Source organism: Nycticebus coucang, chromosome 3 (genome assembly GCF_027406575.1).
Source record: "Nycticebus coucang isolate mNycCou1 chromosome 3, mNycCou1.pri, whole genome shotgun sequence".
NCBI classification, from domain to species: domain Eukaryota; kingdom Metazoa; phylum Chordata; class Mammalia; order Primates; family Lorisidae; genus Nycticebus; species Nycticebus coucang.
Window position 1 is genome coordinate 73,634,347 of NC_069782.1, and position 72,089 is coordinate 73,706,435.

At 38.7% G+C, this 72,089-nt stretch overlaps 2 protein-coding genes across 6 annotated transcripts; both read left to right on the forward strand.

Annotated features, from left to right (window-relative positions):
* The first annotated feature begins 1,749 nt into the window (after positions 1-1,749).
* Positions 1,750-26,326, forward strand: ZNF248 (zinc finger protein 248). 5 transcript variants are annotated; one of them, XM_053585546.1, is made up of 6 exons: positions 1,750-1,995; positions 3,291-3,390; positions 3,487-3,528; positions 19,779-19,905; positions 20,518-20,613; positions 24,468-26,326. In XM_053585546.1, the coding sequence occupies exons 3-6, from the start codon at positions 3,514-3,516 to the stop codon at positions 25,967-25,969; spliced, it is 1,740 nt and encodes a 579-aa protein (XP_053441521.1). In that variant the 5' UTR covers positions 1,750-1,995; positions 3,291-3,390; positions 3,487-3,513; the 3' UTR covers positions 25,970-26,326. The 5 variants fall into 5 exon arrangements, with proteins under 5 accessions (XP_053441521.1, XP_053441523.1, XP_053441524.1 ...); XM_053585545.1 differs by lacking the exon at positions 1,750-1,995 and adding an exon at positions 2,037-2,619; XM_053585548.1 differs by lacking the exon at positions 3,291-3,390.
* Positions 26,327-36,204: 9,878 nt separating this feature from the next.
* On the forward strand, positions 36,205-36,620 carry LOC128581572 (NADH dehydrogenase [ubiquinone] 1 alpha subcomplex subunit 5-like). Its single transcript, XM_053584572.1, has one exon. It carries the CDS (start codon positions 36,212-36,214, stop codon positions 36,560-36,562), a length of 351 nt encoding a protein of 116 aa, XP_053440547.1. The 5' UTR covers positions 36,205-36,211; the 3' UTR covers positions 36,563-36,620.
* The last annotated feature ends 35,469 nt before the right edge of the window (positions 36,621-72,089 follow it).

Sequence of the window (72,089 nt, forward strand, 5' to 3'; positions counted from 1 at the left end):
TAGCTATGAGAAAGATCAGACATCCTCAGTAAGTCCCTCTCCCTTCTTAGAGATGTCCTTTGTGTCTCATTAACACCTAAGGCTATGCAAGACCTACACTTAGGTCCTCAATATGCATAACAAACCGGGTGTGGGATGAGTCTGGTAGTTGGGTCTCTGGTTAACAGATCCTTATCTCAACTCAAGCTTTACTTTTTCTGACCCTTGGTCTACTAGACAAAGCCAGGCCAGCTTGCAGTGGTTCACACCTGTAACCTTGCACTCTGGAAGGCTAAGGCGGGTTATTTGCCTGTGTTCACAGTTGGAGACCACACTGAACAAGACCCAGACCCTGTCTTTACTAAAAATAGAAAAACTAGTCTGTCTGGGGCAAGAGGACCATTAAGCCCAAGAGTTTGAGGTTGCTGTGAGCTATGATGCCATAGCCCTTCATCCAGGGTGACAGAGTTGTGACCAGTTTTATAACCAAAATTTTACAATTCTCAGTTGTCTGTTACTGAGAAAGGTGAGATCCACGAGAACAGGTTCTTCTCAAGGAGACCACAAGGATACACCGGGTCCTCTCCATGGTGACTCAACTGTTGGGAATTTGTAGACTTCCTGGAACTAGTAAATTTCCACTTCTGTGAAATCCTGTAGTTGGGGGGGGGGGGGTTTGAGAGGTAGAACAGCATCTCAGGCTTGATTCAAACTGAACAGTGAGAAAGGTACCTGTGAATTGGAACTTTTTGATTGTAGATAAAAAGGGAAAGACCAAGCAAGTTGGGGATTTCAAATTCTTCCATGCTGTAAACTCCACAGGTTGAAATAGAGCCCTTCCTCTTACATATATAAATATGGTGTTTGGGGGCTCTTTTCCCACCATTGGGCCTTATCTTCCTGCAACATCTTAGCTCCCTCATATTCTAAAGAAGTTTTCAGTACTCACATCAGAACTGAAGTAGGCAGCTAAGTGGCCTTGACTTCACAGGGATGAAACAGCAGCCAGTGACCTAGCAATGGCAGTCTTAGAAAAAGCAGAGAAGAGACAGAGAGGTCTCAATACACATTGCTGAACAGAACTTTGTAACTTTCTGTACACTGATGCAATTCTTTTAAGTTTTTCCCAGGAACAGCAGAACCTCCTTGCAACCCTTACATAACTACAGTGCTTTACTCTACCAGATTGTCCGAAGTAAAAAAAAAAAAAAGCTATAACACCACTGCAGACTGTGCTCAAGAAGTCTCTGAGCCTAAAAAAGGCTTAAGGCTAAAAAAATTAACAATATTGGGCAGCGCCTGTGGCTCAACGGAGTAAGGCGCCGGCCCCATATGCCAAAGGTGGTGGGTTCAAACCAAGTCCCGGCCAAAAAAAAACTGCAAAAAAAAAAAAAAAAACAACTTAACAATATTAACCCCTAGTTCATTATGTATTCCCACCCTAGGTCGGGATTTGCCCACCATTTTTTTGTTTATTTGCTACGTTTATGTGCTCTGCATTCCCTGGCCAAGAGGGGATCCAATTAGTCACTGAGGAGGAGGGAGAAGTCTTATTTCGTTGACAATACTCATTAAGACCAAGAAGTCTTATTTCAGTTGACAATACTCATTAAGACCATGCTAGTTAGGGATTACCATCATTAGCCTCATTCCACAATGGAATAGCGAGGCCCAAACCCGGTAGCCACGACCCAGCGCTCAGGCTCCGCGCCATTCCCTCTGCGCATGTGTATCCCCGCCTTCCCTTCCCGGTCGTCCTTTCCCCGCTTCTAGTCCCTCCAGGGAAAAAAATCCCTGGCCTCCGGGTCCACACGGCGAGGGAGTGCGGGTGAGCGCCCGAGGGTTGGGCGAAGGCCGAAAGGGAGCTGCGAAACTCGGGGTGCGGGTGGCCAAGCCTGCCAGTAGGGCGGTGCCCCGGTGCCTGTGGCTCCGCAGAGTTGACGAGACTGCGGGACAGGGTCATCTCGGTTAGAAGGGCCCAAGGCCAGAGTTGGAACGCGACCGCCCCGGAATAGGGTCAGTATGCGTTTAGCCCCGAAGCTTGGCGGGCGGCGCTGAGGGCGCGGACCGGACGGGAGGGAGCGGGGTTGCGGGAAGAGCTGCGGCGCGTGCGTGACGTGTGCGCGTCGTAACGTGGGTCTAGCGTTTTGACGTTCGCTTTTTGTGCGCCTGGCCCATGGGGAAGGGGCGGGTCTGCTCGGACATCCTCTCCGTGGAATCATCTGTAAATGAATTAATCAGACAAAACGGCCTCCGAGAGACTCGATTTCCTCTCTCTGTAAAATATGGACATCGGGAATACTTGCTGCTTTGGTTGCTTTGGGCACTTTCGTGTTTTTAGCTACTCCTGTGTTTATTCAGTGTATGTGTAGTACCCAGTACCCTAGGAGAGCCCCGGGAAGACCGCCCTTGCTGCTGGCGTTCGGACCCGGTACTGGGGCCTCTGTGTTTGCGGAGCGGGAGAGAGAAGGGGCTGGCCTACCTAGCTTCCAAGGCCCTTTTCTGGCTGGAACAGGCCCCATATCCCAAGTTGTTATTTGTTACATGTTCACTTGTTATATATAATCATGACACAGTATCTTGAAGCCTTCGAAATCTGTGTGCTGGTGGAAGGTCTGGGACAAGTTTAAGAAGAGACAGGTGAGCTGGACCTGAGGGGTGGGCACGCGGGCTGCACAGGAGATGCCACCTCTTTGGAGAGTTTGAGGGCGTGGTGAGGGTGAAAGGCTCACCAGCCAGCTAAGGAAGTACCGTCATCGACCTTCCCACACCCTTCGTGTCTCATTCACTTTTCACCAAGTCAAGTCGCTATTAGTAGTCTGTCTACAAGATGCTAAGGTTCCTGCTCTCGTGGTTTTAAAGACCCCCCATGGAATGGTATTGCAGGCAGATCTCTTCTATCTCTTCGGGTTATGTTTTGATCTTGATTGAAAAAAGAAAAAAAAGAGTCTGAGAAGATGACAGGTTCTGATCATGTAATTTGTTAGAGGAAGAATCAAGATTAGAGGTCAAGTCTGCGGGTTCTTAGGCCACTGCTATCCAGTTTGTTAAAAAAAAAAACTTTTGAGAAATTGCAAATAAGTTAGAAGAAATGTTTTTAAAATTTATCTTGCTTCAAACACCCCCATCCCTTTTTTCAGAGGTTTCTTGGAATATCAGACCTCAAGAGATATATCTGGTAAACAGATAAACAATATGGCCTTAGGGTTTTTTCCTACAACAAGTTTTGACAAATTCATCATGTTTCTTCCTTTAGATTACTGTTATTATTAAACTCATCTTTTCATGTTTTTAATTTTTCTGTGTCACAGAACCTAAATTGGTAATAAATCAATAAGAAACATGTTTACATTCACTCAGTGAAAAGTATCATGTCTAAACTCAACATTTATCGGAGCCACACATGGACATGTAAGTATTTTGTGTGTGGAGCTGTACAGGCAGGTGAAGCCAGGAACTGCAAGGCAGGCCAAGTTTCTCCTGACTTTCTTCTTTCTTCTCCCTCAGCTCTCCCTCCTCCACTAAGAGCAGAAAATGAAAAAATCCCAGGTGAGTTTCTTGTTTATTTATTCCCACTTGTTTTAAAATGGATTTTCTGAAGTTTATAAGGATTTATATTTTTTTAATGGAAAAACAGAAACAGGCAAAAATTTACATTAAAGGAAACAAAGCTATAATAGCCAGATCCAAAGTGGGGCGGTTGTCAAAATTGATGCAGGATTTTTAATTTTACAGAATTATCTAAGTTATCGTAAAGTTGTATTTTTCTAATAACACCCCCAAAATAAATGCAATAAGTTGTCTATAATCATTTTTTGGTAGAAACAAAAGGTGCCAGAACAGTACTTGGTATGTATACTTTTCAGGGGAATAAACAGTGAGGTTTGAGTGGCCAGCTTTCTGATGGGCCTGCTCGATCTGCAAATAAAACCTTGAAGATACGGAGGAATGGAGGAACTGCATGTCCTCAGAACTACTCTTCCTAAGTGTTTGTGTGAACTCATTTGTATTTCTAGTTTGAGTCATAGACAGTTCCGGTTTATGTTTCGGTGTTTGTCATTTACATTTCAACCTAATGAATGTAGCTTTTGCCCCTTACCACCACTCTTGTGAATCGGTTCTGGCCTTCAAACTGGAGTCAAAGCCAGTGGATATTTTCTTTGCTTTGCTCAACTGTTTGGCAGGTTTTGATATTGTTAACCACAGATGCCTACTATTTTTTAGTTCCTTATTTTCTTAGGTGTGTTTATTCAGTTAAAAGAAAATATATGTGAGTTTATTCTTGCTGGCCCTTGCCCTTTACTTAAAAGGAAAATCATTTTCTTTAGGGCTTCTCAACTTAGATTCTGAAATTTCTGATAAAAGTCCCAGCTGAGGCTGATTCTGCAGCTCTGGGGATCATCCTTTGAGTAGCAAGCTTACACATTATTTTCCATTATTTCTTATTCACTTAGCACCACGTTCCAGGGATTTCTGTGACAGACCATGGATTGTATCTTCTCTCTTTTGTCACAAAAATGGCAATTTAAGCATGGATGTCCATAGTTTACTAAACTACTTCTAAGCTTTTGCTCTTACAAATCATGTTGTAATGAATGACCTTGTACATTTATAATTTTGTATTTGTAGGTTTAGATATTCAATGAATTCTCAGAACTTGATCAGCTTGGTATTACTGCCTGTCCTAGTGTTATTTTCCTCCCTCTTTGGCAATACATGAGAATGCTTGTTTCTCTACAGCTTCTCTCATAGAATATGTTGGTTCAATTTCTGAATTTTGGGCAACTGATAATAAAAAGTGATATTTCACATAATTTGCATCTTCATGCTTCAAATTGTGCAGTTTTCCACACTGTGAGCGAAGTTGGATATCTTTTCATGTGTCCTAGCGTGCCTTATATTTATTTTTCTGTGAACTAACTGTTAATATCTTTTGCCCATTTTTCTCTTAGGTTTTTGGTCTTCTCCTCAGTGTCTGGTTACCTTTGTGTATATTAAAGATAACACTCCTTGTTTATTATATGAGTTGCAAGCCATTATTTTCTGGCATATTATTTGTCATTTGATAATTGCTCCTGGTGCTTTTTTCTCCTGCGGAAATACAGTATTTGGTTATTTTGTCATCTAGTTTATCAATTATTTCTTTATGGCTTTGAACTTTATAATAGCATTTGGAGGCATAATTTGAAAGTCCTTCCCACTTCATGATTATAAGGAATCTGCCCATGTAGTTTAGTAGTTTTATACATTTTAGCCTTTAATCTACTTGGAATGTATCTTTGTATAAGCTTTTAACAATTAAATTATCACAGTTTCATTCTACTTACCACCTCCTACCCTGTGTGTTGTTGATATATTTTTCTCTCCTCCCTGTGTTCTAAACCCTATAAGACATCTTTAGTATTGTGGCTTTAGACAGTTGACAAGCTTTTATAATTATTGAAATATTTGGCTTTTCCTGTGCTCTACTTCCTTCTTGTAGTTCCATGCTTAATCTCTAATCTGCAGCATGGACAAGTTACTCTAATACTTCACCAAGTTACAAAATCATTTGAAAATATTCAAAAATGTAAATTCCCAGCAGAAATAGTACATACATTATGTGTTCTTTTATTTTAAATATTATCTTTTTTTTTTTTTTTTTGTAGAGACAGAGTCTCACTTTATGGCCCTCAGTAGAGTGCCGTGGCATCACACAGCTCACAGCAACCTCCAACTCCTGGGCTTAAGCGATTCTCTTGCCTCAGCCTCCTGAGTAGCTGGGACTACAGGCGCCCTCCACAACGCCCAGCTATTTTTTGGTTGCAGTTCAGCCGGGGCCGGGTTTGAACCCGCCACCCTCAGTATATGGGGCCGGCGCCCTACCGACTGAGCCACAGGCGTCGCCCTATCATTTTTTTTTTTTTTTTTTACATGGATTGAATTAGTTTTTCTCAAGGCAGGGTCACAAATAAAGCAGTGACCTCAACAAGAAACCAAAACTGCATCTTGAAATCAGAGAAACTAGAACAAAATAATTGGAACAAAATTAAAATTCTTCATGTTTCAAGTCTGTTTTCTTTTTCTTTTCTTTTTTTCTCTCAGTTTTCTTATGCATATTGAGTACTGATTTTTTTTCAGTAATAGAAATGATTTACTTCATAACAATTACATACATACATGTTGCTGGTTGTGGTGGCTTATGCCTATAATCCCAGCACTTTTGGATTCTGAGGCAAGAGGATCACTTGAGATCAGAAGCTAGAGACCAGCCCAACATAGGGAGACCATGCCTGTACCAGAAAAAAAAAAAAAATTAGGTATGGTTGAACACATCTGTAATCCTCATTACTCAGGAGGCTTCAGTGAACTATGATTGTGACACTCCACTCCAGCCTCGGTTGCAGAGTGAGCCCTGTCTCTACAAAATAACTGGCTACATATATTTGTATATACCTAGGTAACTATACAAGTTTTGAGACAGACTGTGTTATGGCCATTATTTCACTCCCAAGAAACAGGTTGACAGCATCCTTTCTGATTCACCTGTGTAAGTTTCATCTTGCTTAGCTTATTAGTGTTGCTAGGAGGGCTTCGTTTGTTTCTGTCTGTGCAGGTTTTATGTCTTTATTTTTGTGTATCTCAAAAATTCATAATGACCCATGTATATGTAATGTCAACAGAAAAGAAGCCAAACTCCGTAAAATAATTTGAATAAGTTTAGCCAAATTTGAGAATTATGGCCCAGAGCTATACCCAAGAAGCCTGTAATGAAAGATACCATGATACAAGTGTAAGATGCAAATGAAAAATTGAGAGAATTATAACAATTGTTAGAAATTTCAATATATATTAAATATCCTACAAATGAATAGGGTAAGTTGAAGACCATTAAAAAGAAGAAAGTAAGACTGGGTACAGTGGCTCATGCCTATAATCCTAGCACTCTGGAAGCCTGAGGCAGGAGGATTGCCTTAGCTTGGGTGTTTGAGACCAGCCTGAGCAAATGTGAGACCCCATCTTCTCAAGACAGCCAGGCATTGTGGTGGATGCCTGTAGTCCCAGCTGCTTGGGAGGCTGAGGCAAGAGAATCACTTGAGTCTAAGAGTTTGAGGTTGCTGTGAGCTGTGATGTCATGGTACTCAAACTCTGGGTGACCAAGTAAGACTCCGTTTCTAAAAAAAAAAAGAAGAAACAAGTCGAATAGTAGGCAAAGGATATGTGTAGGTGACTGACTAAAGAATGAATGAAAATGGCTATTTTAATAATCCTTAACTGAGGTTTTTTTATTGTATGATAATTGTATATCCACATTTGTAAGAAATAATACAGAGAAATCCCATGTACCCTTTCCACAGTTTTCCCAGTGATAACATCTTGCAAAACTATAGTACCTCTAAGCCAGGCATAGTGGCTCATGCCTGTAATCCTAGCATATATTTGTATATGCCTAGGTAACTATGAAAATTACCTATGAGCCTTAGGCAGGTGGATTGCCTGAGCTCAAGAGTTCAAGACCAACCTGGGTAAGAGTGAGACTGTGTCTCTACTAAAAATAGAAAAACTAGTGAGGCATTGTGGTGGGCATCTGTAGTCCCAGCTACTTGGAAGGCTGAGCAAGAGGATCTCTTGAGCCCAAGAGTTTGAGGTTACTGTGAGCTGTGATGATGCTATGACACTCTACCCAGGGTGATGGAGTGAGAGTCTGTCTCAAAAACAAACAAACAAAAAACTCCTGTAGTACCTCCACCAATCTTATTAAGATTTTCTCAGTTTTACATGTATTTATTTGTGTATGCATATGTGTATGTATAGTTGGTTATATGTGTTTTTTACCACGTGTGTAGTTGCATGTATCCATACCACAGATACAAGATACAGAGCAGTCCATTACTACAAAGATTCTTCCTGCTGTCCTTGTATAATCATACCCACCTCCATCCTGGCCTTATTATGCCCCCATCCTTACCCCTACAACCTTATCCCTAAACCCTAGCAACTACTACTCTGTTTTTATTCTTTCAAAAATGATATAGAAAATGAACCATGTGATTACCTTTTTTCATTTGGGATAATTCCCTAGTGGTTCATCCAGGTTATGTGTATGTCAATAGTTTATTCCTTTTTATTATTAACTAGTATGTCATGGTGTGGATGTACCACAATATAAATGTTCACATGTTGAAGGACATCTGTGTTATTTCCAGTTTTGGGCTATTAAAAATAAAGCAGCTGTGAATATACCATCTTACACTTCCCACCAGCCAGTGTATGCATGATACAGTTTCTCTCCATCACTTTTTTTTGTTTTAGCTATTGTGATGGGTATAAACAGTGGTATTTCACTGTAGTATTAAGTTGCATGAAAATCTTTGTGTTTATATTGCCATCAGTATATTCTCTCTCTCTCTCTCTCTTTTTTTTTTTTAATTGAGACAGAGTCTCACTTTGTCACCCTCAGTAGAGTGCTATGGCATCATAGCTCACAGCAACCTCAAACTCTTGGGCTCAAGTGATTCTCTTGCCTCAGCCTCCCTAGTAGCTGGGACTACAGGTGCCTGCCACACCTGGCTATTTTTGTTGTTGTTGTTGTTGTTGTTTAGCAGGCCCAGGCTGGGTTCGAACCCACCAGCCCCAGAGCATGTAGCCAGTGCCCTAACCACTGACCTACAGGGACCCAGCCTATATATTCATTGAAATAGTTCTTCATGTCTTTGAACTGTAGGGGAAGAATATTAATTTTTCCTTAAACCACCCATAGGTTTTCATTTGGAGTGGTCTTCTATAATAAAAGATAGATTAACAAGAGAGAAACAAACAAGTTTATTAACATGTATATTTCATGTTAATTCCCCAGGGAATGAGTAGTTCTCAAAGATGTGGCTTTGAATTCCAGCTTATACAGCATCGTCAACAAAACAATTTCCAGAAAAGCGATATGACAAAGGAAAAGAACTTTTGAATCTTTAGGAGTGACAACTTGTGGGAAGGAAAATAAATAGCAAATAAAGGCTTGTTAGTATAGCTCATTAATATAGGTTTCTCTGGTACCATATCCAGTATGATAGAGTCTCACATTGTTAACCTTTGTTACTCCTGGTAGACAGGGTGGCAGGATACCTTTTGTCTTTGTAAATCTATGTCCTACTTTTAGACAAATAGGGAGGGCAGAGAGCTTTCTAGTATCTGCTTCTTTATTGCCTTCAGCTCAACAATCTTTCATATTTTAGGGTGGCATATTTTTGGTCTTCTACATTACCATTTTCTGATTGGATTTTTTTTTAATCTATTGAGTTTTTAGAGTTCTTTGTGTTTTTCAGATAGTAATTCTTTGTCAGATAGATGGTTTGAAAATATTTTCTCCTGGTTTGTAGCTTGTATTTTCAGCTTTACAGAGTGTTGCACAGAACAAAAGTTTTCCATTTCAATGAGGTCCAGTTTATCAGTATTTCCTGTTGTAGATCATACTTTTGTTGTTGAGTCTCAGAGTTTTTTTGTCTAACCGTGTGACCGAAGACTTTCTCCCCCTTTTTTTCCTTAAAAACTTTTATAGGTTAAGACTTATAAAAAGTTAAAACTTTTATAGGTTAGAGTTAAAATTTGTATAAGATACAAGGTTTAGATTGAGATTCAGTTTTTGCCTATGAATGTACGATTGCTCCAGCACCATTTGTTGAAAAATTTGAACATTTTTTTCAACAAATTGTGAAAATTCCGTTGAAATTTGTGAAAATTTTATTGAGCTGCTTTTGCACTGTCATCACAAATCATTTGGCCATATTTGTATGGATCTGTTTCTGTGTTCTCTTTTGTGTTCCATTGGTCTGTGTGCCTCTCCCTCTGCAGATACCACAGCTTGATTGCTGTAACTTATAGTGAGCCTTAATATTGGGTAGAGTGATTCCTGTCACTTTATACTTTATCAGAATTTCTTTAGCTATTGTATGGCCTGTCCCTTCCACATAAGTTTTAGAATAAGCCAGCCTTTGTTTATAAAAGTCCTTGCTGGGATTTTGATAGGAATTTCATCTAGATACTGATTTTAAGGGTAAAATATTTATTGACTGCTTCAGTTAGCCATCTTTGTCAGCTAATACCTTCCTATCTCTGAATTTAACATTCCTTGTCACTTTACTTAATCTAGTCATTCATTCATTTAGCAACTATTTATGACTGTTCTGTGTCTTTAATGACTTTTTCTTTTTTGAGACAGAGTTTCACTTTGTCACCCTTGGTAGAGTGCTGTAGTATCATAGCTCACAGCAACCTCCAACTCCTGGGCTCAGGCGATTCTCTTGCCTTAGCCTCCCAATTAGCTGGGATTGCGGGTGCCCGCCACAATGCCCGGCTATTTTTTGTTACAGTTGTCATTGTTGTTTTAGCTGGAACTGGGTTCCAGTCCGCCCACCCTAGGTATATGGGACCGGCACCCTACCCACTGAGCTACAGGCACTGCCCAGACTGTTCTGTGTCTTAATGAATGTTGAATTGCAAATTCTCTTCTAAGAGAATTGTATATTTTAAATTGTTCACTTGGAATGAAAAAGCTATTTGGTATATAAGAAATTTATGTTTCCCCTTGATGAGCATTTGGGACAGAAGAAAATAACCCCAAAGTGCTTTTGTTAACTGTTGCTTGTTGTATTACCTCATTTCAGCTTACTTGTTGTTAAACTTGAACATTTTGCCATAACTTCTCAGCTGGAGTAACAGTGCCATATGTGGTATTTTAGCTTTAGCTATAATTGGAGATTAAAATCTTAGTTTACATATTCCTTAATACTAACATAATGCCTTCTATAATAACATGTGTTTCAGTTAGTTATTAAAAGAAATCCATTTAAACTCCCAGAATCATCTGCTATTACTTCTCAAGATGCTATTTTATCATGGTCTCTTGTATTTGTTCACAACTGTGTGTATTGTCCACTTTTTGAATTCCTTTTCTAAAAAAAATGTTGACATTATTTTTTGTTTGGATGGAGTGTAAGAGTAATATCCTTTCTAGAGCTTGGCCTGCCTGAACATCTTTGAATGAGATTCTGTTCAGAAGGCTTTGTCCAGATCCTTGCCCAGACTTCTCTGCGGATGTTTCACTTGGTCCAGTAGATGCAAAGTCAGGTTCTGACATTTGTATTGATTTGTATTCTTGTATTGCCATCAGTTTTTATTTTGTTTGTATTGGTATTTTGAAGGATATATTTTTATTTTTGGAGTTCAGAAATTTCTTCTGCTCAGAGATGTTTTGGAAAATATACGTAGTATTTTATCATCATCATGTTTTTTCTGTCATTGCTTATTCTTTAGCCTCTCTGTTTTCCCTTAGAATTTCTTCTAGAATGGTATTTCTTCTCTAGAATTTATCATCCATGTGTCTTACCTTGTTTATTTTCATTTCCATCTCTCTTTTTTGTACTATTTTCCTTGTTCATTGTATTTCCAAGTCTTCTTTTAATGTTCTTTTTTTCTTTTTCTTTCTTTCTTTTTTTTTTTTAGAGACAGAATCTCACTTTGTCACCCTCAGTAGAATGCTGTAGCATCACAGCTCACAGCAACCTCCGACTCCTGGGCTTAGGCAATTCTCTTGCCTCAGCCTCCCAGGCACCCGCCACAACGCCTGAATATTTTTTTTGTTGCAGTTTGGCCGGGACTGGGTTTGAACCCGCCACCCTCGGCATATGGGGCCAGCGACCTACTCACTGAGCCACAGGCGCCGCCCTTCTTTTTTTTTCTTGAGACAGTCTTACTTTGTCACCCTTGGCAGAATGCTGTGGTGTCATAGCTCACAACAACCTCAAACTCTTGGGCTCAAGTGATCTCTTTGTCTTAGCCTCCCAAGTAGCTGGGACTACAGGTTTTAGAGACAGGGTCTTGCTCTGGCTCAGGCTGGTGTTGAACCCATGAGCTCAGGTGATCCACCTGCCTCGGCCTCCCAGAGTGCTAGGATTACAGACGTGAGCCACTGCACTCAGCCTTTTAAGGTCCTGTAGACATTTTTTTTTTTTTTTACATTGTCACTATTTGGGTACCACGTTTTTAATTTCTTAGTATTTTTTTCATTCCGATGGTTTCTTATCATTATTGGTTTAGATAGTCTTAAAAATTTATTTGAGGGTATTAAAATTAGTTAATTTTTCTTTTCTTTTTCTTATAATGATTTTGGTCTTTTAGGATTGGTATCTTAGGATTCACATCTAGTCATCTTGGTGCTTATGCTTTATGCTGTTGATTTTCCTCAAATATCCATTGTTTGTTTTCTATTCATATATAAAAGAGAAGAAATCGTTTGATCAGCACAGGTAGCTAATGTGAACTCATTCAGCTGATGAGAAACCTGTCTTCTCTTGTTCTCTCCCTCAGCGGAAAGGCTCATTGGAGGATAGCAGGTGAATTGTAAGGCAACATAGATAGATGGGAAAGGTAACAGGCTTTCCACCAGAACCCAGGAGGATTTCCGCACTCATTGCTGTGCTTGAAATGGATATCATGCCTCTGACTTCTATTTGATCTTATTGATTCTCTATCTTTCAGAAATTGTATTTTTTGTTCTTCTGCGGGAGGGTCCCTTTCCAGCAGTATTCTGCTTTCATTATGTATTTATTTATTTAATTTATTTTTTGAGACAGAGTCTCACTATGTCACCCTTGGTAGAGTACCATAGCGTCATAGCTCACAGCAACCTCAAACTCCTGGGCTTAAGCGACTCTCTTACCTCAGCCTCCCAAGTAGCTGGGACTATAGGTGCCCACCACAACACTCGGCTATTTTTTTGTTGTAGTTGTCATTATTGTTTAGCAGGCCCAGCCTGAGCTTGAACTCGCCAGCCCTGGTGTATGTGGCTGGTGCCCTAACCACTGAGCTATGGATGCTGAGCCTATTATGTATTTATTAATATTCTTTCATGTTTCTTTACTAATATTTTAGAGTTAGGAGAGATACATATTTACCTCAGACTAGAAGAAAATTGCAGACTCAACACAAAAGAAAGAAAATAGTATATTAATCCCATAAACCCATTCTCAACTTCACCAGTTATCAACTCAGAGTCCATATTGCTTCATTTTTACTTTCACCCATTTCTGCTGAGATTATTTTCAAGTTCGAGATAAATTATTTTCTTTGCAAATATGTCAGTATATACCTCTAAAAGATACCACCTCTTTTTCTTAATCTTAAATATGAAAATTTTCTTTCTCTATTTTTTTCAGTGTTCAAGTGGATTTTATTTTATTTTTTTCCTTTTATTAAATCACATACACATAGATCATGAATACATTATGCTTTTATGGGGTACAATGTGTTGATTTTCTTAATATGAATATTTTCAAACAAAAGAGACACCAATATAATTTTTACCTAGTTTCATCAGTTAACATTTTTGCCTTATTTGCTTTATCTCCTCTCATTTTATTTTGAAATGTATTTGAAAATAAAATCCACACATTATAACTCTTTCCCTTAATTACTTTGTTATGCAATCCACCCTCCTCCGCCTCCCAAAATACTAGGATGACAGATGTGTGCCACTGTGCCTGGCTCTGATTTTTCCTTTTCTAATACTTTTCATCCCACTGCTGTCTAGTCTCCATGGTATCTTTAACATTCATTGCTTTTATTTGGCTTTTGCTAGTTTGATTATAATATGCCTTAGTGGATCTCTTTGAATTTTTCTTACTTGAAGTTTGTTGAGCTTCCTGGACTTAAGATTTGTGTCTTTCATGAAGTTTGGGTACTTTTTATCCATTATTTCTTTAAATATCTTTCTTCACCTTTCCTTCTGAAACTCCTGTAGCTTGTATATGCAAGCAGCAGGGAAGCCTTAGAGAGTGAATGGTGACGAAAATCACAAAAGGCATTTTCTGCAGCTTGTTGAGAATTGAATATTTTTTCTTGCAAAAAGTGGTCCAAAGCATGGAAGAAGTTGGTAGTCATTTTGTGCACGGTCTGGCAGATACGGTAGATGACAGAGATTTTCCATGTCCAGCTTCTGTAGTTTAAGCAGCGTTGTTTGTGTGACAGTGTTGTCTTACAAGAGGATTGGCCTTCCTCTATTGACCAATCCTGGCTGCTTAATCACAAGCATCCTCATCATTTTATCCAATTTCTTACAGTAGGAATCCACTGTAATCAATTGACCAGGTTTCATGAAGTTGTAGTGGGTAACACCACTGCCAGACCAACAAACAGACCCCATTAGCTTTTTTTGATGAATATTTTATTTTGGACAGTGTTTTTGGCACTTGGTCTTTATCTAACCATTATTCTGAAGACTTGCGATTGTCAAAAAGAAACCATTTTTCATTACACAGAACAATATGGTATAGATATGGTTCACCTATATGTCATGACAGCAAAGGCAAGCTTCAAGATGATTTCTCTTCTGACACTCATTTAATTTATGCAGAAGCCATCTATCCAGCTTCTTTACCTTGCTGATTTATTTCAAATGGTCCATTGTTGTTGGAATAGTGACATCAAATCTTGCTGCTAATTCACATGTAGGTTGAGATGGATTCGCTTCCATTACAGTGTTCAGCTCATCATTATCCACCTTGGTCTCAGGTTGCCCACGATGCTCACTTTCAAAATGAAAATCACCAGATTGGAACTTCTCAAACCATTGATATACAGTGCATTCATTAGCCACATCTTTCCCAAATACTTCATCGAGACTTTGAGCTGTCTGTGCTGCATTGGGTCCATGATGAAACTCATATTTGAATAATGACATGAATTTTTGACTTACTTATGGTTCCACGAAAATTACTCTAAACCAGTGGTTCTCAACCTTCCTAATGCCGTGGTCTTTTAATACAGTTCCTGTGGGTTGAGACCCACAGGTTGAGAACCGCTGCTCTAAACAAAAATTGAAAGATAAGCACAAACCGAAACATGCTTTTGAAAGAATGAGGATGTACCTTCACAATTAAAAAACAAACAAAAACAAGAAGTGTCAAAGTGCAGTGTCAGAGATAGCAACTGTCAAACTTAGTACTTAAAGAAATCAGACAGTTCATACAAGCTAGTAGTACAGAGTTCCCATATATATTCCCTTAGACATAGTTTCTTCTGTTATTAACATATTAGTATATTTGTCACAACTGTTAACAATGTTGATTTATTATTAATTAATGACTACTTTATTGAGATTTTAAAAATTTTTCCCTAATGGAGTTTTTCTATTTTGGGATAGTCACATTCTACTTAGTCATCTTGTTTCCTTAGACTCCTGACTGGAACAGTTTCTCAGATGTTCTTCTTTTTGATGACCTTGACAGTTTTGAATACACATCAGTGTTTCGTAGAATGCCCCCTAGTTTATATTTGCTGTTTTTCTCAGATTTAGACTGGACTTAGAGTTTCTTAGAGGAAGACCACAGAGTTAAAGTGCTATTTGGTCACATACTATCAAGGGAAAATGCCATCAACACGACTTATCACTGTTGATGTATCACTGTTAATTAACTGGCTGAGGCAGTGTGGTCACGTTTCTTCACTGTAAAGTTACTCTTTCTTCCCGAGTTTTCATACTGTACTGTTTGGAAGAAAGTGGATTGTTATGGTATACCTTGTTAATGGCTGAGTATCCACATAAATTATTAGTAATTCCACATGGGAGATTTGTCTGTTCTCTCCCATTTATTTATTTAATCATTTATTTATATTAGTATGAACTCATGGCTAGTTATTTTGTACTTGGTTATAATCTGATGCTGCCTTGTTTATTTTGTTGCTCAGAAATTTCACTTTAGTCTTTTGGACCTCTTTTCAATTGGTTCCTGTGTCCCTTTGAGTGATGGGATATATCCCATTTTTATATTTTTATTTGAGTACTTCTCCCTTATTTATTGTCACCAAAAGTTATTTCAGGATCATCTTATATGTTCCTGTCCCAGCCCTAGAATCAGCCATTTTCCAAGGAGCACCTATTCTTTTATTGGAGCATGTTATTAGAAAGATTGTATGATATTAGATTGGGACACTAGGTGTGCCTGTTGTTACTGATGTATCGTTACTTGTGGATTCGTTACTTGTGGATTCTCTCAGTTGACTGAACAAAAAAATACATGTGTATACTCCTGTATACACACCTCTGTGTAAGTGTTCTGGTGTGTAGCCATCTGTATCTATATCAAGCTAAACATTAATTCATACTCCTATCTTCTGCTCTAATCCATTACTATATCGAACATTCTAGCTTTTCCCCTTGCTTGTCTGTAACCTCTCATTTTAACAATGGGAAATCTGGGCAGTGCCTGTGGCTCAGTAGGGCGCTGGCCCCATATGCCGAGGGTGGCGGGTTCAAACCCAGCCCCGGCCAAACTGCAACAACAAAAAAAATAGCCGGGCGTTGTGGTGGGTGCCTGTAGTCCCAGCTGCTTGGGAGGCTGAGGCAAGAGAATCGTGTAAACCCAAGAGTTAGAGGTTGCTGTGATACTGAGGGCGGTACAGTGAGACTCTGTCTCTACAAAAAAAAAAAAAACCAATGGGAAATCTGTCTACCACCATCTGCCTTCCATTTACTTAATTGTTCCTTTTTGATATACATGTGGAAGTGATTTCAGAGTTGTAAACTCATGAACTCTTGGTTCCTTCCAGCTTTTGGTGATTATTAATTGAGCTGCTAGAAACATTCATAGGAAGTTTTTTTGCATGGGCATAAGTTTTCATTTATGTTCAGTAAATGTCAAGAGTGTGAAATTGGTGGATTGTGTGGTAAAACGGTTTAGCTTATGAGAAACTTCTAAACTGTCTTCCAGAGGTACTATATCATTTTACATTCCTACCAACTGAGAATCAGAATTCCTATTGCTCTGTATCTGAACCTGAAATTGATATTTTCTCTGTTTTACATTTAACCATTCTGATAAATTTCATGATATCTTATTTGGTATCAATAATGACAAATGGTGTTCAACATTTGTTCCTGTGGTTATTTGTTATATGTGTGTCTTTGGCGATAATGTCTGTTAAGATTTTTTGCCCATTTTTCAAGTATTTTTTTTATTGAGTTTTGAGAGTTAATAGAAAAATATTTTCTAATATTTTGCAAATATTTTCTCACAGTCTATAGCTTTCTTTTTCATTATTGTAGAAGAGCCTTTTAGAGAGCAAAATATGCATCTGATGCTGTATTTAGTAGTACACATTATTATTATTTTTTTTTTGAGAGAGAGAGTCTTACTTATTAACCCTTGGTAGAGGGCCTTTGTCAACAGCTCACAGCAACCTCCAAATCCTTGGGCTTAGGCGATTCTCTTGCCTCAGCCTCCCGAGTAGCTAGGACTACAGGTGCCTGCCATGATGCCCGGCTATTTTTTTTTGTTGCAGTTTGGCCAGGGCTGGGTCTGAACCCACTACCCTTGGTATATGGGGCCGGCGCCTTACCCACTGAGCCACAGGTGCCGCCCAGTACACATTTTCTTAAGTGTACTACTTTCTCTGCATCCCACACATTTTGACAAGTGGTATTTTCATTTTTATTTCATTAAAAATATTTTAAAATTTGAAACTTCTTCTTTGGCTTATAGGTTACTTAGAAGTATATTGTTTAGCTCTCGAGTTTTAGAGGAATTTTCCAGCTATCTGTTACATATTGATTTCTGTTCAAGTCCATTGTGGTCTGAAAATATACTTCATATGATAGTTTTTACTTTAAGTTTGTTAAAGTGGCTAGGCACCGTGGCTCACACTTGTAATCCTAGCCCTTGAGAAGGCCAATGCAGGTGGATTGCCTGAGCTTACGGGTTGGAGACCAGCCTGAGCCAGAGTGAGAACTCATCTCTAAAAATAGCTGGGCATTGTGGTGGACACCTGTAGTCCCAGCTACTTGGGGGGCTGAGGCAAGAAAATCTCTTGAGCCCAAGAATTTGAGGTTTGGCTTGGTGCCCATAGCTCAGTGAGTAGGGCGCCGGCCACATACCCTGAGGCTGTTGGGTTTGAGCCCGGCCTAGGCCTGCTAAATAACAATGACAACTGTACCCAAAAAATAGCAGGGCATTGTGGCTGGTGCCTGTAGTCCCAGATACTTAGGAGGCTGACGCACGAGAATCACTTAAGCCCAGGAATTTGAGGTTGCTGTGAGCTGTGATGCCACAGCACTCTACCAAGGGTGACAAAGTGGGACTTTTGTCTCAAAAAAAAAGAAAGTTTGTGAAAGCATGTTTTATAGCTCAGAATATGGTCTGTATTGGTAATTGTTCCACATGAGCACAAATAAAATGATAGAACATGTATTTTATTGTTTAGGGTGGGGAGTATTTTATAAATAAATGTAAGTTAGATCAAGTTAATAGACCGTGCTATTCAGGTCATGCTTACTGATTTTCAGCCTTCTTAATCTGTCAATACTGACAGTGGGGTGTTGGAAGTCTCTAGCTGTGATATAGATTTCCAAGTTCTCCTTTCACTTCTATAGGTTTTTACTTTATGTATTATGATAGTCATTTATTTAGATGCACATATGTTTTACATCTTGTTTTCTTGTATGATTTTGAATCCATCTAATCAGCTCTTAATTTCAGATTATTTTACTTTTCATCTCTAGAATGCTTATTTTATGTGTATATGTGTATATGTATGTGTGCGTCTATATAGACACGTATAAGAGGTCCCCAAAATGACACCTAGGTTTAATGATTCCCTAGGATGACTCAGCATATAGTGAAAAGAGACAAAGCAAAATCAGCAAGATGCTCCCAGTGAAGTCTCACAGAACACACTTAAGTCCTCTAACAGTGACTTGTGACAACACATGTGAAGTGTTAGGCAAGCTCAGTAAATACTTGGTGCCCAGAGTTTTTATCAGGGGCTAGTTACATCAGTGCCCTTGGCCTAGCAAATGCCAAAATTCTAGATTCCCAGAAGGAGTACACGTTATTTTATGTAAACTTTGTTGTTTACATAAACAGTTCAGGTTTAGTGAATCATTTTTATCAGCAAATTATAAGAAACCTCCAGATGCCAGTCAAGTATGATCCTCTTGTTGCAGACCTTTCAAAGGGTAGCAGTCTCAGGCCTGCTGTACTAACCGTTTTTCTGTGTAATACACATACTGTATACTGTTGAACTTCTCCCATTTTCTTGTTTATATTAATATTTTCCTTTGTTTTTAACATATTAATCATAATTCATTTTGAAATTCTTATTTGTTAATTTCCAGTGTCTGGGTCACCTGTATGTCTGCTTTTATTATCTATTTTTTTTCTTTAGCTCTGTCTCATCACATACCATGACATTTTTTACTGGATACCAAATAGTGTGTTTAAAAACAAAAAAAATTGTTAAAGCCTTCAAAAGATGGTCTCTTTAAGGAGAGAGAATTTATTTTTTTCTCTAATGTGCAGATAGACTGCAGGGCAGTCAGGTTAATCAATCACATGTGGAGCATGGTCAGGGTTTGTGCTGTTCTTTTCAATCCGATTATTTTTATAACTGAAAGTGTTCCTCCATGAACTTTGATAATGTAAAAGGTAATACGAAAGAACTGACTGTTCCTCTGTAACTCCAATCTACTTTGTATGCATTGCAAGTTCCTGTATTATCCAATATAATGTGTATTTTTTTTTAATCAGGTTATAAGCACTTCAAGAACAGAAACCATATTTGTTTGTTTTCATCAGTCGCATTCACAGCAGGCCCTTAGCAGAAACTCAATTTGCACAAAATATTTTGTATTCTATATAGTACAGCACAAAGAGAGGTATCCTATACTTGTGTGTCATTTTTTAGTAAACTCTGAAGAGATTCGTTCTCTTAAATCTTTTTCTACATCATTTAGTTCTGACTACTTCATATAGAAAAGGAATATACTGTTACAGGAACGAGTGTCATTCAAGGACGTATGTGTGGACTTCACCCAGGAAGAGTGGTCTCTTCTGGATTCTACTCAGAAGGTACTATACAGAGATGTAATCCTGGAAAATTACGGCAACCTTGTCTCCGTAGGTAAGGATTTCTTTTTTCCATTTGGCTTCCAATAACATGTGTTCTTTGGGGTGTTTTTTGTTTGTTCTTTTTTTTTGACAAAGTCTTGCTCTGTTGCCTTAGGTAGAGTGCAGTGTCATCATCACAGCTCATAGCAATGTCAGCTTCCTGAGCTCAGGCAATCTTATACCTCAGCCTTCTGAGTAGCTGGGACTACAGACCTGTGCCATGACATCTGGCTAATTGTTCTATTTTTAGTAGAGATGGGGGTTTCACTCTTGCTTAGGCTGGTCTCAGACACCTAAGCTCAAGCAGTCTTCCTGACTCAGCTTCTCAGAGGGCTAGGATTACAGGTGTGAGCCATCACACCCAGCCCAGTAGCATACATTTTTTTTAGTTGCTGGAACATATGAATGCACTGTAGTTTTTTGATTTGAAGCTTGAGATTCAAGGCTGTGAGACGACTGAAACCTTTTGACCACCATAAAGAATGTGCTTTTCCCTCCTTAGAGAGTGGTTCACTTAAGCACCTTCCTTGAGCTCCTGGAACTGTACTTTCTTTCCCCATCATTTTTTCAGAGTCCCTGAAGCCAAGCTGTTTAGCCCCAGTCCTGTGTTATTTTCTTTTAACAGGGCATTGTGTTACTAAGCCAGAAGTGATCTTCAAGATAGAGCAAGGAGAAGAGCCCTGGATCTTAGAGAAAGGATTCCCAAGCCAGTGCTACCCAGGTGAGTTAGGTCAAGGCAGATGGAAGCCAGAGGAAATTAGAACTTAGGTTATTGGTTTAGTGTTTGTCACCTTTGCAATATTTTTAAAAACTTTCTAATTTTTAGCTTTAGACCATTAGAAATAATGAGAGACATTGCCCCATCTCTGTTACTTTAGCTCTCTTCCGTATGTTACTCTTATTCATAAATACTTTTCCTTTTTTTTCTGACATTTTAAGAGTGATTTACCTTTTAGGCTAAGTAGGCCACATGTGGTCTTGGTTCACATTGCTACTGTTTGTTTCTCTTCCTATTTATTCCTCTTCTTCTCTTCCTCCCTCCTCTCTCTTTCCTTCCTCTTCCCTACTGCTACTTCCAAATTTTTCCCTTTAAAAATATAAAAATGGTTGTTAGCTCAAAGGTCATTGCTTTGCAATGATGATTTGCCAATCTCTTTTCTGAAGTGTGGTTGTATATAGATGAGGGTAGTCCTGGGACGGTACCACTTTTAGATGGCATTAAATTCATCCCTTAGAGGAGATTAAGAAAGAAACTCTGAGCTACACAAAAGTTAAATAAGGTGCATCCTACTGTCCTACTGCTTCCTTAAATGGCAGCAGTGGAGTCACTGTACGAAATCTCTCACTGGTCTCTTCATGGTCCTGTTGTTACTTTCCATTCAAAACCATCTTCTCCATCTCTTTGTATTCTTGCTTTTCACTGATGTCACTCACAAGCATAACGGTTTTTCTCATTCCTGACATGATCTAATTCTTAACTGGTTCTTTTTCTTTTTAATCTAAAGCATTTGATTTATCTTCACTGGCCTGACAAAATAACCTATAGTTGCTCTTTAATAAATGAAAGTCCCGCTTTCATTGACTATTACATTGTGTTCCTAATCTGCCTGTCTTAAAATTTCTTTCTTTTTGCTGTCCAGAATTTATATTGAACCTTATCCTTTCCTATATCTTAAATTTTGTTTATATTTTCTCATTTATCTACAACTTTCATTCTTGTTAGCTTTGCCTTTTTTTAGATAATTAATGTTAGAACTCAATTTTTTGCTATAACGCAAATAGTTCATATATATATATATTTTTTTTTTTTTTTGTAGAGACAGAGTTTCACTTTATTGCCCTCGGTAGAGTGCCATGGCCTCACACAGCTCACAGCAACCTCCAACTTCTGGGCTTAAGCGATTCTCTTGCCTCAGCCTCCCGAGTAGCTGGGACTACAGGCGCCCGCCACAACGCCCGGCTATTTTTTGGTTGCAGTTTGGCCAGGGCTGGGTTTGAACCCGCCACCCTCGGTATATGGGGCCGGCGCCCTACCGACTGAGCCACAGGCGCCGCCCGCAAATAGTTCATATTTTATAACACTAATTCATCAGTGGCTGTATGTCAGGAACTCAGGCCTGTTCGTATGGCTTTTGATTAGGGTTTTTTTCCTATTGAGATTTTTCGTTTTTTTTGAACAGAGTCTCACTTTGTCACCCTTGATAAAGTGTCCTGGTGTCATAACACATAGCAACCTCAAACTCTTGGGCTCAAGGTTTTCTTTTGCCTCAGCCTCCTGAGTAGCTGGGACTATAGGTGACCGCCACAATGCCCAGCTATTTTTAGAGATGAGTTCTCATTCTCACTCTGGCTCAGGCTGGTCTCAAACTCCTGAGCTCAAGCAATCCATTCACCTCAGCCTCCCAGAGTGCTAGGATTACAGGCATGAGCCACTGTGCCTGGCCCTCCCTATTGAGATTTTGTTCTCCCAGAGAGACTAGCTTCTCTTACCTTTCATAATTCTCATATTTTAATAACTACTTTGTTGATTATCTGTGGAGCCAGGTTTAGAAGAAGTCATTATTTTTCATCCATTCAAAGAGCATTCTGTAGTACTCTTAAGTGTGTATTTCCAGTTTTTGTCCTCATATATAAATTCAATCAGGTATGGGTTGGAAATGATTCACATGCATATTATTTTTAAGAATAACTCATGTACTGTCTCCTTGGCAGGGGCAGAGGAAACAAGACTGAAGTAACTCTGCCAAGAACCAGGCTGTCGTCATGACAGAGGCTATAGCATTGAGCAAAGGATTTCTTTTATGTTACAATGAATTATATAGACAGTAACTTTTTTTTTTTTAGGCAGTCTCTGTCACCATGGGTATAGTGCTGTGACATCATAGCTCACAGGAACCTCAAACTTGGGCTTGAGGTGGGCTCAGGTGATCCTCTTGCCTCAGCCTCCCTAGTAGCTGGGACTACTGGGAAAAGCATTTATGAATGAGAGTAACATATGGAAGAGGGATAAAGTAACAGGGATGTGGCCAAGCTATTGGCAGTGTGGCACCCACCACAATGCCCAGCTAGTTTTTCTATTTTTAGTAGAGATGGGATCTCACTCTTGGTCAGGCTGGTCTCAAACTCCTGAACTCAGCAGTCCACCTGCCTCAGCCTCCCAAAGTGCTAGGGTTACAGGTGCGAGCCACCGTGCCTGGCCTGGACTGTAACTTCTTCTAAAGGATGGAGTAAGTGGAACCTTGAAATGTTAGGGATGCTATAGACAATTTTTGGTTTTATTATTATTGTTGTTGTTGTTGTTGTTGTTTAATTAAAGCAAATAGCAGTTCATTGAAGATGTTTGAGTTCTGAGGAGAGCAAAATAGAATGCTTCTAGTTGAGTGGAAGGTGTGTTGTTGGGAATGAACAATTTATAAGAGAGATACCTGATACCTGGCCAGTGCTACCTGGCTTGAATATTTAATGTGAATCAGTTGTAAAGTTTTGTTTATCTTGTTTTGATTTGTTTTTGCCAGGAAAATAACTTTGATCTGTTGGGCTTTGGAAGAGTGACCTCAGGGCTATCACAGATTTTTTTTTTTTAACGAGATTAACATTGTCCCATGGGGTAGCAGCAGTGAAGTGTAGCCAAGAAATTTTATGATAAAATTTACTGACATTGTCAGTACCATATAGAGAAATAGGATCCTCATGGCCCTTACAAGTTAGTAAAAGCCTCAGACAAGGCTAAGTTTTAAGCAGAAAACCTAGATATGAAAGAAAAACCTAGATATAAAAGCAGAATTATAGAATAAGACATATGTGGTAGTGAGGCTTCTACTAACTCCCTCGTTGAACTCATTATTTGTGAATGTCCTGCTTTTGAATGAATAACTCTTAGGAAATCTCCATTCCTCATTAATCAGGTCTTGAGTTTATTTTGCCTTGTCTCGCATGCTTTTCTTACAGCACTAAAAAATATGATTCCTTATCAATAAAATTAAAGAAAACACTAGATACTGCGATATAGGACATTTCTTTTGATCCTAAGGAAGTTGATGTTTTCAAAACCTTAATTTCATGTTGATATGTAGAATAAAAAAGAAGCATTATACTCTTGTGGGAATCCTACCCCAGTAATTGTATGAAAGGATTAGGAGTAATCTGTTTTGTCTCTACTAAATATAGTTCATCCTCAGAAACCCCTTGCTACTAATCTTTACTGTCACTTTATTCAGCATTTATTGTCTCTTTTGGGTTCACCCCCATTTTCTCTTGAGTTTTTCTGTTTCTGAATCAGCTACTCTGGTTTCCTGTGATGTAAATTTTATTTTACCTGTTTCGTTCTAGTTTTGAAAGTTATATAAAGTGTTAAATGTCATTGCCAAGTTCCTCTCCTGGGTCGTACTGCAACATATTTGTGTTTTCCACTTATACCAGGAGGGTGAAGGAAATTTATACTTGGATTGAGTTCATACCAGGAAACTGAACCTAAAACAAAAGAATTGACTATATAATGAGACATCTGTGTAAAAGTTCAGTTCCATCAGAAATGTGTTAAGATTCATAAGATATGGTTATTTTTCTCATTTCTAGAAAGGAAATGGAAACTTGATGACCTGTTAGAGAGCAGCCAGGAAAATCAAGATGAACATTTTTGGGAGCGTATATTCACCAGTGACAAGATAGTAAGCGTAGAAAGTGGTGATACAGGAAGGAAAACTTTCAATCTCTGCACGGACTCTGTTTCTTCAAGAAATTTTCCTTATAAAATATGTGACTCATGTGAAATGAGTTTAAAAAATATTTCAGGCTTGATTATTAGTAGAAAGAACTATTCCAGAAAGAAGCCTGATAGATTTAATGTATGTGAGAAATTGCTCCTTAATTTTAGGGATGAGAAAATTCCTATTGGTGAGAAGTCTTACAAATATGATCAAAAAAAGAATGTCTTTAATCATCACCAGGATCTTTCTCAGTCAATTTTTGACCATTCTTTTGGGTATAATGAAAATGGACAAAGCCTCACTGAGGAGGCATCCTTTTTTACAAATAAGAGATCTCAGATAGGAGAGACATTCTGTAAATACAATGAATGTGGAAGAACCTTCATTGAAAGTTTAAAGTTCAACTTATCTCAGAGAGCTCATTTAGAAGTGGAGCCATATGAATGCGATATTTGTGGGAAGTCCTTCTGTATGGATTTAAGATTTGAACATGAGAGAGGTCTTACAGGGATCAGTCCTTATGAGTATAATCAATATGGGGAAATCTTCTGTGGCAATTCAGCTTTCATTATCCATCAGGGAGCTTACACAAAGAAGATTCCCAATGAATATAAAGTGAGTGACAAAACTTGGGGAAAGTCAACTCTCTTTAAACATCAGTTAGTACACATGGGGGAAAAACCGTATAATTACAATGAAAATAGGAATAATTTTAGTAAGAAATCACATCTCACTCAGCTTCGGAGAGGTCACTTAGGAGAAAAGACCTTTGAATGTGGTGAATGTGGGAAAACCTTTTGGGAGAAGTCAAACCTCACTCAGCATCAGAGAACACACACAGGAGAGAAGCCCTATGAATGTACTGAATGTGGAAAAGCCTTTTGCCAGAAACCACACCTTATCAACCATCAGCGAACACACACAGGAGAAAAACCTTATGAATGTAAGCAATGCGGAAAAACATTCTGTGTGAAGTCGAACCTCACTGAACACCAGAGAACACACACAGGGGAGAAACCTTATGAATGTAATGCATGTGGAAAATCCTTCTGCCACAGATCAGCCCTAACTGTCCATCAGAGAACACACACAGGGGAAAAACCTTTTATATGTAGTGAATGTGGAAAATCCTTTTGTGTGAAGTCAAATCTCATTGTACATCAAAGAACTCACACAGGGGAAAAACCCTATAAATGTAATGAATGTGGGAAAACCTTCTGTGAAAAATCAGCTCTCACTAAACATGAGAGAACTCACACAGGAGAGAAGCCCTATGAGTGTGATACATGTGGGAAGACCTTTAGTCAGAGGTCAGTACTCACCAAACATCAAAGAATTCATGCAAGGGTGAAAGCTCTTTCTATATCCTGAATGTTTGTTTAGAAGCCTTCATTCACCTGTCAAGTTTGTTGGACAATTACAAAAAATGAATTTAGAAGAAAGCCAAAGAATGCCACAAATTACTAGAAAGTGGTATCTCATTTGTATATGTGAAAGCTTTTAAGTAAAATTAAAACTTTTCATTAGAAAATTTGTATTAATGGGAAATCTATTAAGTATTGTGGTGAAATATTTATCTAGAATTTGTGTTATTTAGTGTCATATTCCAGATGTGCTACAAAAATTTTATTGTAAATTTAAGGGACAGTTTTCACTTATACCCATATTTACAGTGGAATCTAAAGCTAAAAGTTGAATGATAGCAGCATTCAGCACATGTGAGGAGTCCCTGATGTTTGTAGACATTATATAAGTGTGCTTATATAATAGAAATTTGGGGCGTGTTTGATTTGTATATTGTAGCTCAACATGGTTGTGAGGAGAAAATACTTAACAGTTAGTTTGGTAACTATTATGGTATGTGTTAATATTTTCCACACTAAATGACATTTAGTGTCTTTATAAGTTGATATAATTGTGTGTGTAGATATGTATGTGTATATATATGTATGTATATGTAAATATATTTGTACCCACATACTTAAATATAGTAATGTGCTAGTTTCACCTCATACTGACTTAAAAGTGCTGCTGATTTTTAAATTTGGGGGAATTTTGTGAGCCAGTTATTAAATACAGTCATTATTTAAAATGATATAAACTTACAACTTATTTATGTTAAAAACAAAGTTACTAAATATCCAACACTCATTACTTCCAAATTATTTTGCTACATTTCACTTTTACCTTTGTGGTTATTCATAGTATTGAATATGTATGGCGAAAATACTATATCCTGGTTTGCCACTGAATATCTCTTCTTGATTCAGTGCTATCCTGTTGTTAGTTTGGTGGTGGTATTTACACTATGGAAATTGGCAAAATCTGTATGTCAAGATCTTTATTTTCTCAGAGAACCTGTTGTCAAATATTTACCAGCATTCCACTGTGTGTATATAAAAATATATGTTATATGATATGTTAATAGCTGGTTTAAAGTACAAACTACATGGCTATAGCCATTATTGCTGAGTTGCCTCTTCAGTAAAGAAGCCAAAAAATGTTTTTGTGAGGTTTTTAACTACCTCTGAATGATTCCTATTCTAAATGCTACGCTCTTTTTAGCTTGGCCAGTATATGTTTTAAGTGAAATATTATTTCACAATGAACCATATCACATCCTCTGTTCCCTGGCATATACAAATAAGTATGACCTTCTTTATATAACTACCACTTCAATAAAGAAGCCAAACAGTATTTTTTTTCTGAGGTTTTTCAACTACCTCTGGGTCAATTGATAATGTAAGTGCTATTAATAAGAATGATATTTACATAAATTATGCAAGGGTTAACATTAGTTATAAACAGTAATACTCTGTACTCTACATATAAAAAGTGGTGGTATATAATGAAATGTCCTTTTCATACTCTTGGAACTTCAGTGTGCATCTATTTAGGCATGATATATGTAACCCTAGTTCAATGTAACTCAGAAACTATGTATTTGTATTTAGTATTATAGAATGTCACATAGTGGCTCTACCTCCTTTGTCCTGTTGTTTCCCACACTTCCTTGGAATATGTTGGTCAACAGTGTTGTGTCTTCCTTGCTGAGCTAAGTTTTATATTTTTGTCCATTCTTCCCCCAGATGATTTAGGGGGTAGATTAAATTAGTCAAAGCTAAAGCTAATCATGGAAATTCCAGTTTTTTTCTTTTTTAAGTAGTCTGTTGCCCATGTTCGAGTTCCATGGAGTCAGCTTAGCTTACAGCAAGTTCAAACTCCTAGGCTTAAGAGATCTCCTGCCTCAGCTTCCTGAATAGCTGGGGCTACATGCATATGTTGCCATGCTGGGCTAGTTTTTTCTATTTTTAGTAGAGGCAGGGTCTCTCTCTTTTTTTTTTTTTTTTTGAGACAGTCTCACTATGTCACCCTCAGTAGAGTGCAGTGGCATCCCAGCTCACAGCAACCTCAAACTCTTGGGCTTAAGCGATTCTCTTGCCTCAGCCTCCCAAGTAGCTGGGACTACAGGCGCTTGCCACAACGCCCGGCTATTTTTATTTTATTTTATTTTTTGTTGCAGTTGTTTAGCTGGCCCAGGCCGGTGCCACCTTCAGTGTATGTGGCTGGTGCCATAACCACTGTGCCATAGGCTCTGAGCCATACCACCCTGAATGCACCTGATCTCGGAAGCTAAACAGGGTCATGCCTGGTTAGTACTTGGGTGGGAGTGTCTCACTTTTGCTCAGGCTGGTCTCAAACTCCTGGGTTGAAGGGGTCCTCCCACTTTGGCCTGCCAAGAGTGCTAGGATTGCAGGCATGAGCCACTGGGCAAGGCCTGGAAATTCCATTCTAATGCTTTTGTTGGGATGCACATGTAAGCAATTAGATGTCAGGAAATATTTGCAATACTTCTGGGTAAGATCTCCCTGATTAAAAAAAGAAAAAACAAAAAACATTGTCATGACATGAGAAGAGATTGTCACTCTTCTGCTGGACTTTTTCATGTCTGTATGTGATGTTGGCTTTTACTGACAGTGCACCGGGTAGGAAAAGCTGGCTCAGGTAACATCACTGAGCTGCTCAGCTCTTTGCACCTGCTCTCTACTGGGATTTTGTGTAACCTGCGATAATAACTGTTTCTTATTCATTCTTAGGGCTGATACTTACAGCTGAAAGCATTCCAGCTGACACAGATGAACACGTCTAAGTGTTAATGTTCTGTACATAGATTTTGAGGGAAGAATTCTTTAAAAAGTTGATATAGGGGATTGTTGTTTATATCAGCAATGGTTCTTTCTGGTGGACAGCAGAATTCTCCAGCTAAACAGATTTTAATGTCAGACTTACTGCAGTGGTGTCTGCCACCAACAAGAGATATTGAAAGACCTAGAGACTAGCATTAGCAAGAAGCCATCATCATTCTGAGGCCTTGAGGGGCAAGGATGGAAGCAATGTTACCTGAGCCCAGCAAGAGCTGCTGTCTTGGAGGAGCGGCCAGTGTGTCAGAGACTGTCCCTATCAGAATTGTGGCACCAAATTGCCTGTGCCTCCCTTTGGTGAACCCAACTAGGTGCAACTGCAAGAGAGCCCAGGTGGGTACAAAGGTGGAAAGAGAATCTGGGTAGAGTACATGGAGAATAAGCAACACAGTGTTTTTCATTTCTGTAAATTCCTGTGTAGAATGCTCAGTATTAGAAATAAAGTTATTCTGCTAGCTGAAAGTTAAGTGTTTGTATTTCATTGTACTTTCATATTGGCATAAGTAAATTCTCTTTGGAACTAAGCACTGTGGCAGGTAGATCTCTCCTTTGACATGTTATATAAAGCAGACATCATTTGAAATTACATTGTTCTTACCTCTCTCTGGTGTTGTATGTGGTAGAGGTAGGCAGCGTTATTCTTACAAATAAATAGCCAGTTTTCCCTGTACTGTTTGAATAATTCACATTTTTCTTGATTTAATATGGCCTTTTTATTATGTACTTCAATATGCATTATGACTGTTGCCTTTGCTCAATGCAACTTTTCTACCTTCTAATAATAGAACCTGTCCTTGTGATCACAAGGTTGGCATTTACCCCAGCCCTGGCCCCACATTCATATTGACCCAGGAATGATCATTTATTATAAGTAGGCCATAGATCAGATAGTTTGTGGCCTTGTTGCTGCCAGCAGTCATATTGAGAAAATACATTTGGACTGTGATCTATCGAAAGTCCTCAGCACAAAAAATTTTAATTTAATTTAAATTTTAAAAAAGAAAACACCTTTTCAAAGGAGATGATAGTAGTAAATGCTATAAAGAAAAATGAAAAATAGGAAAAATTAGAGCAGTGGTTCTAAACCTTCCTAATTGCCACGTTGTTACAAAATGGAAAAAAGGGGTTGCGACCCACAGGTTGAGAACCGTTGAGTTAGAGGGATGGTTTAATATTATATAGGATAGTGTCCTAGTCATTGATGTAAAGGAATACCTGAGACTGGGTAATTTCTAAAGAAAAGTTTATTTGGCCCAAACTTTTGTAGGCTATACAGGAAGCCTGGCACCAACATCTACTTCTGGTAAGGGCTTCAGGGAACTACCACTCATAGTTGAAGTGTGAAGGGGAGCATTGAGAGAGAGAGAGGCATCACATTGAGAGAGAGAGAAATCCTTCAACAGAGTTGCACAAAGCCAATCATTAACATTAAGGATCTGTTCCCATGACCCAAATACCTCCCATCAGGCTCCACTTCCAATATTGGGAACCCAATTTCAACATGAGGTTTGAAGGAGCACATATCCAAGCTATGTTAGGTGGATACAAAAGGAGGCCACACTGAAGGAAGAGCTGTGTGGATATCTGGAGAAGTGCGACTGCACATATATATCCAACACACAATACATGTGTAACCAATATCACCTAAGATTCTGTTTCATGGAACAGTACCTAATGTAAGTACCTACAATGTACATTGATAGTTTTTTTTGTATTATACTACATTTTATTTAAAGAAATACTTTTTCCACATGTATTAAGTGGTTTTACTACCAAATGTATCCTCCAGGGCACTAGTGTTTAAAACACAATGGGAATTGCTGAGTCATCAGTTTGTACTTTCTGAAATGCCTAAGTAATCACTTCTAGTGCCTGCACATTGTTTTTTGATTAATTCCCACAGGGCTGTTTTTGGAATTGGGTCTGTTTTCTTGCTGTCTTGATCTTGTTCCTCTGGTCTGATGTGCCCTGTCCCTTCACATACAGCTTATCATTGGCAGGGAAGTGTGAAACCATTGCTTCTAAAGGGTTCAGCCCTGGGATACCTTTATGTCCTCAACCAGAGACTGGAGCTGTGGCTGTCCTGGACCTCTCTACTGTGTTTCTGTCTGAAGAAAACTTAACCTATTCCAATTCCGATTTTCTGCTGAGTCTTTATCTACCACTTAGTAACTGGACACTGCATAGTCTTAGCCTCTTTTTAGATGAGAAACTTCACTTTCATTTTCCCAGCCTGCCCCTCCTCTCAAATTGAGCATCCTCAGGCTTTTCTTTTTAGATGAGTAACTGCATTCTCTTAGATACTACTACTTAACAGCAAAGTCTCCTCAGATTCTTCAGAAATGATTATTATGAAGCTCTCTAATGTCTGGAGTCCAGACTTTGGGATGGTCAGTTCTCTCTAGGATTGGTTTCCTTATCTACAAAATGGGAGTAGTTACTCTATCAATAAAAGTGGGCCTTACCCCTAAGCTTGTTTCTAGTAGCATGCAGCCAAAAATTTCTCTGCTCTCTGTATTCTATACATGGGTTGTGGTAGTTTCATCTGGGAGAGTTGGTTTGATTTGGACTTTTTTAGTGTTCTTTTAGGATAAACACATTTACATATGGTAGGATAATATATATTTAGTGAGCTCCATTTTTCATTTACAGTATGTGATTAACATTCTTCCCTGTTAGTTTTTTTTGCCCTTAACCAGATCATTTTTAATGACTGCTTAGAATTTCATCTATGTTTCAAGATCATTCATTGGCTCCCTTGACTCCCAGCTCCCATTTAAGGTCTATGGCATCTACTTGGAAGGGGCAAGCTACCAGTATCTCTTATACCCCTCCAGCAAACTGTTCCAGAGGCTGAATTGGCAAACAGTAGAGCCAAGGAGAAATCTAGGGCTTCTAACCACCCTGACCCCATCCTCATGACAGTGGCTTGTCTTAGGCATGCTGTCCTGAGAATACTGGGGCCCCAATCACCCTCACCTTTGGCTTGGTAGGGTGGAGATTCCAAGCTAGAAAAGAAAATCTGAGAAGACTGTCACCCTGCTATCACCTCACTCAGCATTCTTCTCCTAAAACATGGGTGTTAAAAGCATGCCAGTCTCTAGGGCATGGCTTAGAGATTTTTCCAAGAGGATGAAGCTCATCCAAATTAACTGACTTCATTTGAAAGAGTGTGTAGGAAAGTTCAAGTCTAAGGGCACTCAAAAACAATATTTTGGTGGAAAGCAATAAAAGCGGATGGTGGTTTCATGAGAAATCCAGGCTAACCATAAGCCAGGTGGTTTACCAGAGGTGAACCAAGGAGAGAAGATAGCTAATAAAAGCCCCTTCTCCTCCTATTAGAATACACCCTAGATACTTAAAAAGCTGTTCCTATAGAAAGACTTGTGTAATAATTGTGATTAATTTTGGTCAAATTTAGGTCTTAGCCTGGTAGTGGCTAATCATAATTCGGCCTCATGACAAGCAGCTCTGGACTATTTCTGAAGCAGAAGCTAGGATGAACAATAAGGCCTTTGTCCTGTAAATACTGGGAAGCTGTGATATGATTCTTCCTGATCATGGAGGTACAGACACAAGTCTATGGACACAGGTGGAGAGCTGTCATTGGAACCCTTATTGCCATTGTTGGAAGCTCTTCCCCTTCCAAATGAAGTGAATTCTTAGGACCTTAAATGGCTGGTGCTTTTTTCCTTCATATTTCTCTCTTTCCCTTTTTGAGAGCCTTCTCTTTCCCTTTTTGAGAGACTTCAACATTTAAAAGCAATGAAAGGTACAGGGAGGTTCAGAAAATTACCATGAATGCTCAGGGAAAGGTCCAGGCTCAGAAATGACCTGAGAAGGCGGCACCTGTAGCTCAGTGGGTAGGGCACCAGCCACATACCCTGGGGCTGGTGGGTTTGAACCCAGACCAGGCCAGCTTAAAACAACAATGACAACTGCAACAGCAACAACAAAAATAGCTGGGCCTTGTGGTGGGTGCCTGGGGTTCCAGCTACTTGGGAGGCTGAGGCAAGAGAATCACTGACGCCCAAGAGTTTGAGGTTGTTGTGAGTTGTGACATCATGGCACTCTATCCAGAGTGACAGCTTGATACTCTGTCTCGAAAAAAAAAAAAGAAAGAGAAGAAAAGAAAAAAAAAGAAAGAAAAGAAATGACCTGAGAAGATCTTAAGTTTACTCCTCTGGCTGATCTCTGCACTCTATAACATTTTTTTAAAAGAAGAAGAAAAGAAGAACAAAACTTAAAATCATGGGGAAGAGGAGAATCTGATCTCCAGAAGTACCATATTGTAAATTTCAAATGTCCAGTTTTCAACAAGAAAACATCACAGGATATACAAAGAAACTGGAAAGGATGGCCCATTGAAAGGAAAAATGAAATGTCCCTTAGAAAGACTAGATTGTGGACTTACTAGACAAAGACTATGACACTGTCTTACATAGGCTCAAAGAGCTAAAAGATGATGTGAACAAAGTAAGAACATTATGAACAAAATAGACATATCAAAGGTTTAGAAAACAAAATTCTTGAACTGAAAAGTACAATAACTAAATTTGCTAGAGGGATTTAAGAGCATATTTGAGCATGCAGAAGAATCAATGAATCAGAAAGAAAAAATAATGAAGAAAATTCAACAAAAACAGACGTGAGATACCATCGAGTGAACCAACGTGCACTGTTGGGACTGCTGGAGAGAAAGAAAGGATAAGATGATTATTTGAAGAAATAATAGCTGTAAACTTTCCAATTTTCATGAAATATATGAATATAAATCTACACACTGAGCTACAGGTGCTGCCTTCTCAGGTAATTTCTGAGCCTGGACCTTTCCCTGAGCATTCATGGTAATTTTCTGTATCTCCCTGTACCTTTCATTGCTTTTAAATGTTGAAGTCCTTACATGTCTGGCTCTCAATAAACTCCAAGTAGGATAAAATCAAAGAGATCCTTTTGGAGGTACATTGTAATCAAATTGTCAAAAGCCTAAGAGAATCTTAAAAGCAAGAGAGAAGCAGCTCACCACATACATATCGTCAGTAATGTTCTCTATCAGGAGGTTTCTCATCAGAGACCTTGGAAACCAGAAGGCAGTGAGCTGATGTATTAAATCAAAAAAACCCTGTCGACAAAAAATCCCATGTCTGGCAAAATTGTCTTTTGAAAGTGAGCTAGCAATTAAGATATTTCTGGATAAACAAAAACTGAGAGAGTTTGTTAGACCTGCCCTGCCAGAAATGCTAGACAGTCCTTCAGGTTAGAATGAAAAGACACTAGACAGAAAGTCCATGCTGCAAAAGACCTATATGGTAAGGTAAATACATGGACAATGATAAAAAACTAGTATTATTGTAACTCTGGTTTGGAATTCCATTTTTTGTTTTTATGTAATTCAAGAGACTAATGCTTAAAAAGAAATTATTAGTATATGTTTTGGGCCACAATGTATAAAGAAGTAATTTTGTGACTTCAATAACTAAAAGTGTGAGGACACAGCTGTATAGGAGCAGAGTTTTTGTGTGTTATTGAAGTTAAAGCTAGTATAAATTTAGAGTGTTAGCACTTTAGGATGTTAAATGTATTAACAATAAAGAAAATAGCTATAGAAAATACACAAACAAAAATGAGAAGGGAATTAAAACATTTTATAGGAGGTAAGATGGCTGACTGGAGCCACTTTCAACAGAAGCTCCTGTGCGGAGGGAGAGATAATGGTCGGAATGAACCCAATAAAGCTGAAGGTCGGAAGCTGAGCTGAGAGAGATTGATAAGTGCATGTCATCCCTGCTGAGGTAAGCTGTGACTCCAAGGAAGCAAATTTCAGGTACAAAACCCATCCCAAAGAGGATGAGAGTCCATCCCCTCCCCCAAGAGAGTGGCTTGCTGTGTGCTATCTACAAGTGAGCAGTGAACAGAAGTCTTCTATTTTCACCCTACAGGGGAGAGCCACTGAAGGCTGGGACTCCTCCAAAGAGATCCCATTGTGAGCCCGGGCATTCTCTTACCTGGCATAAAAGTTGTATGGATATTTTCCCTGCCATTCTGAACTCCCAGTCCACCCTTCCCACCTCACCTGGTGGTCTGGAAGCCTATCCTCTGCAGAGCCTGGAGTGCCTGGCAGTTCCTTGCTGGGGCTGGACATCACATGGGCTGCAATGCAGCTGCAACTTGAGTAGAAGTGGGGAGACGCAGGGGGAGGGGGACTGGCCATGTGCTGTGAAAGTGCGTAGCAATGGAGGGGATGGTGGCAGCAGTGCAGGCCGAGATGCGGGGGCCCACATGTCAGCACCTGTAATGCAGTGGCAATGGTAGCAGTGTGCTCCCACTGGGTTAAAATTTTGGAGAGACACCTCCCAAATTCTGTGAACCATGGGAAGGAGTCAGACCTTACCCTGCAGGAGGACCAGAGGAGGATTGCAGTGGGGGCAGAGGCATGGATCCTGAGGAAGAGAAACATGAGCTGCAATGGTAACCTCCAGCTTGGAATGGGCTCAGGTGGAATACTCCCCAGTTTCCAATGAGCATCAGAGGTAGTCAGGCTTGAGCTCCTCCTGCCTGCTGGTGGCAGAGTGTGGCAGCCTGGCCAAGGAGGCATTGGCTCCCCTTTGACTCTGACAGCTGCAAATCCTTGGCGTATTTGCCCATTGGAGGGAACTGGACCACAGCCCTGCGGGTTTACCAGTGACTGGGCATGGCTGAGGTGTAAGGTGGGGAAGGAGGTGCCAACCCCTCTGGACTAACTCTTTTGCTGGGTGGATCTTCCAGACTCCACTGAGCACCTGAGCAAGTCACACTTGAGCTGCCAGTGGAGGCCCGCTGTCTGGTTGCTGGAGACCTTTTGAACTCTCCCACTTAAACGGTGGATTGTGCTGCCTAGGACAATTGGTTTGGAACTCTCGACCTGGGGTGGCCACCTGGGGACCCTCCAAGGTTGAGCCCTGGTTGTGTCATAGTGGGAGGGACTGATTTCTCCTCTTCCAGTTATTGCCAGTGGGGGCTGGGGTGTCTCCCCAGCTGAGATTTCAGCCCAAAGTTGCTGATTCACTAGGATTGGATAGAGGCTGGCTGAATACAAGACAGCCACCTAGCCCCATCACACCAATCAGGTCCTCAGAGTCTCTGGCTACTGGACTGAAGGGGTCTATTGTAAAGCTGAAGGGGAAAAGCCAGTCACCGATCCAAGCTCTTTAGTAGAGGGCTGGTTAAGTGCAACTCCTGGAACCCTCAATCCAATCTCAGTAGACGAATTGTGAAAAGTAATTTTGGAGTGTAACCAGTGGAAAAACTGGCAACATGAATAATCAGAGTAGATTAACTCCCCCAATGAATGACAAAGGAGATACAACAGAAGATACCATTCATAAACAAATGGCTGAAATATTAGAAATAGAATTCAGGAGTTGGTGCTGTCATGGCGGGTGCGCTGAAGAAGACTACTGGCCTTGTGGGATTGGCCATATGTGAGACTCCACACGAGAGGTTAAGGATATTGTATACAAAGATTCTTGATGTTCTTGAGCAAATCCCTAAAACTGCAGCGTATAGAAAGCATACAGAACAGATTACAAATGAGAAACTGGCTATGGTTAAAGCAGAACCAGATGTTAAAAAATTAGAAGACCAACTTCAGGGTGGCCAAATAGAAGAGGTGATTCTTCAGGCTGAACATGAACTAAGTCTGGCAAGAAAAATGATGCAGTGGAAGCCATGGGAGCCGTTAGTGGAAGAGGCTCCTGCCAATCAGTGGAAATGGCCAATATAATCATTGTTGAATGACTTTGGTGGGTTGATGGGAAATTGATGTAATTAAATGTTTTATTTAAAAATGTCTAAATTATGTGACGTTATCAAAGTGAAAACCTATTTAAGAGACTCATTAAAATTGGTGATTATGGTAAAAAAAGAAAGAAATAGAATTCAGAATATGGATGGCAAATAAGATTAATAGAATGGAAGTAAAATTGGAATTAGAAATTCAAGGAGTAGTTCAAAAGTTGTCTCAAGAAATCAATTAATTCAAAGAGAAAATCTTGAAGGATTTGGAAATAATGAGAAAGGAAATAGCAGACCTTAGAAAAATGAGTAAGTTATTTAAGGAGCTTCATAATACAATAGAATCCCTCAGTAATAGAGTGGAGCAGGCAGAAAAAAGGATCTCTGAAGTTGAAGACGAAGCTTTTTTTTTGCTTCATCAGCCGAAACAGCAGAAGGTATGATTTATTGTATACTGGTTACACTCAGCCACAAGCAAGAACAGAACGAGTCTAGGATGTCAGGTCCAGGGCAAGGGACCAATAGGACTGTTTTGGTGTGAACAAGGTGGGTCTCTTAGGGGTGGTCTTGGTGATTGGATGGTGAAGAGGTCTTAGAGCCACTGAGAACAAGTTCTAGACAGTAGCATGCAGTCCAGCAGCTTGTACTAGCCTCCTTAGCCTCTTGGCATTCCATGTTCCTTCTCTTGTGGCCTTCACGAGTGCACAACCAGGCAGTTTACTTGGACCTCTGCCTCATCTTTCTCCTTTTGTGCTTCAGCCTGTGCATTTGCTTCTTCCTCCACTTGGCTCTCATGGCGTGGAGGTTTCTAGAAAGATAGCGCTAAGGCCGAGGAAGAAGACAAAGCTTTTGAACACTCCCAAATGTTCAAAGAGGCAGAGAAGTGGAGAGCAAAAATGGTTCATTCCCTAAGAGAGTTGTGGGACCTCTCCAAAAGAGCAAACATTTGCCTTATAGGAATTCCTGAAGGAGAAGAGGATAGTCATAAAGACACAGATGCTGTGCTCCAAGATATAATACAGGAGAATTTCCCAAGCATGGCAAGAGATATAGAAATTCAGATAGACAATTTAAAAACCCCAGTACAACTCAATCCAAATACAGTATCTCCTGGACACAATGTAATTAACTTTGCCAAAATTAATATGAAGGAGAAAATTCTGCAAGCAGTCAGACATAAGAAAAGTATAACCTACAAGGGGAAGAATATTAACTGCAGATCACTCAGCTGAAACTTTCAAACCAGAAAAGGATGGTCATCAACCTTCAGTCTCCTAAAACAAAACAACTTTCAGCCCAGGATCCTTTATCCAGCTAAACTGAGTTTCATTTCTGAGGGAGAACTAAAATACTTTACCAACTTACACATATTGAAGAAATTCGCCATAACTAAACCAGCTCTCCAGGATATTCACAGACTCATCTTCTATAATGATCAGCTTAATGGTCTATCACTAAAGTAAACTCATCTAGGAAGCATTGAACAAAACCTAACATCCACAATGGTGAAAGGATTAAAAATATCCACTGAACGCTTGAAAAACATGACAACCAAAAAATACTATCATGCTTATCAATGCTCTCAATTAATGTGAATGGCTTAAATTTTCCTCCAAAGAGGCACAAGTTGGCTGACTGGATACAAAATATCAGGCCAGATACCTGTTGCATACAAGAATCTCATCTTACCTTAAAGGATAAAAATAAAGTGAGGGTGAAGGGATGGACATCTATAATTCAGGCAAAGGGAAATAAGAAAAAAGCAGGGGTTGCAATTTTATTTGCAGATACAATAGGCTTTAAACCAACAAAGGTAAAGAAAGATAAGGATGGTCACTTCATATTTGTTAAGGGAAACACTCAACATGAAGAGATTTCAATTATTAACATTTATGCACCCTACCAGAATGCTTCTTGATTTACAAAGGAAACCCAAAGGATGAACAATTTGATATCTTTCTGAACTATAATAGTTGGAGATTTTACCACCTCTTTGGCAGTATTGAATAGATCCTCCAAGAAAAAAGCTAAACAAAGAAATATTGGACTTAAACGTGAACCTACAACAAATGGACTTAATAGACATCTACAGAACATTTCATCCTAATAAAACTGAATACACATTCTTCTAATCATACCATGGAACATCCTCCAAAATTGATCACATCTTAGGTCACAAGTCTAACCTCAGAAAATTTAAAAGAATAGAAATTATTCCTTGGGGAGGGGGGAGCAAGATGGAGGCCGAGTAACAGATTCCTTGCAATTGGGCACAGTGACTCTGAGGAGAAAAGACTCCAGACATCTCTGGCTGGTGGGATCTGCCCATAAACATCCCTTTGAGGACACAGGGAGTCAGTGAGAGACTTCTGGACCCCACGAGGAGGTCCAGAAGCAGTGGAAAACTGGCAAGTGGTTGCATGTGTTCATTTGGTCTAATCCTGCCAGCAGCTGTAAGTACAGCAGCAGTGAGATTGCAGGCTGGAAGGGCCTTACCTGTGAGCTGTTTTGATTTTTTTGGACTTGGCACTCAGTTGAACTAACTTGGGAAAACTTGGGCAAGAGTGCGGAGGACTTTAAGCATCATCTAGGCCCCCAGACTAATCCACAGAGCCAGATGGAGCTAATAGTGTTCGGCTGTGGGCCACGCAGAGCCATTGTCGGAGAAGTGCCTCAGCAAGCTCTGCTTTCAGGGTTGCAGAGCAAGGATCAGATGGGAGCAAGTAATCTAATGACTGAACAGCCTAAAGGGAGGGAGTAAGACACCTTGCAGCCTTAGCCCTCAGGGGCATACATTGAGACCAGTTTTGGCACTCTGGGTAAGTGGATAGCCACTTCAGGAGTTATCCCAGCAACAAGCGCTTTCCTGGGAAAGCTTCTGATTAACCAAGTTTAGCTGTTTAAAGTGCCTTTTAAGAGGACTGAGGAGAGATTTAGGCTCTCCACCCTGCAGGGTTTGAGAAATCAACAGAGGCCTCCAGTCTCCATCTCATACAGGCGGATCAGCATTGTGATTAACATCTCATAGGCCAGAAGATCACCTGTTGCCCAGACAATATTCAGCAAGATATATATATTGCTTTATTTGGGGGGAGAGGTTTGTTTTGTTGTTTGTTTTGTTTTTAAATTTCAACATTTTCCCTATAGATTTTTTCTTTCTTTTCTTTCATTTCTCTAGTTTAAATATAATTTCCTATTGTTGCCTTTTTCAACAATTAGATCTTCATTTTTGCTAGTGTTTCTACCCCTATTATTTGGTTTTCCCCCCAATTCTATCCTGTAAAGTTTTCTGTTTGCTTGTTTTGGTTTGATTTATAGCATTTTTGTCCTCTCTTCTTGGTGGAGGTGGGGTACTGTGTCCGAACAGGCTAGCAAAGAGCTGCTGACCTCAAGGGAACCACCCAACCAGGAACCCCCTGAGGTTGGGGCTTTTTTAAAGGTTGGGTTAAAGAACCCTACTGTATGCCTATATTGCTTTGTCTCCCTCTTTCTGTGCCTCTCTTCTTTTTGTCAATATTCCCTTTTACCACCCCCTATCATTTCTCTTTTTTCTTTCTTTTTTCCCTTCTTGCTCTTCAACCTTCTCATCATTCTGGTCCTGTATCAAAAGGACTCATTGAAACCCTAGTCCAGAGGCACAACAAATTAAAGAGCAAGAGGAAGTGAAAGAAAAATTAGAGCAAAAAAAAACAGATAAAATAAATCACTCATGAAGAAGAATCAGCAGAAAAACCCTGGCAACATGAAAAACCAGTCTAGAGCAACCACCCTAAGGGACTGTGAGGCAGCTACTGCAGAGGATACCACCTATAAAGAAATGGTAGAAATGACAGAAAGGGAATTTAGAATACAGATGATGGAAATGATGAAGGAAATGATAGAATCAATGAAGGAAACTGCTGATAAAGTAGAAAATAACCAAAAGGAAGTCCAAAAACAGAATCAAATAAGAGATGAACTATATGAAGAATATAGAAAGGATATAGCAGAGCTGAAGGAAATGAAGCAGTCAAATGGAGAACTTAAAGATGCAATAGAAAGTATCAACAACAGATTAGACCACACAGAAGAAATAATCTCGAAGGTGGAGGACAAAACTCTTTAGATAACTCAGATAGTTAAAGAGGCAGAAAAGACGAGAGAGAAAGCAGAATGTTCATTGACAGAATTATGGAACATTATGAAGTGTTCAAACGTACGAGTTATAGGTATCCCAGAAAGAGAAGAAGAATGCTCCAGGGGACTGGAAGCCATACTAGAGAATATTATAAATGAAAATTACCCCAATATCACCAGAGATTCTGACACACACCTTTCAGAGGGATATAGAACCCCAGGTCACCTCAACTCTAACCGAGTGTCTCCAAGACACATTGTGTTGAACCTGTCCAAAGTCAAGACATAAAAAAAGATTCTTCAAGCTTCCAGGAGTAAGTACTGGTTGACCTACAGAGGCAAATCCATCAGGGTGACTGCAGACTTCTCTAATGAAACTTTCCAAGCAAGAAGACAATGGTCATCTACCTTTAATTAAACAGAACAAATTTCCAGTTCAGAATTCTATATCCTGCTGAGCTAAGCTTTAAAATTGACAGAGAAATCAAATAATTCACTAATATACAAACATTGAGGAAATTCACCAAAGACCAGCTCTACAGGTAATACTTCAACTGTTCTACACATTGACCATCACAATGGATCAACAGCAAAGTAAGAACTCAGCAATTAAAGGACAGAACCTAACTTCCACAATGATGCAAAAGGTAAAACTAAGCAATGGACTCTCACAAAATAAGTTGAATAGAACACTACCACACTTACCAATTATCTCAATAAATGTTAATGGCTTGAATTCCCCACTGAAGAGGGATAGATTGGCTGACTGGATTAAAAAAGACAAGCCATTCATTTGCTGTCTACAGGAAACACACCTAGCTTCAAAACACAAATTAAAACTCTGAGTTAAGGGTTGGAAGACAATTTTTCAGGCAAACAGAATTCAGAAGAAAAGAGGAGTTGTAGTCTTATTTTCAGATACATGTGGATTTAAAGTAACTAAAGTCAAAAAAGACAAAAAAGGTCACTTTATATTGGTCAAGGAAAAATACAACAAGAAGATGTTTCAATTCTAAATATTTAGCACCCAATTTAATTGCTCCCAGATTCCTGAAACAGACCTTACTCAGTCTGAGCAATATGATATCCTATAATACCATAATTACAGGTGACATTAACACTCCTCTTACACAGTTGGACAGATCCTCTAAACAGAAATTAAACACAGATATAAGGAACTTAAATGAAAGCCTAGAACAACTGTGCTTGATAGATGCATATAGAACACTCCATCCCAAAGATAAAGAATATACATTCTTCTCATCGGCCCATGGAAGATTCTCCAAAATTGATCATATCCTAGGCCACAAAAAAAAAAAAAAATCTCAACAGAATCAAAAGAATTGAAATTTTACCTTGTATCTTCTCAGACCACAAGGCACTAAAGGTGGAACTCAACTCCAACAAAAATGTTCAACCCCACACAAAGGCATGAAAGTAAACAACCTTCTGTTGAATGACACTTGGGTGTAGGAATAAATAAAACATGAAATCATTAACTTCCTTGAGCATAACAACAATGAAGACACAAGCTACAAAAACCTGTGGGATACTGCAAAAACAGTTTTGAGAGGAAAATTTATCACTTTAGATACATACATTCAGAAAACAGAAAGAGAGCGCATCAACAATCTCACAAGCCATCTTCTGGAATTGGGAAAAGAAGAACAATCTAAGCCTAAATCCAGTACAAGAAAAGAAATCTCCAAAACTAAATCAGCAATCAATGAAATTGAAAACAAAAGAATAATTCAGAAAATTAATGAAACAAGAAGTTGTTTTTTTAAAAAAATAAATAAAATAGATAAACCTTTGGCCAGACTAACCAGAAATAGAAAAGTAAACTCTCTAGTAACCTCAATCAGAAATGATAAAATGGGAAATAACAACTGATGCCACAGATATATAAGAGATCATCTCTGAACTACGAGAAACTCTATGCCCAGAAATTTGACAATATGAAGGAAATGGATTAATATTTGGAATCACACCCTCTCCCTAGACTTAGCCAGGAAGAAATAGAGCCCCTGAACAGACCAATTTCAAGCACTGAGATCAAAGAAACAATAAAAAAGCTTCCAAAAACAACAAAAAAATGCCCTGGTCCAGATGGCTTCACACCAGAATTCTATCAAACTTTCAAGGAAGAGCTTATTCCCATACTGCAGAAATTATTCCAAAAATTTGAGGAGGAAGGAATCTTCCCCCAACATGTTCTATGAAGCAAACATCACCCTGATACCCAAACCAGGAAAAGACCCAACTAAAAAGGAGAATTTCAGACAATTTCACTAGTGAATGTAGATGCAAAAGTTCTCAGCAAAGTCCTAGCCAATAGATTACAGCTTATTATCAAAGAAGTCATACATCATGATCAAGTAGGTTTCATCCCAGGGATGCAAGGCTGCTTTAACATACACAAATCCATAAACATTATCCACCATATTAACAGAAGCAAAAATAAAGACCATATGATCCTCTCAGTAGATGTAGAAAAAGCATTCAATAAAATCTAGCATCCTTTTCTATAGCACACTGAAGAGTATAGGCATAGGTGGCACATTTCTGAAACCGATTGAAGCTATCTATGACAAACCTACAGGTAATATTTTACTGAATGGAGTAAAACTGAAAGCTTTTCCTCTTAGAACTTGAACCAGACAAGGTTGTCCTCTGTCACCATTACTATTCAACATAGTGCTGGACGTTCTAGCCAATACGATTAGGCCAGACAAAGAAATAAAGGGAATCCAAATGGGAGCAGAGGAGGTCAAACTCTCCCTCTTTGCTGACGACATTATCTTATATTTAGAGAACCCGAAAGACCCAACCAGAAGACTCCTGGAAGTCATCAAAAAATACATAATATCTCAGGATATAAAATTGATGTCCACAATTCAGTTGCCTTTGTATATGCCAATAACAGTCAAGATGAGAAGCTAATTAAGTACACAACTCCCTTCACCATAGCTTCAAAGAAAATGAAATACCTAGGAATATACCTAACAAAGGAGGTGAAGGACCTCTATTAAAAAAATTATGAAATCCGAAGAAAGGAAATAGCTCAGGATATTAACAAATGGAGGAACATACCATGCTCATAGCTGGGAAGAATCGACATTATTAAAATGTCTATACTTCCCAAAGCAATCTACCTATGCAATGCCATTCCTATTAAAATACCAACATTGTACTTTCAACACTTGGAAAAAATGATTCTGCATTTTGTATGGAACCAGAAGAAACCCCATATAGCTAAGGCAGTTCTTAGTAATAAAAATAAAGCTGTGGGAATTACCATACCAGATTTTAGGCTGTACTACAAATCCATAGTGGTCAAGACAGCATGGTACTGGCACAAAAATAGAGACATAGACATTTGGAATCGAATAGAAAACCAGGAAATGAAACTAACATCTTATAAGCACCTAATCTTCAACAAACCAATCAAGAACATACCTTAGGGGGAAGACTCCTTATTCAATAAATGGTGCTGGGAGAAATGAATATCCACATGTAAAAGACTGAAACTGGACCTGCACCTTTCTCCACTCATAAAAATTCATTCCAGATGGATAAATTTAAGGCATGAAACAATAAAAATCCTCAAAAAAAGCACAGGAAAAGCACTGAAAGATATTGGCCTGAGGAAAGACTTTATGAAGAAGACTGCCATGGCAATTGCAACAACAACAAAAATAAACCAATGGGACTTAATTGTTAATGGAAAAGCTTCTGTACAGCTAAGGAGACAACAACCAAAGCAAAAAGACAACCTACACAATGGGAAAGGATATTTGTATACTTTGAATCAGACAAATGCTTGATAACTAGTTCTATAGAGAACTCAAATTAATCCACATAAAAAAAGCCAACAATCTCATATATCAATGGGCAAGAGATATGAATAGAGCCTTCTCTAAAGACAGACAAATGGCTAACAAATATATGAAAAAATGCTCATCATCCCTACTTATTAGAGAAATGCAAATCAAACTACCCTGAGATACCATCTAACCCCAGCGAGAATGGCCCACATCACAAAATCTCAAAACTGCAGATGCTGGTGTGGATGTGGAGAGAAGGGAACACTTTTACACTGCTGGTGGGACCACAAACTAATACAACCTTTTTGGAAGGAAGTATGGAGAACCGTCAAAGAACTCAGGCTAGACCTCCCATTTGATCCTTCAATCCCATTACTAGGCATCTACCCAGAAGGAAAAAAAAATCCTTTTATCATAAGGACACTCACACTAGATTGTTCATTGCAGCTCAATTTACAATTGCCAAAATGTGGAAACAGCCTAAATGCCCAGCAACCCAGAAATGGATTAACAAGCTGTGGTATATGTACACCATGGAATACTATTCAGCCATTAGAAAAGTGGAGACTTTACATCCTTTGTATTAACCTGGATGGAAGTGGAACACATTATTCTTAGTAAAGCATCACAAGAGTGGAGAAGCATGAATCCTATGTACTCAATTTTGCTATGAGGACAATTGATGACAATTGATGACATGGTGGGGGTGGGGGAAGTGGAGAGCAGAGAGAGAAAGAAGGAGGGAGGTGTGGGGAAAGGAAGAGCAGAGAGAGGGAAGGAGGTAGGAGGGTGGGTCCTTGGTGTATGCCACACATTTTGGGGGCAAGACACGATTGTAAGAGGGACTTAACCTAACAAATGTAATCAGTGTAACCTGGTTTCAATGAATCTCCAGCAAAAAAAGAAAAAAAAATTATTCCTTGTATCTTCTTGGACCATCATGGAATAAAAGTTGAATTCAACAACAACAGGAATCTTCATACTCAAAGTCATGGAAACTAAACCTTATGCTGAATGATAGCCGAGTCAAAGATGACATTAAGAAGGAAATCACCAAATTTTTGGAACAAAATAACAATGAAGACACAAATTATCAAAACCTGTGGGATACTGCAAAGGCCGTCCTAACAGGGAAATTTATAGCATTACAAGCCTTCATCAAGAGAATGGAAAGAGAGGAAGTCTACAACATAATGGGTCATCTCAGGCAACTGGAAAAAGAAGAACATTCCAACTACAAACCCAGCAAAAGAAAAGAAATAACCAAAATTAGAGCAGAATTAAATGAAATTGAAAACAAAAGAATAATTCAGAACATCAACAAATCAAAAAGTTGGGTTTTTGAAAAGATTAACAAAATTGATAAACCTTTGTCTAACCTCACCAGAAATCTAATATCATCAATCAGAAATATTAAAGGAGTAACAATTAATCAGCCCTTCGCCCAAGAGCTGGGACTGATGCCTGCAGCTTTCCCCCCACAGCTTTGCAAAGGACCTGTACAGTACTACAGCCTGAGACACTGGGGACCTTCTTGGTGTGGTGGGCCTAGGTGGCTCTGTCTTGTATTCAGCTTGTCTCTGTCCAATCCTAGTGAATAAGTAACTCTGGGTTGAAGTCTCAGCTGTGGAGAAATACAAGCAACTAAGACACCCCGCCCCCCACAGCGTGAGCAAGGACTTGAAGAGAAACTTCTCTGAAGAAGACAGGCACACGACCTATAGACACATGAAAAAATGCTCATCATCCTTAATCATGAGAGAAATGCAAATCAAAACCACTTTGAGATATCATCTAACTCCAGTTAGATTAGTCCACATCACAAAATCCCAAAACCAGAGATGTTGGCATGGATATGGAGAGAAAGGAATGCTTCTGCATTGCTGGTGGGAATGTAAACTGATACATTCCTTTTGGAAAGATATTTGGAGATCACTTAGGGATCTAAAAATAGACTTGCCATTTGATCCTTCAATTCCTCTACTATGTATATATCCAGAAGACCAAAAATCACTTTATAACAAAGATATTTGCTCCAGAATGTTTATTGTAGCCCAATTCGCAATTGTTAAGTCATGGAAGAAACCCAAGGGCCCATCAACCCATGAATGGATCAATAAATTGTGGTATATTTACACCATGGAATATAATGCAGCCTCAAGAAAAGATGGAGACTTTACCTCTTTTATGTTTACATGGATGGGGCTGGAACATATTCTTCTTAGCAAAGTATCTCAAGAATGGAAGAAAAAGTATCCAATGTACTGAGCCCTACTATGAAACCAAATTATAAACAACCACACTTCCATATGAATGCTATAACCAAACTACAGCACAAGATGAAGGGGAAAGAGAAGGGGGAGGGGAGGGTGGAGGATGGGTGGATGGAGGGTAATTGGTGGGATCACACCTATGGTGCATTTTACAAGGGTACATGTTAAATTTACTAAGTGTAGAAGATAAATGTCTTAACACAATAACTAAGAAAATGCAGTGAAGGCTATGTTAACCAGTTTCATGAAAGTATTTCAAATTATATATATTTAAAACCAGCACATTGTACCCCATAATTGCATTAATGTACACAGGTATGATTTAATAAAAAAAAGAAATGATAAAGGAGAAATAACAACAGACACCTCAGAAATAAAAAAGAAATACTTAATGATTACTACAAAAACTCTATTCTCAAAAATATGAAAATCTGGAGGAAATAGAGCAATACCTGGAAGCACTCCACCTTCCTAGACTCAGCCAGAAAGAATTAGAAATGTTGGATAGACCTGTATCAAGCACTGAAATAGCATCAACTATATGAAATCTCCCCAAAAAAGAAAAGTCTGGGACCAGATGGCTACACATCAAAATTCTACCAAACCTTTAAAGAAGAACTAGTACTTTTATTACATAACCTTTTCCAAAACATAGAAAAATAAGGAATACTTCCCAACACATTATATGAAGCAAATATCACTCTGACCCCCAAACCAGGAAAAGACCCAACTAAGAAAGAAAATTATAGACCAATATCATTAATGAATATTGATGCAAAAATATTAAATTAAGATCCTAGCAAACAGAATTCAATAGCACATCAAAAAAATCATTCACCATGACCAAGTTGGTTCTATCCCAGGATCATAAGGTTAGTTTAACATACGTAAATCTATAAATATAATACATCACATAAACAAAATAAAAAACAAAGACCATCTGATTCTCTCAATTGATGCAGAAAAAGCTTTTGATAATATCCGGCATCCTTTCATGATCAGAACACTTAAGAAAATAAACTTAGGCGGGTCATTTCTTAAACTGATACAGGCCATCTATAGCAAACCCACAGCCAATATCATATTGAATGGAATAAATTGAAAACATTTCCTCTCAGATCTGAAAGTAGACAAGGGTGCCTATTGTCTCCACTGCTATTCAACATAGTAATGGAAGTCTTTTTTTTTTTTTTTTTTGGTGTAGAAAAGTATCTTCTTTCTTTCTTTTTTTTTTTTTTATTAAATCATAGCTGTGTACAATAATGCAATCATGAGGTACAATGTGCTGGTTCCATATACAGTCTGAAATATTTTCACTGAACTGGTTAACATAGCCTTCATGGCATTTTCTTAATTATTGTATTCAAACCATTATACTCTACACTTAGTAAACTTCACCTGGAAACTTCCAAGATGCACTGTAGGTGTGGACTCACCAATAACCCTCCCTCCACCCTTCCTCCCTCTCCCTTCCCCTCCCTTGCCCCTTACCCCATATTCTTGTACTGAGATTGAGTTATAGCCTTCGTGTGAAAGCTATAAATTAGTTTCATATTAGGGCTGAGTACATTGCGTACTTTTTCTTCCATTCATGGGATACCTTGCTAAGAAGAATATTTTCCAGTTCCATCCATGTAAACATGAAAGAGGTATAGTCTCCATCTTTATTTATGGCTGCATAATATTCCATGGTGTACAAATTCCACAATTTATTAATCCATTCATGAGTCGATGGGCACTTGGGTTTTTTCCATGACTTAGCAATTATGAATTGGGCTGCAATAAACATTCTGGTACAAATATCTTTGTTATGAAGTGATTTTTTGTCTTCTGGATATATACCTAGTAGAGGAATTATAGGATCGAATGGCAGTTCCATTTTTAGATCTCTAAGTATTCTCCAAACATCTTTCCAAAAGGAACATATTAGTTTGCATTCTCACCAGCAGTGTAAAAGTGTTCCCTGTTCTCCACATCTGTGGCAACATCTCTGGTCTTGGGATTTTGTGATATGGGCTAGTCTTACTGGAGTTAGATGATATCTCAAAGTAGTTTTTATTTGTATTTCTGTGATGGTTAAGGATGATGAGCATTTTTTCATGTGTCTGTAGACTGTGCACCTGTCTTCTTCAGAGAAGTTTCTCTTCAAGTCCCTTGCCCAGCCTGAGATGGGATCACTTGTTCTTTTCTTGCTAATATGTTTGAGTTCACTGTGGATTCTGGTTATTAAACCTTTGTCAGAAACATAACCTTCAAATATCTTCTCCCATTCTGAGGGCTGTCTGCTTGCTTTACTTACTGTGTTTTTGGCTGTTCGGAAGCTTTTAGTTTGATCACATCCCAGTAATATACTTTTGGTGTTGCTTCAATTGCCAGGGGGGTCCTCCTCATAAAATATTCTCCCAGGCCAATTTCAAGTATTTTCCCTGCACTCTCTCCAAGAATCTTTATAATTTCATGTCTTAAGTTTAAATCTTTTATCCAGAGAGAATCAATTTTTGTTAATGGTGAAAAGTGAGGGTCCAGTTTCAGTCTTCTGCAAGTCACCAGCCAATTCACCCAGTACCATTTGTTAAATAGGGAATCTTTCCCCCGATTTGTGTTGTTGATAGGCTTATTAAAGATCAAATGATGATAAGTGTCTGGGTTCATCTCTTGGTTCTCTATTCTGTTCCATACATCTACCTCTCTGTTTTTGTACCAGTACCATACTGTTTTGATCACTATAGATTCATAGTATAGCCTGAAGTCTGGTAGCATGATTCCTCCTGATTTGTTTCTATTTCTGAGTAATGTCTTGGCTATTTGAGGTTTTTTTCTGATTCCATATAAAATGAAGTACTACTTTTTCTAGACCTTTAAAGTATGACAATGGTGCTCTAATAGGGATTGCATTAAATTTGTGTATTGCTTTGGGAAGTAGGGACATTTTAACGATGTTGATTCTTCCCAGCCATGAACATGGTATGTTTTTCCATTTATTAACATCTTCAGCTATTTCTTTTCTCAGAGTTTCATAGTTCTCTTTATACAGATCTTTCATGTCTTTGTTAGGTAAATTCCCAAATATTTCATCTTCTTTGGCACTACTGTAAAAAGGAATAGAGTCCTTGTCTATTTTTTCAGCATGACTATTGTTGGTAAATATAAAAGCTACTGATTTGTAAGTATTGATTTTGTAACCCGAGACACTGCTGTATTCCTTGATCATGTCTAAGAGTTTTGGGGTTACCTGGGGTTTTCCAGGTATAAGATCATATCATCTGCAAAGAGTGAGAGTTTGATCTTCTCTGACCCCATTTGGATACCGTGATTGCCTTCTCTTACTTGATTATGATGGCTAAGACTTCCATTACTGGAGGTGGAGCATGATGGTGGACAGGACAAATGTTTAGCCCATCTCTCCCAAGTCATCAGGTGAGAGGGAGGGGGCTCTGGATCTTTTCCCCGTGTGGACTATTGGTGTGGATAGATGGCTGGAGATGTGCAGCGAATTGACAGATTGCTGTATTTGAGGTGTAATCCATAACCACAGACTCTGCTGTAGAAATTTCCCCTCCCCGGCTGGCAGCTGGCAGCCGGCCCCTCCTCCACAGAGGACAGCAGTTCACAGTTTGTGGGGGAAAATCTAGGTAATTGTTGAAAATTTCTGTGAAGCGTAGATTCCTGAGTGGAGTTTAGCGACCAGAAAGAGGTGCCGCTCCAAGCCATAGAGGGCTAGGCAGCCCAATAGAAAATTAAAGGGAGGGGATCCCACCCGGGAAACAGAGACATTTTGAATTGTCCAAAATGGTAGACACCTTTTCCCAGAACAACAGGAGTGATTAAATGGACTGGACCATTCCTGGCGGGGAATATTGATGCAGACTGGCAGTTTGAGGTCTGTAGCAAAGTGGCGGGTTGCTGGACTCAAAAGTGAGACTCTGAGCCACAGAAACTGAGGAAAAGGTCTCTGCACACCAAAGAGGGGGAACTGGTGGCAGCCAGCCCTTCCCCCACAGCCAATTACAGTTGCCAGTTTGCAGGAGAACCTGGGAGCTGAGTGGAAAGATTTGTGAAAACTTCTGCACCAAGTTTGGAGGTCGGATGGAATGCCATCTGGAACAGAACAGCCGAGGTTGGGCAACAGTTAGGAAACAGACGTTTAGAGATACTCCAGAAATGGCAATGGGCCAGGTAGGGTGGTTACCATGATAACAATGTAAACTGTGAATCAGGTATAAGCCCGAGAACACTCACAGGGCCACCTGGTGCCCAGAAAGTATATTGCAATATAAATATATTCCTACTAAAGTTGACCCCTACGTCATATGTATAATTGTATATTTTTATATATATACAAGAATAATATTTTTGTGGTTGGTGCCTTTTCTCTCTCTCTTTTTTTCATCCTTTTCTTGGAGGAGTTATTGTTAATTTTTTTATTTTTAATTTTTTTCTTCTTTTTTAACTTTTTTATGAACACTACTTTTTTTCTTTCTCTCTTCCTCTTCTTCTCTTCTTATGGTTTCTGAGAGGGTTTACATCAGATTTTTAGATTTTTTTTTTCAATTATTTTATGATTATCATTATTTTTATTGTAGTTTTTTTTTGTCTGTATGTCTCTATGTTTCTGATTGTTCACACTTCTGTGGGCTTGTGTGTCTGGTAGCCTTTTTATCTATTTATTTGCTCAGTTGGTTTCAATGTGTTTTGTGTTTTGCTAAATCCCCAGGTTGGCTATTTTCCCTAACTCCAATTTTTACATTCAACAAGAACAAGGGGGAATGGAGGACAACGGCTGATTGGAGCCAGCTCTCAACAGAAGCTCCAGTCTGGAGGGAGAGATGAAGGAGGGGAGCCAAGCTGAGACATGAGATAGATAATTGTTCATCTTCCCTGTTGAGGCAAGCTTCGACCCCAAAGAAACTATTTTCAGGTACAGATCTCATCCCAAAGAGGTTGTGTGGCCATCCCCTCCCCCGAGAGAGTTGCTTGCTGTGTGATCTCTACTGGTAAGCAATAAACTGAGGCTCTCCTTCCTCATGTACTCAGCCCTACTCTGAAACTAATTTATGGCTTTCACCTGACAAAATCATGCCTTCCAGCTACTGTATATAAAAGCTGTACAATAAAGCTGAGGTTGCCTTTTCTACTGAGGAAAGATCCTACTGATCCTGCTATTTTCTGTCTTTCTTTTCTATCCCATGCTGGTCTACCCCCAGGTTTTCCTAATAACCTTGCTAGGCTGGTTCCCAGCAGTTTAGTGTCTATTACATCTTGAGTTTCTCTGAGATTCTGTCTTAAAATCCTCTACCTTCCTTCCACTGAAGGTTGCTATCTCAGTCTTACAACCAGGACCAAGAACCAGAGCAAGAGAAGAGGGACAAGAGAAAGGTTACTGGTCTCATTAAGGCCAATGTTTCCATCCCCAATCCCACCCAGGCTCTTGAGGAGGGACTGGTTGAATGCCTATAGGCGTCAGACTCTTTTCCTCTGAGGTCATATTATTCCTGATGTTGGCTAAATGCCAGTCATTTCCATAAGCCCTGACAGCTTCAAAAACTGCTAGTCTCTCAGAACTTGTTAGGGTCTGATTTAGCAAGAGCATAACATCTTTCCAGGATAAATCAAACTGTTTGAGACCCTGGATGACATCAATATATCTTTCTGGGTCATCCAAAAACTTGTCTAAGTCAATTTTGATTTGTTTCAGATCTGACAAAGAGAAAGAAATGTGTATCTGTGTAGGGACAGTATCCCCTGGTGTAACTACTTCCTGCCAGGGGCATACTGCTGGGTGCAAACTAGGAGGGGCACTTGGAAGTGGGCACAGCCCCTTGGCATTCCCAAATGGGGTCACACTAATCTGAGGCCACAGTGGCCCTAGGTAGGACAGACAAATTGGGTCAGACTTGGGGGGGTCCCCTTGAGGGCTCCTGGTTGGCAATCACCACCAAGAAAGCATGGTCAAAATAGCAAGACTTACATAATTGAGGATTATCACATAGGACATAAAAGGCTTGGACATAAGGCACCTTGGACCACTTCCCTCCTCTTCTGCAGAATAGATCTAACTGCAGAATGGTATTATAATTTAGGCTCCCCCCGGTGCCCACTGCTCACCAGCTGGAAGGTTGTACTGGGCTCAGGCCTCAGTGTAGAAGAAAACGAGATGCCTTTTCTTCAGGGATTGAGGGTTGAAATGGTTCCAGTTCTTTAAAATACAATGCGGCAGGATGCTATCCTTCAGACCTGAGGAAGAATTCCCCATCTAGGAGAGAAATCACAGATGATCTGTGTCTGGTCATCTTCCTTCTTTCCTTCACTCAGCCACAAGGGCATCCCTCTGTGGGCTGGAGGAGCCTACTGGGGTGCATGGCCAACCACAGCCAGTTGCCTTCCTGGGTTAGTCACACTTACTGGCATAGTGAGAAAATCCATGCTTGTGGAAACTTCTGCCCCTACTGCAGCTGGTGGGGAGAGAAATGTATCTGAGTGGGGTTCTATTGATAGACCCATGGGTCCCTGCAATGGTGGTCCTCACCTGAAGCATGCATGCTTCGATGTTATTCTAAAGTTTTCAGAACTTCCACTAGGCCCTCAAAAAGATGGCTCCAAGGAGGCATCTTAACCCTATCTCAACTGAAGAAGATACACAAGCTAGGTGTCAAGGGCCTTGTGTCAACCAGACAAGCCTCTGGCAGGGTCCCCTGGCTTCATCAAACCAATATCTATGTCTCTGGGGCAATCTCCTGGCCTCTGGATAAACTTCCCCAGGCTGAAAAGGAATGTCTTTTTCCCAGAGGAAAACTCAATACCCTAGCCCCACTTGAAAATATTAACTCATATCCCTCAACTCATGGGGGTCCTGCCACCCAGGTGGACTGACTTTCAGAAAAAATATTCCTGAAAACCTCAAGTAGTCCAGACACCAGGGGCATGTGCCAAGGGCACTTTCCAAAACCCTTAAAGCAAGATCCAGGTGGTCAGAATGTATGAGCTCCTCTGACAATCCCATGTAGAGTGTCATAATCATGAGGTTCAGGGCCCAGGAGACAGGGGCCTAAAGAGCTTGGGTGCTCTTGCTCAGGCAGTGACCTAGCAGGAGTTTCACGCAGCACCACTGGGTCAATTTGGGTATCCTGAGGCCTTAGGTGTCTGCCTACTTGCCCTGTCCACCTTTGGAGCTCCCTGAAGAAAGAAAGGAAAGAAAACAGAAACAGAATTGGTTTAGTATGATCCCAACATTTCCTCAGTGAAGTGAGGGAGAATTCAGAGACCCATTCCCAGGCAGCCTCGCACCTGAGTCTTAAGTCTGGCAGCCGCACTTGTCTCATGTAACCTGCTGAAAGGTTCCTGGTGTTAAGTCTCCTTTGATATAAGGGAAATAAAGGAAAGAGTCAAGCAAGTGTCTATTTGGCTTATTGTAGCAGTAGATCCCAAAGAGCCCCCCAAAATGATACCAGAATTTTCTCTCTGGGTCCTTGATCTCAGGAATAGAAGAATGAATTCACAGACCACAAGTAAGCAAAAGCAAGAGAATTTATTGAGAAGCAGGAGAAAAGCCTCTGTTGTAGCAGAGGGGGTCCCAAGCAGCTTGCCACTCTTGGCTCTATCTAGGGGTTTTTAAGCCTTAAGTGTTGTCCTGCTTATTAGTGGCATACTCTGGTTGGCTCTTTCAAATTAAAATGGCCCACAGTTATTGCCTCCCTATTCAGGTGGTGGGCTTCCTTCACAGAGTCCCTTTGGGGGTCTTTTTTCATGGTATGTCTCACCCAGTGATAGCTACTGACTAATGGCTGCCCAGGTTATGTAGGCACTCTGTGATAGTTATAAAATTTCCTGCTGGGGATTTTCCAGGCCTGTAGGCTGTGCCCAACCCCTATCATGACCCTTCTTCTTCTCTAGAACCTATTTCCTTCTCTCTGCCTAAAAGCCTTCGGATTCTTATCAATTTGATAACCTGTGCTTTATATTGATTCACTGTTATTATAATTCAAAGTCACTTTTATAACATAACACTGTTCTTTACCCAGTAATTAAGTAGTAATGCTAGTTAAGGGCTGAAAAGTATTCCTGAGAATCTAAAGGGGTAATTTTATTCCTAAAAATTAAATTATTTTATTCCTAAAAATCTAAAGGGAACTAAAATTTGATATTATAATAAGAGAGTCAAATTAGCACTGCCATGTACAATTAAGGTACTCTCTTAAATGTCCAAATTAGTGCCACAAATAAAAAGCAGCATTAAAGAATAAATATGCTACATTTTTTGTAGATACATGTTAAAGATGTATCCTTTGTAAGGTATAATTATTCCTATGGGGGAAAACTAGTCTTAAAACATATGGTTATTCATGTATATACACAGCTTATAGGTAGAAACCAGGGTTATTTAAGGAAAGAAATATTAGGAAAATCTTCAAAATATTGACAGTAGAAATAATGGTAAACCGAGTATATTTATTCGTTACCTAGATTAACACTGGATTTTAGCTGTATCATGTTACTTTTTGTACAAAACATTTTAAATATTTCAGTATAGCATTGCTAAGAATTTAGTATATTTCAAAAAAAAAGAATTTAGTATGTTTCCTACAGAACTACAATGCATACTACCTGTGTTATAATAGTCAGTAAACAATTTTTAATTTCACTAATATACGGTTAGACCTAATTTTTAAAAGTCCCTATTCTGAAAATATCGTTCAGAGCTGATTGTTTAAACCAGATCCCATTAATAATCACCCATTCTGTTTGGTTGTTTTGTCCATGGAGTGTTCTAGCAGATAACACAGTGGTGTTTAGAAAGTGTGGGCTCCACATAACAGGTGCCTTGGAAGTCAAATCACTGGTGTTTCCCATGGAGCAGGCCTAAGTGCAGAGGCTTACGGGCTTTTGCTCTCGGATCAGCCCACAGGCCTCCTTTTTTGCCTGCAGCACTCTCTTCCCTTCCTGGTAAGTTTGGGTTTTTAAAAATTTGTTTGTTTTGTTTGAGAAAGAGTCTCACTCTGTTGCCCTGGGTAGAGTGCTATGATGTCACAGCTCACAGCAACCTCAAACTCTTGGGTTCAAGCAATCCTCCTGCCTCAGGCTCCTGCGTAGCTGGGACTACAGGCACCTGCCACCATGCCTGGCTACTTTTTCTATTTTTAGTAGAGATGCAGTCTCAGTCTTGCTTGGACTGGTCTTGAACTCCTGAGTTCAAGCAGTTCACCCACCTTAGCCTCCCACTGTGCTAGGATTACAGGTGTGAGCTGCCTATCATTTTTGTTGGCATTTCTAAAATTACTAATGAGCTTGTGCATTGTTTTTCTGTGAATGACCTCATTATCTTTGAATTATATTCTTCTATATTAATTTTTAAGAGGGTTGTATATATTTTGGAGAATAGTTCTTTGTCTATTATAGTTGTTGCAAACTTTCTTTAATCTGTCCCTTGGACTTTATTTCTATAGTGCCTTTGGCTTTATGAGAGTGTTATATATATATATATATATTTTATTAAATCATAGCTGTGTACATTAATGCAATCATGGGGCACCATACACTGGTTTTATATACCATTTGACATATTTTCATCACACTGGTTAACATATTTTCTTAGTTATTGTATTAAGACATTTATATTCTACATTTACTAAGTTTCACATGTACCCTTGTAAGATGCACCGTAGGTGTGGTCCCACCAATCACTGTCTCTCCGCCCATCTTCTCTCCTCCCCTCCCCTTCCTTTCTCCCTTCCCCATATTCTTAGGTTATAACTGGGTTTTGGCTTTCATATGAAAGCCATGAATTAGTTTCATAGTAGGGCTGAGTACATTGGATTCTTTTTCTTCCATTCTTGAGATACTTTACTAAGAAGAATATGTTCCAGCTCCATCCATGTAAACATGAAAGAAGTAAAGTCCTCATCTTTCTTTAAGGCTGCATAATATTCCATGGTGTACATATACCACAGTTTATTAATCCATTCGTGGATCAATGGGCACTTGGGCTTTTTCCATGACTTAGCAATTATGAATTGGGCTGCAATAAACGTTCTGGTACAAATATCTTTGTTATAAAGTGATTTTTGGTCTTCTGGGTATATACCTAGTAGAGGAATTATAGAATCGAATGGCAGGTCTATTTTTAGGTCTCTAATTGTTCTCCAAACATCTTTCCAAAAGGAATGTATTAATTTCCATTCCCACCAGCAGTGTAGAAGTCTTCCCTTTTCTCCACATCCAAGCCAACATCTCTGGTCTTGGGATTTGGGGATGTGAACTAATCTTACTGGAGTTAGATGATATCTCAAAGTAGTTTTGATTTGATTTTCTCTGATGATTAAGGATGATGAGCATTTTTTTGTATGTCTGTAGGCCGTGTACCTGTCTTTTTCAGAGAAGTTTCTCTTCAAGTCCCTTGCCCAGCCTGAGATGGGATCACTTGTTCTTTTCTTGCTTATACGTTTGAGTTCTCTGTGGATTCTGGTTATTAAACCTTTGTTGGAGACATAACCTGCAAATATCTTCTCCCATTTTGCGGGCTGTCTGCTTGCTTTACTTTCTGTGTCCTTGGCTGTGCAGAAGCTTTTTAGTTTGATCAGGTCCCAGTAGTGTATTTTTGATGCTGCTTCAATTGCCCTGGGGATCCTCCTCATAAAATATTCACCCAGACCTATTTCTTCAAGAGTTTTCCCTGCACATTCTTCTAGTATTTTTATAGTTTCAAGTCTTAAGTTTAAGTTTTTAATCCAGTGAGAGTCTATCTTAGTTAATGGTGAAAGGTGTGGATCCAGTTTCAGTGTTCTACAGGTTGCCAGCCAGTTCACTCAACACCATTTGTTAAATAAGGAATCTTTTCCCCACTGAATGTTTTTAATTGGCTTGTCAAAGATCAAGTAATGGTAAGGAGCTGGGTTCATCTCTTGGTTCTCTATTCTGTTCCACACATCTACCTCTCTGTTTTTGTGCCAAACCATGCTGTTTTGATCACTATTGATTTATAGTATCGTCTGAGGTCCAGTAGTGTGATTCCTCCTGCTTTGTTTTATTTCTGAGTAATGTCTTGGCTATTCAAGTTTTTTTCTGATTCTATATAAAGCAAAGTATTATTTTTTTGAGATCTTTAAAGTACGACAGTGGAGATTTAATAGGGATTGCATTAAAATTGTATATGCTTTGGGTAGTATGGACATTTTAACAATGTTGATTCTTCCCAGCCATGAGCATGGTATGTTTTTACATTTGTTAACGTTTTCATCTATTTCTTTTCTTAGAGTTTCATACTTCTTTTTATAGAGATCTTTCACGTCCTTTGTTAGATAAGCTCCCAAATATTTTATCTTCTTTGGCACTACTGTGAATGGAATAGAGTCCTTGATTGTTTTTTCAGCTTGACTATTGTTGGTATATATAAAGGCTACCAATTTATGGATGTTGATTTTGTGTTATGGATGTTGATTTTGTAATCTGAGACACTGCTGTATTCCTTGATCACTTCTAAGAGTTTTGTAGTAGAATTCCTGGTGTTTTCCAGATATACAATCATATCATCTGCGAAGAGTGAAAGTTTGATCTCTTCTGACCCTGTATGGATACCCTTGATTGCCTTTTCTTCCCTAATTGTGATGGCTAAAACTTGCATTACAATGTTAAAAAGCAGCAGAGACAATGGGCAACCTTGCCTGGTTCCTGATCTGAGTCGAAATGATTTCAATTTAACTCCATTCATACGATATAGGCTGTGGGTTTGCTGTAGATGGCCTCTATCAGTTTAAGAAATGTCCCTTCTGGGCGGCGCCTGTGGCTCAAGGGAGTAGGGTGCTGGCCCCATATAACGGAGGTGGCATGTTCAAACCTAGCCCCAGCCAAAATCTGCAAAAAAAAAAAGAAATGTCCCTTCTATACCAATTTTCTGAAGTGTTGTGATCACGAAACGATGCTGGATATTATCAAAAGCTTTTTCTGCATCAATTGAGAGAATCATATGGTCTTTGTTTTTTAATTTATTTATGTGCTGAATTATACTTATAGATTTACGTATATTGAATGAGCCTTGAGATCCTTGGATAAAACTGACTTGGTCATGATGTATAATTTGTTTGATGTGTTGCTGGATTCTGTTTGTTGGGATCTTGTTGAATATTTTTGCATCTATATTCATTAGTGATATTGGTCTATAATTTTCTTTTCTTGTTGGGTCTTTTCCTGGTTTGGGGATCAGGGTGATGTTTGCTTCATGTTCGTGTTGGGTAGTATTTTTTCTTTTTCTATATTTTGGAAAATATTAAGTAATACAGGTACTAGTTCCTCTATCAAGGTTTGGTAGAATTCTGACATGAAGCCATCTGGTCCTGGGCTTTTCTTTTTAGGGAGATTTTGTATGGTTGATGCTATTTCAGAACTTGATATAGACCTGTTCAACATTTCCACTTGATTATGGCTAAGTCTTGGAAGGTGACATGCTTGCAAGTATTGGTCAATTTCCTTCAGATTTTTGTAATTCTGAGGATAAAATTTCTTATAGTATTCATTAAGGATTTTTTTAATTTCTGAGGTGTCTGTTGTTATTTCGTCTTTGTCATTTCTAATTGATGAAATTAAAGATTTTACTCTTTTTTCCTGGTTAGGTTAGTTAAAGGTTTATCTATTTTATTGATCTTTACAAAAAGCCAACTTTTTGATTTATTGATCAAAAAGTTATATAATCCTTTTGTTTTCAATTTCATTTAATTCTGCTCTAATTTTGGTTATTTCTTTTCTTCTACTGGGTTTGGGGTTGAAATGTTCTTCCTTTTCCAGTTGCTTGAGATGTCCCATTAGGTTGTTAACTTTTTCTCTTTCCATTCTCTTGAGGAAGGCTTGCAGTGCTATCCCTCTTACGAATGCCTTAGTGGTATCCCAGGGGTTCTGATAATTTGTGTCTTCATTGTCATTGTATTCCAAAAATTTGGTAATTTTCTTCTTATTCTCATCTATGACACAGCTATCATTCAGCATAAGGTTATTTAACTTCCATATTTTGTATGAGTATGCAGATTCCTGTTGTTACTGAGTGGACTTTTATTCCATGTGGTCCAAGAAGATGCAAGGAATAATTTCTATTCCTTTAAATTTACTGAGATTAGACTTGTGACCTAAGATGTGATTGATTTTGGAGTATGTTCTGTGGGCTGATAAGAAGTATGTATATTCAGTTTTGTTGGGATGAAATGTTCTGTAGATGCCTGTTAAATCCAAATGTTGGATGGTTAGGTTTAAATCTAAAATTTCTTTACTGAGCTTCTTATTGGAGGATCTGTTCAACACTGCCAAAGGAGGGTTAAAATCTCCAACTATTATGGAGCTGGAGGAAATCAAGTTGCTCATGTCTGTTAGAGTTTCTCTTGTAAAGTGAGGTGCATTTTGGTTGGTTGTGTAATTGAAATGTCATCATATTGAGTATTACCCTTAACAAATATGAAGTGACCATTCTTATCCTTCCTTACTTTTGTTGGTTTAAAGCCTATTGTATCTGCAAATAGAATTGCAACACCTGCTTTTTTCTGATTTCCATTTGCCTGAAATATAGACAACCATCCCTTCACCCTGAGTCTATATTTATCTTTTAAGGTAAGATGAGATTCTTGTATGCAGCAGATCTCTGGCCTGAGTTTTTGTATCCAGTCAGCCAACCTGTGCCTCTTTAGAGTTTAAGCCATTCACATTAACGGAGAATATTGATAAGCCTGGTAAAATTTTGGGTATCAAGTTTTTCGAAAGTCCAGTGGACATTTTTAATCCTTTTGCCACTGTGGAAGTTAGAGTTTGATCAAGAGTTTCTGAGTGAGTTTACTTTTGTGGTAGAGGATTGTGCTGGTCATTATGGAGGATTGGTCTGAGAATACCCTGAAGAGCTGGTTTGGTTATGGCAAATTTCTTCAACATGTGAATGTCATTAAAGTATTTACTTTCTCCATCATAAATAAAACTCAGTTTAGCTGGATACAGGATCCTGGGTTGAAAGTTATTTTGTTTTAGGAGATTAAAAGTTGATAACCACCCTCTTCTGGCTTGAAAGGTTTCAGCAGAGAAATCTGCAATCATTCTAATATGCTTCCCTTTGTAGGTTATGGTTTTCTTACATCTGGTTGCTTTCAGAATTTTCTCCTTCATATTAACTTTAGTGACGTTAATTATGATGTGCCTGGGGGTGTCTTATTCAGGTTGAGTCATGCTGGGCTTATGAAACTGTCTGCTACCTGAATTTCAGAATCTTTTGGCATGTCTGGAAAATTCTCTTTCATAATTTCATGGAGAAGAGCCTCTGTGCCTTGCGAAGCCACTTCATCGGTTTTAGGGATTCCAATGAGGTGGACATTAGCCTTCTTTGAATTATCCTAGAGCTCTCTGAGAGAATGATCCAGTTTTGCTCTCCATTTCTCTTCCTCTTTGAGAGTTTGGGAGTGTTCAAAAGCTTTGTCTTCAATGTCAGAAATCCTTGCTTCTGCCTGCTCCACTCTGTTACTGAGGGATTCTACTGTATTTTTCAAATATTTGAGGGCTGCAAATTCTTGCTTTGATGTGTCAAAATCTTTGGTGATTTTGTCTTTAAAGTCATTGAATTCTTGAGACAACTTTTGAATTTCTCCTCGAATTTCCAATTCCAAATTTTCCTCCATTCTATTAACCTTGTTTGCAATCCAAACTCTGAAGTCGATTTCTGACATCTTGGCCATCTGTTTATGAATGGGATCTTCAGTTATGTCTGCCGTATCTTTCTTGGGGGGGTTGATCTACTCTGGTTATTCATGTTACCAGAGTTTTTCTGCTGACTTTGCCCCATGATTATTTTATACCATTGAGTAGATGAGTGGATAAAGAAAAGTTGGGTTCAGGGCTCCAGGAGTAGTGATTAACCAGCCTTTTGCCAAAAAGCTGGGACTGGTGTCTGTACCTTTTCCCCTGGAGCTTTGCCAAGGATCTATACAGTGCTATGGCCTGAGAAACTGGGGACCTGCTTGGTGTGGTGGGGTTAAGTGGCTCTGTCTTGTTTTCAGCTGGTCTCTGTCCAGCACTAGTGAAACAGTTACTCTGGTTTGAAGTCTCAGCTGTGTAGAAATACTAGCAATTAAGTCACCCCGCCTCCCACAGGGAAAAATTGCAAAAGGAAAATCAAACCTTCCTACAGCCACACACCCAGGGTACCACTTGGATAGCCCTCGGGCTATTGGCCAAGTTTAAGAGGTCCAAATCAATTGTCTTAGTCAGCACCTGTCTCAGGTGAGAGGGTTTAAAAGGTCTCTGGCTAGTATTGCTAGTATTTCTAGATTGCAGGGGTCTGCTGACAACTCAACTCAAATATGACTTGCTCTGGTGCTCTGTGAGGTCAGGAGGACCCACCTAGCAAATAGATTAGTCTGGGAAGGTTGATGCCTCCTTCCCCACCTTGCACCTCTGTCACACCCAGTGACTGATAACCCCGCAGGGCTGTGACCCAGTTGCCTCTAATGAGCAGATACTCCAGGGGTTTGCACCTGCCTGAATTACAGGGAGATCTATTTCTCTTCAGCCAGGCCACTGCTCTCTGCCACAATCCGGCAGTGGGAGGTGAGGCCTGACAACCTTGGGCACTTGATGGAGGTGGAAGCTGTTCACTCAGTTCCAGCCCTGCCCCTGATTAATGTTACTGACAGAACAGAACAACTTTGCAGAATTTTTTTCTGTCCTGGCTAAATTCCCCTGCAGAAGAGACACTGTTTTGAGTTCATAGAAAATGCACCTCAGGCCCTGTCTTTGCTGTTGCACGTTTGTATTCACAGCATGGTTAGCTGTCAGTTCTAGCCTCCTGCCCTTCTTTGTCTAGGCTGATGATCCCCTGAGGGCTGGGTGCATCTTAGGCTCAGTAAAGCGGTCCTGTGGGTCAGCCCCATCCTGGGAATCTGCTGGCTCTGCGTGTGCATTTTCTAGTCCCTGCGCTCTACCCAGGTCGGTACCGCCTCAGGCAAACCCTTTACTCATGGGGCCTGTGTTTCCATCGCAGATATTTTTAGTCAGTGGCTGCCACCAGAGAAGATGCCAGGCCTCCTCTGGTTGCCCAAAGAGACAGGGGATGTGACTCTGAAATATCTAGGTGCAAGCCCTATTGCCAAAAAACGGCTCTTGCTCTGCGCCTCGGGGCACCACCACTCTGGTGTGGTTCCCTGTCAGCCGACTGTCCTCTCCTCACTCCTGTGCTGCAGAATCAGCACTGGCCAACAGCAGTCCATGCCCAGTCCACTCCTCTCGAGACAATACCCAAGAATCTGGACTCCTGGGGGTACAGGCTTCTAGACCTCAGAGTGAGAGTGGAGGGGAGTGCTGGGAGCTCAGAATTGCAGGTAGAGAATATGTACAGTTTCAACAGTTTTATGCCTGGCAGGAGAGCTCCATGGCATCCTAGTAGGGGAAGTAGGGTCTCTCCCGTGGGATATAATGGGAGGACTTTTGAACTCTGCTCATTTGTTTATGGGGTACTTTGAGCCATTCTCATGGGGGAGGGGAATCCTGTCCACTTGGCGATGGATTTTGTACCTTTTGTTTGTATCCTTGGTGTCGCAGCTTATCTCAGCAGGGTTGATGTGCGTTCTTCAACCTTCTCTCTTGGCGCAGCTCTAATCCACCAGGTTACTTGCTAAATTTCTGTCCTTTAACTCTTCTTCTGGTTGGGAGCCTCTGTGGAAAGCTGGCTTCAGTCAGCCATCTTGTCTCTGCCCCTGAATGTTATATTTTTATGTAGGCTGATTTTTTAATCTTTTCCATTTGATTTTTTTTTTCCTTTTGAATCTTATTTGAAAATTTTCCTTAATTTAATATGGTTTTTAAATTTTTGTTTAAATAATATTTAAATGATATTTTAGAAAAATATTGAAGTATTGAATCAGTCTAAAACTTATTATCATAGATAGTATGAAGAGGAATCTAGTGTTCTTTTTTTTCTGCACGTAAAACAAGTTGCACCAATCCCAGTTACTAATGTTCTTCCCCAGTGAATTATAGTGCCACAGCTATCATCAGATATATTCCCAAGTCTGCTTACATTTGTTTTGGAGCATTCTATTTTATTCCATTAGTCCCTAATTCATTATCTTATACCTTCATTTTGTCTTTTCTTACCCTTACTTTTTAACATTTTTATTACTGCGTGATAGCTGGCACCCTTCGAAGAAAATGCATGAAGTGTTAGCGAACATTGGAACTATCTTCTGTGGACTTGGAGTGCATACCTATTATCCCATTAGGTCATACTTTAGTTGCTCCCGGTATATATATATATATCCCTTATTTTTTCTGTCTCTCAAGAATAGATTTTGGTTACTAAATCAACTTCTTAGATCATTTATAATTTTTTCTTCTGGTTTTTAAATAATTCCTTGGCTCAATTTTGAACACACATTTATTTTTTAAGGTGCATATTTCCTTTAGGGTTTTTATTTACATTAGCCTAATTAGAAGACTTATAATGTTTAAAATCTTTCTTCTGTAGTTAATGTTAATTTTTTTTTTTTTTTTTTAGACAGAGTCTCACTTTGTTGCCCTTGGTAGAGTGCCATGGTGTCATAACTCACAGCAACCTCAAACTCTTGGGCTCAAGCAATTCTCTTGCCTGAACCTTCCAAGTCGCTGGGACTATAGGTGTCTGCCACAAATGCCTGGCTATTTTTAGAGACTGGGTCTTGCTCTTGTTCAGGCTGGTCTTAAACCTGTGAGCTCAGGCAATCCACCCACTTCAGCCTCCCAGAGTGCTAGGATTATAGGTGTGAGCCACCATGCCCGACCTCAATGTTAATTTTTTATTCCAGTTTTTATCAGTTATTAAATTGCAATTTAATATAGAGCCTACTGATAAAAAAAGGTTCTGGCTAGTGAAATATCTGAAAACCTAAAATTTCTACATGTGGATACAGGATTGACATTTTCGGATGGAGATTGCATCCTTTAAATACTCTGCCAGCAGAAAATGTACAAACACCATAGGGATACTAGCCATTGCTGCATACTAAGTTATTATGGTTTTCCTTTTCTTTCTTTCTTTTTTTTTTTTTTCATATTTGGTATGTGTGTATGGATTGGGTGATGTATTTACATTTGAAAAACTGACATAATATAAACAATTTAAATGATGCATAATGTGAATTCTTACTCCTCTTCCCATCCATATCACCACAGGCTTCCTTTCTAATTATAGGGAATCGTTTTTTTACATGTACATTTTTCATTTTTAATTATACCAAGCAAATAAGATTTTATATCTGTGTGCATATATATGTATGTACACATAAATATATATTTCTATCCCTTGGTTACATATTTTGGTATATATATGCGTATGCATATATTTGTATTTATTTCTACACTCTTCTTATGCAAAAGGATAAAAGCATACCATATACATAGTTCTTTAATTCTTACATGTAACAATATGTACAGGAGCTTTTCTGGAACTATTACATAAGGAGAATCCTCATTATTTTATTTTAAATAATTTTTTGTTAAAATAGAATTCACATACCACAAAATTCACCTTTTTAAAGTATGGAATTCAGTGGTTTTTAGTATATTTACAGTCATACAGTTATCACCTATATCTAAATTCCAGAACATTTTTGTCAGCCTCAAAGGAAAGCTCATACCAGTTAGCAGTCACTCTTCCAGACAACCACTAGTTGGCCTTTTGTCTGTATAGATTTGCCTATTCTGGATATTTCATATAAATGGAATCATAACAATCTGTGGCATTTTTGTGTCTGTTTTTTATTTTTCACTTAGCATAAAATTTTCAAAGTTTTAGTGTAGCATGTGTTCTTATCCATTCCCTTTTTAGGGTTGTATTATATTCCATTGTGCAAATATACCAAATTATTTTATCTTCAGCTATTAAGCTGGCCATGCATTCTTGGGATAAACCTCATTTAGTCATGGTGTATAATACTTTTTATATGTTTCTGGATTCATTTGCCAGTATGCTGATGTCTTAATTTTATTTTAATTATTTTATTTGTTTGTTTGTTTATTGTTTATCTAGAGATGGAGTCTTGTTATATTGCCCAGGATGGTGTCAAACTCCTGACCTCAAGCAGTCTTCCCACCTCAGCCTTCCAAGTAGCTGATGGCTAGAGCCATCACATCTGGCTTGTTGAGGATTTTTATGCCTACATTCATAAGGGATATTTGCCTGTAGGTTTCTTCTGATGTTTTTGAATGGTTTTAGAAACAAGGTAATATTGGCCTCATAAAGTGAGTTGGGAAATTTTGTGAGTTTTTGGTAGTGTGTGAAATATTGGTGTTCATTTTTCTTTAAAGGTTAAGTAGAATTCCCCAGTGAAGCTATCTGGTCTTGGTCTTTTTATTGTGGGAAGTTTGATTATTAATTCATTCTATCTACTTGTTATAGATCTATTCAGATTTTCTGTATTTTCTTGAGCCAGTTTTGGTAGTGTTTGTTCTTTCTAGGAATTTGTCCATTTTATCTAGGTTAACTAATTTTTCTGACATGGAATTATTCATAATATTCCCTTATAATTCTTTATGTTTTGTAATGTAGGTAGTAGTGTCCCTTCTTTCAAAATCTGATTTGAGTCTTCTCTCTTTATTTTATTTTATTTTTTTTGTCAATCAGACTAAAGTTTTGTATTTTTGTTTATTTTTTCTTAAAACTAACTGTTGATTTCATTGATTTTTTTCTATTATTTTATATTTTTTATTTCATTTATTTCCATTTGTATCTTTACTATTTTCTTCCACTTGCTCGCTTTAGGTTTAGTCTGCTTTTCATTTTCTAGACTACTTAGATTGATTAGGTTATTGATTTGAAATTATTCTTTTTTAATACAGGGTGGACATAAAGTTATGTGCAATTTACTATGTTAAATGATTTTTTTTTGTGTGTGTTTTTTTTTTTTTTTTGGCCGGGGCTGGGTTTGAACCCGCCACCTCTGGCATATGGGACCGGCGCCCTACTCCTTGAGCCACAGGCGCCGCCCTGTTAAGTGATTTTAAATTGCACGTGAACTTTATGTCCATCTTGTATATTTGTTATAGCTATACACTTTCCTCTGAGTACTTTTTTAGCTGATTCTTATTAATTTTGCTGTGTTGTATGTTTGATTTTATTAATTTCAAACTATTTCCTAAATTCTCTCGTGAGATCTTCTTTAATTCATTAAATATTTAGGAATATGTTATTTAATGTTTATATACTGGTGAATTTCCATAATTTCTTTTTCTAGGCTTCTAATTTAATGCTATTGTGGTTGGAGAACATGCTATTTGTGATTTAAATACTTTAGGCTTATTTTATGGCCTAGCATATGGTCTATGCTGGAACATGTTCCATGTGCATTTGAGAAGAAAAAACATGTATTCTGCTATTGGTGGATAGAGTATTCAAAAGATGTCAGTTCTGATCTTCTATTGATCTTTCTGTGTTCTCTCCATTATCCATAATAGGTATTAGAGTCTTCAACTATTATTATTGAATTATCTTTTGGAGGGCCTTGTTAGGTCCATATGAAATAGTTATATCCTCTTTTTTGATTGACCCTTTTGTCATTATAAAATGTCTTTGTTTCTGTTAACAGTTTTTGTCTTAATGTCTGTTTTGTTGGATATTAATACAGTTTTCCAGCTCTCTTTTGGGGACTTCATGTTATTAATGAATTTGTCTGTACTTTCATTTTATATTATTGTTGTCTTTAGATTTAAAGTACATCTCTTTTAGACAGCATACACTTGTAACATGTTTTTGGTTTTTAATCCATTGTGATTATCTCTGCTTTTTAATTGGAGTGTTTAATCTATTTACACTTAATGTAATTGCTGATAAAGTAGAATTAATGTCTGCCATTTTCTTATTTATGTTCTATGTCCTACGTCCTTTTGGCTCCTCTCTTTCTTCCTTACTGCTTTCTTTTGTGTTTAGTAGATACTTTTTAGTGCACCATTTTTAATTCTCTTATTTATTTTGCCAGATTTAGTTGAGTTATTTTCTTGACGGTTGCCATGGTGTTTACAATTGACATTTTGATTTTTAACAATCAAGTTTTGATTAATAGAAACTTAGTTTCAATAGCATATCAAAACTTTATTCCTATAAAACTCTGTTCCTTTATCCTATCTTTCTGCTTTCATTGTCATACAGATTATCTATTTATTCATCCTGTGTCCATAAACACAAAGTTGTAATTTCATCCTTCATATGGTATCTTTTAAATTATAGGCAGAAATGCATTTATATTCTCTTTATTTACATATGTAGTTACTTTCACAAGTGCTCTTTTTTTCTTTATGTATATTTGTATAGTCTAACACCTCAAGGAACTAGATAAACTAAGCCCAAAGTTAGCAGAAGGAAATAATGATCAGAGCAGAAATAAATGAAATAGAGGCTAGAAAAATAATAGAAAAAAATCAAAGTATTTATAAGTTGCTTTTTAAAAAATATAAACAAAAATTGACAAACTTTTAGCTAGAGCACCTAAGAACAAAAGAGAGATTTCAAATAACATCAGAAATGAAAGAAGAGATATTACAATTGAATACAGAGGATTTTAAGAAACTGCTATGAACAATTATACATCAATAACTTAGAAAAAATGGACAAATTCTTAGACATAAACAATCCATTGAGAATGAATCTTTTTATTTCAAATCAATATAAGGTACATAATGATTACTCAAGACTGAATCTTAAAGAAATAGAAAATCTGAACATACCAATAACAAGTAGGGAGATTGAATCAGTAATAAAATCTCCCACCAAAGAAAAGTCCAAGATTGGTTAGTTTCACTACTGAATTCTACCAAATGTTTAAAGAAAAATTAATACCAATTCTTCTCAAACTCTTCCAAAAAATCAAAGTAAAGAGTGTTGGGGGGGGGGGGGCTAACATGACCCACATGAATCTTCCCCACTCCTAAAACAAAGAACACAAAGGACCTAGTTAGCCCATGCCCAAAAATATTTGTGCCAAAAGACTCCAAATCAGCAAGCTGTGGAATATTTTCACTCCTTATGGCCCCACATAAAAGGGGTCTCTAACTGCTCCTAGGTGCAAATGCCACCTTTGCCCTGCCCAGGCAGGTCACTGTTCCCTTTCAATAAACGTGACCTGAATCTCCCCACTCCTGGTCTCATCTCTGGATGAGCTACCAGGTAGCTGCCATGCTACCTTTCAGAGAGAATACTTTCCAAACTAGGCATTTTAAATAATAAAATGTGGTAACTCTGGAAGTCAGAGTCTCCACCTTCCTTATTGCCTGTTTTTATTGCTGCTTGTTAGTGATTTTTCTAAACTAATTCTATAAAGTCTATATTCTTTGTCAGGTGTGGCCACTGAAATCTCTGTTCAGTTAGGTTAGTCAGCTAATGATTGACCAGATTTCCCCAAATATCTGTAAACAATAAATCTCCTAGTGTTAGCCCAGATGTTCTGTGTGCATGTTGGGGCACACCTTGAACACTCATGCCATTGACAACTCTGCTTTAGCCTTCACTTCTGCTGGTGCAAAGCCTCAAAGTGAGAGCTTAGGGACTTCTTAGTACATAGCCCTGAGCAAGCATGTGGCCTTCTAGATTCCCAGGCATGTTGAAACTTTCAAAACCTTATGGACATCTCATTTTTTTGCTTTTCCTTTATAGATTTTTGGTTACGTTATTGCTTGCTTCAACTGTTATTCACTTCAGGCAGGGCAGTTATGAAGTTATAATCAATTATCCCTAATTATTTTTGTGTGTGTGTTCTGAATAATTTTTATTGTAAGTCACATAATCTTAGCCTTGACATGACAGGAAGTCATGACATGACAGGAAGTCAGAGCTGTAAATACCAAATCTACATTACCTTATATAGTTCGGAAAACTTTCAAGTTTGTGACATATGGTAACTGCACTTATATACACAGTAGGAGAAAGATACACATGTAAAGACAACACTCAAAAAGATTTTTACACTTAGATTTGCCTTATGTGATTACAAACATTCCGAACCATCTTCCTACCCAGTATTTGTGCAAGGCTTTTCTCCTTTCCTGGGACAGAACTAGTACAAAGGATTAAAGAGTTTATGCAAATGTGAATATCATTGAGAAATACAAGAGGAAAATCTTGAATGTGGCTGGTGGAAAGCAGAAGACAAGATTGCCTGGCTAAGAAATTTCCCCTAATTCTCTTCCATATATCTCCTGCACTCCCACTCCCAGGGAAAAAGCTGTTTGCACTACACGAACCCCCAGGAACCACCAGACAGTTCACATAATGACAATTCTCTGGGAATGAAGCTTTGAAGGAGCTCTAGTCTCACTCTGTCCTCTCTGGTGGCTTCACCATGATTCTTTTTTTTTTCAATTTTTTTATTAAATCATAACTGTATACAATGATATGATTATGGGGCATCATACACTCACTTCATAAACCATTTGACACATTTTTATCACAGTGGTTAACATAGCCTTTCCGGCGTTATCTCAGTTACTGTGCCAAAACATTTACATTCTACATTTACCAAGTTTCGCAAATACCCCTGTAATATGCACCACAGGTGTGATCCCACCGATTCCCCTCCCTCTACCCACCCCCCCCTTTCCCACTTCCCCCTATTGTTAAGTTGTAGCTGGGTTATAGCTTTCATGTGAGAGTCCCAAATTAGTTTCATAGTAGGGCCGTGTACATTGGGTATTTTTTCTTCCATGCTTGGGATACTTTACTAAGAAGAATATGTTCCAGCTCCATCCATGTAAACATGAAAGAGGTAAAGTCTCCATCTTTCTTTAAGGCTGCATAGTATTCCATGGTATACATATACCACAATTTATTAATCCATTCATGGATCGATGGGCACTTGGGCTTTTTCCATGACTTAGCTATTATGAATTGGGCTGCAATAAACATTCTGGTACAAATATCTTTGTTATGTTGTGATTTTTGGTCTTCTGGGTATATGCCCAGCAAAGGAATTACAGGATTGAATGGCAGATCTATTTTTAGATCTCTGAGTGTTCTCCATATATCTTTCCAAAAGGAATGTATTAATTTGCATTCCCACCAGCAGTGCAGAAGTGTTCCCTTTTCTCCACATCCACGCCAACATCTCTGGTCTTGAGATTTTGTGATATAGGCTAGTCTCATTGGAGTTAGATGATATCTCAAAGTAGTTTTGATTTGCATTTCTCTGATGATTAAAGATGATGAGCATTTTTTCATATGTCTGAAGGCCGTGCGCCTGTCTTCTTCAGAGAAGTTTCTCTTCAAATCCCTTGCCCAGCCTGCGATGGGATCCCTTGTTTTTTTCTTGCTGATGCGTTTGAGTTCTCTGTGGATTCTGGTTATTAAACCTTTGTCAGAGTTATACCCTGCAAATATCTTCTCCCATTCTGAGGGCTGTCTGCTTGCTCTGCTTACTGTGTTCTTAGCTGTGCAGAAGCTTTTTAGTTTGATCAAGTCCCAGTAGTGTATTTTTGAAGCTGCTTCAATTGCCAGGGGGGTTCTCCTCATGAAATACTCACCCAGACCAATTTCTTCAAGGGTTTTCCCTGCATTCTCCTCTAGTATTTTTATAGTTTCATGTTTTAAGTTTAAATCTTTAATCCAATGAGAGTCTATCTTAGTTAATGGTGAAAGGTGTGGGTCCAATTTCAGTCTTCTGCAGGTTGCCAGCCAGTTCACCCAGCACCATTTGTTAAATAGGGAATCTTTTCCCCACTGAATGTTTTTAATTGGCTTGTCAAAAATCAAATAGCGGTAAGTAGCTGGATTCATCTCTTGGTTCTCTATTCTATTCCAGATATCTACTTCTCTGTTTTTGTGCCAATACCATGCTGTTTTGATCACTATCGATTTGTAGTAAAGTCTGAGGTCTGGTAGTGTGATTCCTCCTGTTTTGTTTTTATTTCTGAGTAATGTCTTGGCTATTCGAGTTTTTTTCTGATTCCATATAAAACGAAGTAATGTTTTTTCAAGATCTTTAAAATATGACAGTGGAGCTTTAATAGGGAGTGCGTTGAAATTATATATTGCTTTGGGTAGTATGGACATTTTGATAATGTTGATTCTTCCTAGCCATGAGCATGGAATGTTTTTCCATTTGTTAACATTTTCAGCTATTTCTTTTCTTAGAGTTTCATAGTTCTCTTTATAGAGATCTTTCACGTCTTTTGTTAGGTAAATTCCCAAATATTTCATCTTCTTTGGCACTACTGTGAATGGGATAGAGTCCTTAACTGCTTTTTCAATTTGACTGTTGTTGGTGTATATAAAGGCTACTGATTTATGAATGTTGATTTTGTAACCTGAGACGCTGCTGTATTCCTTGATCAC

What these genes read in the sequence shown, in the direction of transcription:
- LOC128581572 (XM_053584572.1), top strand. Translation starts at nt 36,212, where the DNA reads ATGGCGGGTGCGCTGAAGAAGACTACTGGCCTTGTGGGATTGGCCATA.
- ZNF248 (XM_053585546.1), top strand. An exon ending in CGGCAACCTTGTCTCCGTAG is followed by an intron (nt 19,906 to 20,517) that starts GTAAGGATTTCT and finishes TTCTTTTAACAG; the next exon opens with GGCATTGTGTTACTAAGCCA. An exon ending in CCCAAGCCAGTGCTACCCAG is followed by an intron (nt 20,614 to 24,467) that starts GTGAGTTAGGTC and finishes TCTCATTTCTAG; the next exon opens with AAAGGAAATGGAAACTTGAT.